The 72089-nt window shown below is 37.8% G+C and overlaps 2 protein-coding genes across 2 annotated transcripts; both read right to left on the reverse strand.

Moving 5' to 3' along the window:
- Positions 1-24223: 24223 nt before the first annotated feature.
- On the reverse strand, positions 24224-28390 carry LOC107625271 (cytochrome P450 84A1). The gene is made up of 2 exons (XM_016327873.3): positions 27349-28390; positions 24224-25084 (listed from the first exon to the last, which is right to left on the reverse strand). The coding sequence occupies exons 1-2, from the start codon at positions 28276-28278 to the stop codon at positions 24464-24466; spliced, it is 1551 nt and encodes a 516-aa protein (XP_016183359.1). The 5' UTR covers positions 28279-28390; the 3' UTR covers positions 24224-24463.
- Positions 28391-57158: 28768 nt separating this feature from the next.
- LOC148575753 (uncharacterized) lies at positions 57159-58338 on the reverse strand. The gene is made up of 2 exons (XM_088502532.1): positions 57496-58338; positions 57159-57281 (listed from the first exon to the last, which is right to left on the reverse strand). The coding sequence occupies exons 1-2, from the start codon at positions 58336-58338 to the stop codon at positions 57159-57161; spliced, it is 966 nt and encodes a 321-aa protein (XP_088358658.1).
- Between the last annotated feature and the right edge of the window lie 13751 nt (positions 58339-72089).

A 72089-nucleotide genomic window follows, 5' to 3' on the forward strand; every position in this document is an offset into this window, starting at 1 on the left:
TTGCCTCCCTGCTTGTTTGTTTTACTTCGCGATTCTCGTGTAGAACCACCGAGTTCGACTAGCAGAAAAATGACTCACTCTGGAACCCCTTGTTTTACGTTCCAAAGCTTTTGCACATGTTTCTGTTGTTCGCTTCCATTTTGTCCCCTTCTCAGATGAAACCCTAAACCCTAACGATATTTTCGGTTTATTCAATTTTTGACAGTGTTTAACTATTACAAAAGTCAATAACGTTTCTCCAATATTGTGTGCTGTTGTTTGAAATACTATTTAACCACCTCTAGATTACGACTCTCAGTGCTGGTATTTGTACTGTAACAGGTTATCATGTCTTCATCCAGGAACAAGGGCAAGCGACTTGCAACAGACCTTCAACAAAACCAGCAACACCACCCATTGTGTTGTCTAAAGCCAATAATAAGGCCCCCAAGCTTCAAACTGGTAAGCCCCCTCCCCCCCCCCCCCCCCCGAGACGTACATCAAAGGACACCCAATGTTATTACTTCCTGAATGATCAATGTGTTGGCCAACACTTTCCTGTTTTTTCGCAGGCCCTCCCGATCGGTCCAGACAAACTCCCGAGCGAGGCCCTGTACATGACCCTGATGGTCCCTGACGGCAGGTTTATCGGCCATCGGTGCTTATGGGAACAACAGCAAAATGGCAGCATCACATTGACCCGCGGTTGGCCAGAGTTCTGCCGGACGTACCAAATTAATTTAGACTCCATACTTCTTTTCAAGCACAAGGGAAACTCTGAATTCCAAGTGCGTATCTTTGACTTCGGTGGACGCAAAAACACGTACCGCCCCCAACCGTCAAAGGAGCCTCCGTACGAAGCGAAAGGTACTTACCGGCGTGCCCGCTGTATCAACAATCCTTCCTTACACAAGGCGAAAGTGATAGCCCAGACGCACAAGACCAAATGGCCATTCTTTGTCATGGACCTCACTGACCGCGTCTTGCACTCCCACCTGTTGGTAAGGCACACCAATTCATTTTCTTGTATGTGTCTTCAGCATTAAGCTTTTTTCTCTGTTAATGATCTGCAACTATGCTACAATCAGCTAAATGTCCCTCATCTGAGCCATTTCACTGGTCAGAGACACACGCTCTTCCTGTCACACGGACACATTGAGGTCGAGGCAACCAACACCAGATTTAGTGGCAAGCGAGACGATAGCTTCAGGGTCATCTCTGGAGGCTGGGCAGACTTTGTTAGACTGTGCGAATTCGAGCCCGGAGGTGTGGGGATCTTCGAGGTCATGTCAACTGAGCCAGTCACAGTACTGCAGGTCCGATGTCGCAACGATGCTGCAAGCTCCTGACCCTTTTTGCTATCCTTATGTTGTTAACCAGACTTGTATTTTGTGGATGAACTTTGTGTGTATCACTTTTTGCGAATTCCGTTACTTGATGTGCTAATTCCTGGGAAAACAATAGACCAAGTTTCTTGTATTTTGTGGATAATGTTGTATCGCTCTTTGAAAATAGACTGTGTTTCTTCACACACTTACTATTAACCAACAACGCCTGGGGTGTCGTCTGCGTGTAGTGGCGGACGGCTGCTGCTACGACCTAAATCGCGTCCCAGCTTGCTAACCAAACTGAACTCCATCTGCAACCTTCTTACGTTACACTGACTAGTACTGGTTTACTTCAATGGATTTCTCCATTATTAGTTCTCTGCATTCACTGTGGTGTAATTAAAACGGCTTAATAAGGACAAACAAATGTTTCTCATACACCAGCTCCCAATTTAAGGTTAATCTTGAAATCACTTGAGATAGATTTGTACAACATTTGCATCTGCATCAAGGTTTTACAGGTACATGTCCATGTAGAAGTGCTACTTTACTTTTTTTTTTACTACTTGACCAGTTCTACAGGAGGATCTGGGTAGCATTATTAAGGTAATGACATAGTATTTGGCTCTTTTTTTTTTTTGACAAGAGTCCAGGCCCATGGCGACATCGAACCCAAAACCAACAACTTCCCTATCACCAAACAATTTCCCACCTATCGACAAAAAAAAAGGCTTTCCCTAAAAAACGACAGTTTTGCATCTTCGTTTCCACCTCCATTGCCACTGCCAATTACCGACGACCATTACGAACTTCTTCTTGCCAACACCATTTTGCGAGATAGCATCTTCATCATGTCGCTGTGTCTTAGGAGTGGCCATGTTCTGTTTCCTATCTACCATGTCAGACCCATTTCCTTCTCAGATTTGCACCGCTAACTAGTTGTCGTCGTCGCCACTGTTGAAGACCCTCGGGCACCTCCTGCATTCAATCTCCCAACCTCGAACCCTCTCACAGTTGCGCTGCATACTCGGTAAACCGCGTCTCCATTTCATCACCGCCATGTGAATGATGACCACTACAACGTCAGTGATAGACTGATAGTTGTGTGTGATTTTTTTTTGGAATGGGGAAAAAAAGCTCGCGTTCCAAACATTAAATTGAACAAAAAAAGGTGGTCCGTTTCTCCGTAAGTGGCTGGCATTGTGCTCATGCCTCACCTCACCAAATCTCGTCTCCATTTCCCCTTGCAGACCAATTTCCACCTCCTTCATCGCTGCGCATAGGTAGCTCTCTTTTAGTGGCCGGCGTTGCGCCGAAGACCTGTCCAATGTCGTTTCCATCTGATCGTCGGACTAAGGACGACGACCATTAGAACATCCGTCGTGATCATCGGTGCTTTTTGGGATATGGGTGTTGTATTGTCGATTTGGGGGGGGGAAGAGGGCAGCCAACGTTCCAAAGCCCATGATGAACAAACAAATGTAGCCCAGTTCGTCCAAAAAACAATCGAACCGGGTTTTATGCATAAAATCGAACCAAACCATGCAGAACCGGTCTACAATTTTCTTAAACTTAGGGCCAAATTTTGCATTTCCAATAATTGATGTATGGATTCAATCCCAACCACCCAAACGGCATCTTTCCATCTGGTCCACCATGGTCCTGATTATACTTTCCCCACCAAAGACAATCCCTTCATTTATAGACGTCACATGTATAAAACTTGAAAGGGCGAAGGTGTCTCGAAGGTAGATTCTTTGGAAGTGAATATGCTAGAGGTAAGTGATCATATCATACTACAATGGTAAATTATTTAAATTTCATATCATAACCAAAAATAAATTTACAATCCAATAATAGCTGTACCAAAAAAAATTAAAAATAACGAAAAAAAAAAAGAGCTTTTTTAAATCTTCATTTTTCATCTAATTAAGCTAATGTAAACATGTGAGTAATGAAATTAATTAAAATGCTTAAATTTAACTTGTATGCAGGGGCATATCCGTATATGTATATGTATATATAGACATTATGATTTAGGTGATCCTTAGTATGAGATGCTTTTAAGCTAAATTGTAACATTTTTTTGTATTATGATGATGTATTGGTGTTTGCTGAATGCTGGATCAACACAGATATACATTAATAATAACTAGATCGACTATAAACTTTTTTTTATATAAAATAGAGTTAATCTCATTTTGACTTTTGAAATTTTGTTTGATACTCAATTTAATTTTTACAATTTCGTTAGTCTCAATTAGAATCTCTAAATTTATAATAGTGGCTCCTGGTTGTTCCTTTGATTATCTCCGTCATCAGAATGCTAATTTGGCACATTTACTTAATCACAAGACACATCTAAGACGACGTCGTGTTGGTTTCGCGCCCAAACCCTATGAAAGCGACGTCGTCTAAGTATAGATGGGTGTTAAAATTCTCCTTCCAAACCACACCAAACAGCAAAGACTCTTAACCGATCACCATTACAACCACCACTGATTTTCTCTCCATGTACAAGTTTCACTATAACTCCCTTCATCATCAACAACAACAACAACAATAAAAACATTCGAATTTTTTTTTTGAAAAAAGGATAGAGGCTGGTGCACGAATTGTGAATCACACTTTTCACAACGCGTACCACTAACCAGCAAGTGCACTGGGTCGTCCAAGTAATACCTCACGTGAGTAAGGGTCGAATCCCACGGAGATTGTTGGTTTGAAGCAATCTATGGTTATCTTGTAAATCTTAGTCAGGAAGTCAATTATGTTTATCAGTTGAATTGTGAATAACCAAGAGAGCATAAATTAAAGGTTACTTGTTGTGCAGTAATGGAGAATATGTTGGAGTTTTGGAGATGCTTTGTCTTCTGAATCTCTGCTTTCCTCTGTCTTCTGATTCACGCATGCACGTCCTCCTATGGCAAGCTGTGTGTTGGTGGATCACCGTTGTCAATGGCTACCATCCATCCTTCCAGTGAAAACTACGCTCACGCGCTCTGTCACAGCACGGCTAATCACCGGTTGGTTCTCGATCCGGTTGGAATAGGATTTACTATCCTTTTGCATCTGTCACTAACGCCCAGCCTTCAGGAGTTTGAAGCTCGTCACAGTCATTCAATCCTTGAATCCTACTTGGAATACCACAGACAAGGTTTAGACTTTCCGGATTCTCATGAATGCCGCCATCAGTTCTAGCTTATACCACGGAGATTCTGATTAAGAGATCTCAGAGATACTCATTCAATCGGATATAGAACGGAGGTGGTTGTCAGGCACACGTTCATGGTTTGAGGAAGGTGATGAATGTCACGGATCATCACCTTCATCACAGTTAAGCGCGAATGAACATCTTAGATAGGAACAAGCGTGTTTGAATGGAAAACAGAAATACTTGCATTAATTCATCGAGACACAGCAGAGCTCCTCACCCCCAACAATGGGGTTTAGAGACTCATGCCGTCAGAGAATACAAAGTTTAGATCTGAAATGTCATGAGATACAAAATCAATCTCTAAAAGTTGTTTAAATACTAAACTAGTAGCCTAGGTTTACAAAAATTGGATAAACTATGATGGATGATGCAGAAATTCACTTCTGGGGCCCACTTCTGTGTGCTGGGGCCCACTTGGTGTGTGCTGGGGCTGAGACTTAAGCAATTCACGTGCAGAGGCCATTTGTAGAGTTGAACGCCAGTTTTTGTGCCAGTTTGGGCGTTCAACTCCAGTTTTTGATCCTTTTCTGGCGCTGGACGCCAGAATTGGGAAGAGGACTGGCGTTGAACGCCAATTTACGTCGTCTATTCTTGTGCAAAGTATGAACTATTATATATTTCTGGAAAGCCCTGGATGTCTACTTTCCAACGCAATTGGAATCACGCCATTTCGAGTTTTGTAGCTCTAGAAAATCCACTTTGAGTGCAGGGAGGTCAGAATCCAACAGCATCAGCAGTCCTTTTTCAGCCTGAATCAGATTTTTGCTCAGCTCCTTCAATTTCAGCCAGAAAAATACCTGAAATTACAGAAAAACACACAACTCATAGTAAAGTCCAGAAATATAAATTTTTCCTAAAAACTAATAGAAATAGACTAAAAACTAACTAAAACATACTCAAAACTATATGAAATTATCCCCAAAAAGTGTATAAAATATCCGCTCATCACAACACCAAACTTAAACTGTTGCTTGTCCTCAAGCAACTAGACAAATAAAATAGAAGACTAATAGGTTGAGAAGCAATAATATCTCAGAGTTTTTGATTGAAGCTCAGATCCTAATTAGATGAGCGGGACTAGTAGCTTTTTGCTTCTGAACAGTTTTGGCATCTCACTTTATCCATTGAAGCTCAGAGTGATTGGCATCTATAGGAACTCAGAATTCAGATAGTGTTATTGATTCTCTTAGTTCAGTGTGATGATTCTTGAACACAGCTTCTTTATGAGTCTTGGCCGTGGCCCTAAGCACTTTGTTTTCCAGTATTACTACCGGATACGTAAATGCCACAGACACATAACTGGGTGAACCTTTTCAGATTGTGACTCATCTTTGCTAAAGTCCCCAATTAGAGGTGTCCAGAGTTCTTAAGCACACTCTTCTTTTTGCTTTGGACCTTGACTTTAACCGCTCAGTCTCAAGTTTTCACTTGACACCTGCACGCCACAAGCACGTGGTTAGGGACAGCTTGGTTTAGCCGCTTAGACCAGGATTTTATTCCTTTAGGCCCTCCTATCCACTGATGCTCAAAGCCTTGGGATCCTTTTTATTTGCCCTTGCCTTTTGGTTTTAAGGGTTATTGGCTGTTTGCTCTTGCCTCTTGGTTTTAAGAGCTTTTGGCTTTTTCTGCTTGCTTTTTCTTTTTCTTTCTATTATTATTATTTTTTTTTTCTGCAAGCTTTGTTCTTTGCTGCTTTTTCTTGCTTCAAGAATCATTTTTTTATGATTTTTCAGATTATCAATAACATGTCTCATGTTCATCATTCTTTCAAGAGCCAACATATTTAACAGTCTTAAACAACAAATTCAAAAGATATATGCAGTGTTCAAGCATTCATTCAGAAGACAGAAAGCATTGCCACCACATTTAACCAATTAGAATTTCTTTTATTAAACTCAAAATTTTATTGCTTCTTATTCAAAAGATCTACTATTTTATTCATGTTTAATGATGATGAGAAAAATAAACTATAACTTAATTGGGGATAAAATCAAACTAGACACTAATTACTACTAATGATCATGTAATGAAGACACAAACATAGATAAGCACTTAACATAGAGAAAACGAAAAACAGAGAAAGTAAGAACAAGGAACGAGTCCACCTTAGTGATGATGGCATTTCCTTCATGAGGCACCAATGATGTTCTTGAGCTCTTTTATGTCTCTTCCTTGCCTTTGTGGCTTGATTCCTAGTGATTTTTGGTATTTCTATCCTCAGTTGCTTCCAATAATTATGTGGAGGGAAGTGCATCCCCTGAGGTATCTCTTGATTTGCAGCCACATGTTCTACCACTGAGCTATAGATCCTTCACATAATTGTTTTACCACACCAAACTTAGAATGTTGCTCGCCCTCGAGCAAAAGAAGAGGGAATAGATGAAAAAGAAGATGTGGAAAGAAAAAACTAGGATTATGAGGAGGGAAGGTGGGGATCCTGTGGGGTCCACAGATCTTGAAATGATCCTGTGAGGTCCACAGATCTTGAGGTGTCAAGGCATTTACATCCCTGCACCAATTTGGGCATGCAAAATGCCCTTGCACATAACTCTGGGCGTTCAGCGCCAGATTGGTGCCTATTTTGGGCGTTCAACGCCCATTTACTAGCCATTTCTGGCGTTGAACGCCAGAACCATGCTTGTTCTGGGCGTTCAGCGCCAAGATGTTGCCCATTTTGGGCGTTCAGCGCCAGAACCATGCTCTGTTCTGGCGTTGAACGCCAGACAGGTGCTTCCTCCAGGGTGTGATTTTTCTTCTGCTGTTTTTGATTCCGTTTTCAATTTTTAATATTTATTTTGTGACTCCACATGATCATGAACCTAATAAAACATGAAAAACCATGAAAGTAAATAAAAATTGGGTTGCCTCCCAATAAGCGCTTCTTTAATGTCCTTAGCTGGACCTTGCTGAGCTTTTAATCTAGCTTCAGCCTTGAGCATTCTTGCTCAATGTTGCCTTCTAGATAATGCTTGATTCTCTGTCCATTGACAATGAACTTCTTATCAGAATCAATATCTTGAAGCTCCACATAACCATATGGTGATACACTTGTAATCACGTATGGTCCCCTCCACCGGGATTTCAGTTTCCCGGGGAATAGCCTGAGTCTAGAGTTAAACAACAGGACCTTCTGTCCTGGTTCAAAGATTCTAGATGACAGCTTTCTGTCATGCCATTTTTTTTATTTTTCTTTATAAAGCTTGGCATTTTCGAAAGCTGTGAATCTGAATTCCTCTAGCTCATTTAGCTGGAGCAATCGTTTTTCTCCTGCTAATTTGGCATCAAAGTTTAGGAATCTGGTTGCCCAGTAGGCCTTATGTTCCAGTTCCACGGGAAAGTGGCATGCCTTACCATACACGAGTTGGTATGGAGAGGTCCCTATAGGGGTCTTGAATGCTGTTCTGTAAGCCCACAGAGCATCATCCAAGCTCCTTGCCCAATCCTTTCTACGGGTATTTACTGTCCGTTCCAGGATTCTCTTTAATTCTCTGTTAGAGACTTCAGCTTGCCCATTGGTTTGTGGATGATATGGTGTGGCCACTTTGTGGCGAATCCCATACCGAACCATGGCAGAGTAAAGCTGTTTATTGCAGAAGTGAGTGCCCCCATCACTGATTAACACTCTAGGGACACCAAACCTGCTAAAGATATGTTTCTGGAGGAACTTCAGCACTGTTTTAGTATCATTGGTGGGTGTGGCAATAGCCTCAACCCATTTTGATACATAGTCAACTGCCACCAGAATATAAGTCTTTGAATATGATGGTGGAAAAGGTCCCATGAAGTCAATTCCCCATACGTCAAACAACTCAATTTCCAAGATTCCTTGTTGAGGCATGGCGTAACCATGAGGCAGATTACCAGCTCTTTGGCAACTGTCACAATTACGTACAAACTCTCGGGAATCTTTATAGAGTGTGGGCCAATAGAAGCCACATTGGAGGACCTTGGTGGCTGTTCGCTCACCTCCGAAATGGCCTCCATATTGAGATCCGTGGCAATGCCATAGGATTCTCTGTGCTTCCTCTCTGGGGACACACCTACGGATAATTCCGTCTGCACATCTCTTAAAGAGATAGGGTTCATCCCACAAGTAGTACTTTGCATCAGTGACTAATTTCTTCTTTTGTATTCTATTGTACTCCTTGGGTATGAACCGTGCAGCTTTATAGTTTGCAATATCGGCAAACCATGGTGCTTCCTGAATGGCAAATAGATGCTCATCAGGGAACGTCTCAGAGATCTCAAGAAAGGGGAGGGACGTCCCTTCCACTGGCTCTATCCGGGACAGATGATCAGCCACTTGGTTCTCTGTCCCTTTTCTGTCTCTTATTTCTATATCAAACTCTTGCAGAAGCAATACCCATCTGATGAGCCTGGGTTTTGAATCCTGCTTTGTGAGTAGATATTTAAGAGCAGCATGGTCAGTATACACAATCACTTTTGATCCTACTAAGTATGATCTGAACTTGTCAATGGCGTAAACCACTGCAAGTAGTTCTTTTTCTGTGGTTGTGTAATTTTTCTGGGCATCATTTAGAACGCGACTGGCATAATAAATGATATGCAGAAGCTTGTCATGCCTCTGTCCCAATACTGCACCAATGGCATGATCACTGGCATCACACATTAACTCAAATGGCAATGTCCAGTCTGGTGCAGAAATGACTGGTGCTGTGACCAGCTTAGCTTTCAGCGTTTCAAACGCCTGCAGGCATGCTGTGTCAAACACAAATGGCGTGTCAGCAGCTAGCAGATTGCTTAGAGGTTTTGCGATTTTTGAAAAATCCTTTATAAACCTCCTATAGAATCCTGCATGCCCCAGAAAGCTTCTGATTGCCTTAACATTGGCAGGTGGTGGTAATTTTTCAATTACCTCTATTTTTGCTTGATCCACCTCTATTCCCTTGTTTGAGATTTTATGCCCAAGAACAATTCCTTCAGTCACCATGAAGTGACACTTTTCCCAGTTTAAAACTAGGTTGGTTTCTTGGCATCTTTTCAGAACAAGTTTCAGGTGATCAAGACAGGAGCTGAATGAGTCTCCATATACTGAGAAGTCATCCATGAAGACTTCCAGAAATTTTTCCACCATGTCAGAGAAAATAGAGAGCATGCATCTCTGGAAGGTTGCAGGCGCATTACATAGCCCAAATGGCATCCTTCTATAAGCAAACACTCCAGATGGGCATGTGAATGCTGTTTTTTCTTGATCCTGGGGATCCACTGCAATCTGGTTATAGCCTGAATAGCCATCCAAAAAGCAGTAATAATCATGACCTGCTAGTCTCTCTAGCATCTGGTCTATGAATGGTAAAGGAAAATGATCCTTTCTGGTGGCTGTATTGAGCCTTCTGTAGTCAATACACATGCGCCACCCTGTAACTGTTCTTGTGGGAACCAGTTCATTTTTTTCATTATGAATCACTGTCATGCCTCCCTTTTTTGGGACGACTTGAACAGGGCTCACCCAGGGGCTATCGGAAATAGGATAAATAATCCCAGCCTCTAGTAACTTGGTGACCTCTTTCTGCACCACTTCCTTCATGGCTGGATTTAGCCGCCTCTGTGGTTGAACCACTGGTTTGGCATTATCCTCCAATAGGATTTTGTGCATGCATCTAGCTGGGCTTATGCCCTTAAGGTCACCTATGGACCACCCAAGAGCTGTCTTGTGTGTCCTTAGCACTTGAATAAGTGCCTCCTCTTCCTGTGAATTTAAAGCAGAGCTTATGATCACTGGAAAAGTGTCACCTTCTCCCAGAAATGCATATTTCAAGGATGGTGGTAGTGGCTTGAGCTCGGGTTTAGGAGGTTTTTCCTCTTTCAGAAGAAAGTTCAGAGGCTCTTTCATGTCCTCTGAATCCTCCAAATCAGGCTGAACATCTTTAAAGATGTCTTCCAACTCTGATTCGAGACTCTCAGCCATGTTGATCTCTTCTACCAAAGAGTCAATGAGATCAACTTTCATGCAGTCTGTTGATGTGTCTGGATGCTGCATGGCTTTGACAGCGTTCAACTTAAACTCATCATCATTGACTCTCAGGGTTATTTCCCCCTGTTGGACATCAATGAGGGATCGTCCAGTTGCTAGGAAGGGTCTTCCTAGAATGAGAGTAGCACTCTTGTGCTCCTCCATTTCCAGCACAACAAAGTCAGTGGGAAAGGCGAATGGCCCAACTCTGACAATCATGTCCTCAATCACGCCTGATGGGTATTTAGTGGAACCATCAGCAAGTTGGAGACATATCCGGGTTGGTTTAACTTCTTCAGTTAAGCCAAGCTTCCTGATAGTGGATGCAGGTATCAGGTTGATGCTTGCCCCAAGATCGCATAAAGCTGTCTTGGTGCAATCACCTTCTAATATGCATGGTATCAGAAAACTCCCAGGGTCTTTAAGCTTTTCAGGAAAGCTTTTCAGAATGACTGCACTGCATTCTTCAGTGAGGAGAACTCTTTCTGTTTCTCTCCACTCCTTTTTATGACTCAAGATCTCTTTCATGAACTTGGCATAAGAAGGTATTTGCTCAAGTACTTCTGCAAATGGAATCTTTATTTCCAGAGTCCTTAGATAATCTGCAAAGCGAGCAAATTGCTTATCCTGCTCCTCTTTCCGGAGTTTTTGAGGATAAGGTATCTTGGCTTTATATTCCTCAACCTTAGTGGTTAAAGAAGCCTTTTTAGAAGGGTTGTTATCAGCACTTGTGTGTGTCTGATCCCTCACTGGCAATTGAGTGCCAGAGTCAGAATCTGGAGTGACGTTAGACGCCAGCTCACTGTCTGTTCCTGGCGCCTGAACGCCAGAAATGTACTCATTTTGGGCGTTCAACGCTGGATTCTGCCCCATTTGGGCGTTCAACGCCAGATTCTTCCCCATTTCTGGCGTTGAACGCCAATCCTGCCTTGTTTCTGGCGCTGAACGCCAGTTTTGGGCATGGTCTGGGCGTTCAGCGCCAGCCTTCCACCCATTTTCTGGCGTTTTAGTGCCAGAATTATTTTTCCCTGGGCTCTTACTGTCCTCAGGTGAATCTTTGGTGGGTTGCTCATTTCTTGAATTTTTGATGCCTTGAGGTGGGGTATTTAATGTTTTCCCACTTCTTAATTGAACTGCTTGGCATTCTTCTGCTATTTGCCTTGATAGCTGCTGCTTTGTTTGCTTAAACTGTTCGTCCATATGTATATTAGCTATCCTTGTCTCCTGTAGCCTGTCCTTGAATTCAGCTAGCTGCTTTGTTAGAAAATCCAATTGCTGATTGAATTCAGCAGCTTGTTTTACAGTACTGAATTCAGCAGTTACTGTTTTAACCTCTTCATTCATGGAAGGGTTGCTGCTTAGATACAGATGCTGATTCCTGGCAACTGTATCAATGAGCTCTTGAGCCTCTTCAATTGTCTTTCTCATATGGATAGATCCACCAGCTGAGTAATCTAGAGACATCTGAGCTCCTTCTGCAAGCCCATAGTAGAAGATGTCTAACTGAACCCACTCTGAAAACATTTCAGAGGGGCATTTTCGTAGCATCTCTCTGTATCTCTCCCAGGCATCATAAAGAGATTCATTATCTCCTTGTTTAAAGCCTTGGATGTCCAACCTTAGCTGTGTCATCCTTTTTGGAGGAAAATACTGATTCAGAAATTTTTCTGTCAGCTGTTTCCATGTTCTTATGCTGGCCTTAGGTTGGTTATTTAACCACCTCTTAGCTTGATCTTTTACAGCAAATGGAAACAGTAATAGTCTGTAGACATCCTGATCTATTTCCTTATCATGTACTGTGTCAGCAATTTGTAAAAATTGTGCCAGAAACTCTGTAGGTTCTTCCTGTGGAAGACCGGAATACTGGCAACTTTGCTGCACCATGATAATGAGCTGAGGATTCAACTCAAAGCTACTAACTCCAATGGAGGGTATGCATATGCTACTCCCATATGAAGCAGTAGAGGGGTTAGAATATGACCCCAGAGTCCTCCTGAACTGTTCATTTCCACTTATGTCCATGATGGATATATGGATATAACTTGGACTGATTTATCTTTTTATTTATTTTATTTTATAAGAAGTAAATACTTAAATAAAATAAAATAACTAAAAAGAATTTGAATTTTGAAATTAAATTTTTTTTTATATAAAAATTAATTAATTAATAAAAAAGAAATTTTTGAAAAAGAGGGAAGATATTTTCGAAAATTAGAGAGAGAGAGAGAGTTAGTTAGGTAGTTTTGAAAAAGTTAAGAAACAAACAAAAAGTTAGTTGGTTAGTTGAAACAAATTTTGAAAAGATAAGAAGTTAGGAAGTTAGAAGAGATATTTTTAAAAGATATTTTTGAATTTAGTGAGGAGAGAGAAAAACAATAAGATAGTACAAGATTTAAAATTTTTAGATCTAATACTCCTTGTTTTTGAAAATTTTGGAGGGAAAACACCAAGGAACACCAAACTTAAAAATTTTAAGATCAAGACACAAGGAAAACTCAAGAACACTTTGAAGACTCACAAGAACACAAGAACATGAAGAAAGAACACCAAACTTAAAATTTTTAGAAAACCAAACCAAAATTTTCGAAAACCAAAGAAAAATCAACAAGAAAACACCAAACTTAAAGTTTGGCACAGGATTTAATAGAAAAAATATTATTTATGAAAAGGAAGGTTTTGAAAAAAATATAAAAGACTCTAACCCAATTACCAAGAACACAGATTAACGCTCTAGCCAAATGAGTTATGGAATTTTCGAAAATTTTAAGAAAGATTATTTTTTGAAAAAGGTTTAAAAAATATGATAGCCAATTACCATGAACATAAACACCACGTTCTAACTAACTGAGTTATAAATTTAAAGTGTTTTAACAAGGGATAAATAATAAAAGACTCTAAACCAAAAAAAAGAGAAATTTTTCCTAATCTAAGCAACAAAATAAACCGTTAGTTGTCCAAACACGAACAATCCCCGGCAACGGCGCCAAAAACTTGGTGCACGAATTGTGAATCACACTTTTCACAACGCGTACCACTAACCAGCAAGTGCACTGGGTCGTCCAAGTAATACCTCACGTGAGTAAGGGTCGAATCCCACGGAGATTGTTGGTTTGAAGCAATCTATGGTTATCTTGTAAATCTTAGTCAGGAAGTCAATTATGTTTATCAGTTGAATTGTGAATAACCAAGAGAGCATAAATTAAAGGTTACTTGTTGTGCAGTAATGGAGAATATGTTGGAGTTTTGGAGATGCTTTGTCTTCTGAATCTCTGCTTTCCTCTGTCTTCTGATTCACGCATGCACGTCCTCCTATGGCAAGCTGTGTGTTGGTGGATCACCGTTGTCAATGGCTACCATCCATCCTTCCAGTGAAAACTACGCTCACGCGCTCTGTCACAGCACGGCTAATCACCGGTTGGTTCTCGATCCGGTTGGAATAGGATTTACTATCCTTTTGCATCTGTCACTAACGCCCAGCCTTCAGGAGTTTGAAGCTCGTCACAGTCATTCAATCCTTGAATCCTACTCGGAATACCACAGACAAGGTTTAGACTTTCCGGATTCTCATGAATGCCGCCATCAGTTCTAGCTTATACCACAGAGATTCTGATTAAGAGATCTCAGAGATACTCATTCAATCGGATATAGAACGGAGGTGGTTGTCAGGCACACGTTCATGGTTTGAGGAAGGTGATGAATGTCACGGATCATCACCTTCATCACAGTTAAGCGCGAATGAACATCTTAGATAGGAACAAGCGTGTTTGAATGGAAAACAGAAATACTTGCATTAATTCATCGAGACACAGCAGAGCTCCTCACCCCCAACAATGGGGTTTAGAGACTCATGCCGTCAGAGAATACAAAGTTTAGATCTGAAATGTCATGAGATACAAAATCAATCTCTAAAAGTTGTTTAAATACTAAACTAGTAGCCTAGGTTTACAAAAATTGGATAAACTATGATGGATGATGCAGAAATTCACTTCTGGGGCCCACTTCTGTGTGCTGGGGCCCACTTGGTGTGTGCTGGGGCTGAGACTTAAGCAATTCACGTGCAGAGGCCATTTGTGGAGTTGAACGCCAGTTTTTGTGCCAGTTTGGGCGTTCAACTCCAGTTTTTGATCCTTTTCTGGCGCTGGACGCCAGAATTGGGCAGAGGACTGGCGTTGAACGCCAGTTTACGTCATCTATTCTTGTGCAAAGTATGGAATATTATATATTGCTGGAAAGCCCTGGATGTCTACTTTCCAACGCAATTGGAAGCACGCCATTTCGAGTTCTGTAGCTCCAGAAAATTCACTTTGAGTGCAGGGAGGTCAGAATCCAACAGCATCAGCAGTCCTTTTTCAGCCTGAATCAGATTTTTGCTCAGCTCCTTCAATTTCAGCCAGAAAAATACCTGAAATTACAGAAAAACACACAACTCATAGTAAAGTCCAAAAATATGAATTTTTCCTAAAAACTAATAGAAATAGACTAAAAACTAACTAAAACATACTCAAAACTATATGAAATTATCCCCAAAAAGCGTATAAAATATCCGCTCATCAGAGGCGTAAAGAGAGATAGAGAGAAGCAGAAGAGGAGACAAAGTTGTTGTACCATGACGCACCGACGATTTGAGCATTGTTAATATTGTTGTAGTTGCGGCGGGCCTTTGTGTTGAAGGGGAGAGGGACCGAAACAATGCCATTTCGAGGCGACATCATGAGTGAAGGTTTTCAAACATTGATGGAGAAACAGAGAAATAAGAATGTGAATGCCACTCATGCGAGGCTCACAACCCCGACCAAGTTGGGAAAAAGAGAGATGCGAGGCACTGCGAGATCCGAAGGTCACTCTTGCCTCCCCTTTTGTTGTTGCTGCTATCACAAGCCACCACGAATTGTATGTGTTTAGGGTGTGGTGGATTTGGAGTTGTTGGTGATATATAGTTTAGGAAAGAGGAGGGAGTCGGTGGTTTGGATAGGAATACGGTTGGAGGGGGGGTGATGAGTGTGCGGTTGCTGTGGTGAGACAAATGGAAATGGTTGGTTCCAAGAAATGGTTGGTTCCATGTGAACGCCACCTAGTAGATCTCTGGGAAGACGACAATGGATGATCATCAGTTTGGAAATTTTGGGACTTTATCTATGGATTCATTTTAATTGCAGGATCAAATTGAGTCATCTAATACTTTCTTTAGGTCATATAATCATTACCAAGCACACTCAGCACTAAACAGGTTACGTGGAGAATATTGTATCAAGTAAATGTGTCTGATTGATATATTGGTGACGGAGATGATCGCAAAAACAACAGAAAGTCACTATTACAAATTTGGGGATTCTAATTAGGACTACCAAAATTATAAGGGTCAAATTGAATATTGAACCAAATTTTAGGAACCAAATTAAAATTTAACTCTAAAAAACATATTCAAAGGGCTAACTAATCTCAATTTCTTTCATCCTCGCGCGGGCTTATTGATCTAGGATTGAATAAGTAGCAAAATCTTCTTATTAGATAAAAATAGATACAAAGAATTGAAAATTGTTTCTGTCTTATAATTTAATTTAAATGATCCATGACAAAAAAATTTGAATAATTATTTTTTTGTTGTCCATAATATTATTCAATCTAATAGGTTAAAAATTAACCGTAATTTAAATTTTATTTAAAAGTCTATTATTAATTGATACATAAAACAAAATTTGAACTTTTAACCTTTGTTATTTACACAAATGAGCTAACTATTCGAAAATTACGTTAAATACATTATATTTTCGTTTGTGGTAGTGATTTCAGATATAGTAAAAAACTAAAAATAAACGAATCTTTGAGAACATACGATGCAAGTGTCATCCGCATCCGCGGTTGCATGCAATCAACCAATTGCAAAACTAATTGTTTACATGCTTCAATAACACGAGAAAATTCAATTATTAGATAAAAGACATTGATGGCTCGAACAACAATAATATAAGTGATTCCAGAAAGGGATCAAACTAAAGTCAAACATGTTATACAAAGACAAGCTAAGCTTAATCCTCTCACATTCCTTTGTATTCTGTTCCTTGTCTTTTCGTTTTGTAAGTTATTGTGTTTGGCGAGTGCTACAGTGCTGAAATAAGATTTTTTCAGCACCTACTGAAATGAGGTGGTAACAAGGAGAGTCGGACACGTGTTAGTATTATTGTTGCACGAGCAGACACAAACTGTGGAGTAGCAGTAGTGGCAGGAGTTGTGTTGGAAATATTAAGTAGTTGTTAATCGTTTAATGATTAATTATTTGCAACTTTCTAATCCAACGTAACAGTGACGACCACTCAATTTTCGAATTCTTATTGTATCATAAATTATTTTAGGTGAAAATGCAGGTACAGACAACTTTACGTAAAGTTAATAGTTAAAAGTGGTTAAATAATTTGATTAAATTTTCATCTAATAACTTTTAATTATCAATTTTATATGAAATTAACTGTACATAAATTTTTACCATTATTTTATCATCTAATAACAGAAATTTAGGCCGCTTGAAATAAGAATCATCACTCTGTTATATAATATAATAAAAATGATAAATACACAAAGAAGTAGAAAAATATATCTACAAACATTTATTTTTCTGATATTTTTTTCTATCACACCCTTCAATTAAGTTAGGAATGTCGATGGATCGAGTTTAATCATACCGAATTTGACCATAATATTTACTACTCTATTTTTAGAATTTCATTCTAAATTAACTTTGAAATAGATCAGGTTAATTCGGTATATGATTAGTGTATATAATTTTATAAATATTATATTATTATTGTAGAGTTAAGCTCTACTTAATTTCTAAAATTGGAAATTGTACCAATTTAATCCTTAACTTTTTAATTGCTACAATTTGATCTTTTAAATTTAAAAAAATGCACCAATGTAATTTCTTGTATATTTTTTGTCATTAGAGCTCAACATCGTTAGTGACGTGGCTCAATTCTTCCCATACTGAACATATTAAAACGACATCATACACTACAAGAAAATGGAACATTTGTAACAAAAAATTTGTATCAAATTTAAAATTGTTACAAAAAATAGTATTTTGTAACAATAATTAGTGATTGTTACAAAAGGATAATGTTTTGTAACAAATGAAACAAGTTGTTACAAAACATGATAATATTTTGTAACAACCTGTTTTATTTTGTTACAAATAATGTTAGTTTTTGTAACGAGATGGTGTTTTGTTACAAAATATAGTAATATTTTGTAACAAAAAAAATAAGTTGCAAAAATTCAGAATATTTTGTAACAAAATATTTTTTTTTTGTTTCAAAAATTCCAATTGTTTTGTAACAAAACAATTTTCTGTTTCAAAAACTCTAATTGTTTTGTAACAAAAATTTAATTTGTCACAAAATTTAATATTGTTTGTAATAAGTTAATTATTTGTCACAAAATATAAGTATATTTTACAACAATTTTTTTTCAAAATAATTTTATTTTGTTTCAAAAAATAAAATTTTAAAAATTATAAATATTATTTTAGATTCTTCTAAAAAATTAATATACAATTTTTATTAATAATCAAATTTTAAAATTAATTAAAATTTAATTCATGGAACTTAAAGAAATTTTAAGTTAAATTATAAATATAAATAAAAGTAAATAAATATAAAAGAAAAAAAACTACATTACTAAATGCTGAAAGTAAAAAGAAGCTTAGTAGTGTAGTTACTTAGATTTTGAAAAATTAATAATAAATTATTTATGATTTATTTTATTTATTTGAGAACATATTTTTAGAATTTTTTGTATTAATTAAGTATTTTTTTATTGATTTAAAACTTTAGTGATTTAAAAACAATGAGGATTTTATATGCGCTAATTTGAATAATTAGATTTTGAAGATTATTTTATAATTTTAAAAAAAATTAATTTGATTATCTCTAATTATTGAATTAGAGTGTTTATTCGAAAATAAATTAAATTCATAATTAAATAAATATTTTTATAAATATTAGTATTAGATTAAAATTAGTTTTCAATTACTCTATTACCCTAATTTTATTAAAATTATTAAATTATCTAAAATTTTCAATTTCATACACAAAATCCTAATTCCTAAGTTAAAATCCTAACCCCTTTTACCCAATCTACACACACTTAACCCCCCTACTACTTGTTCAATCTTCAATTAGCCACGTTCAGCCTTTCATCACCGCCACACCGCTTCTCTTTCTTTCAAAATGTTAACACCCAGCAACAGAAATCCAAAGAAAGAAAGCAAAGAGAGAGAGAGAGAGAGAGAGAGAGAGAGAGAGATACGAGAGTGAGGGAAACAGAGGAAGGAGAAGGCTGCTGCACCGGCGTCGCGCCTCACCGCCGTTCAGCTTCCTTCTGCTCACGTCTGGTCCGCCGTAGGGGAAGCCGTTCGTGATGTCGCCGTCGAATTAGGCTTGTCACTGCCGCTGCTGCCGAGCCGCCATCGATGCAAGAAACCGTGCGCGAGAGAGGGAGGAGTCATCGAGGGAGAAGAGGTAGCGCAGAGGAGGGAAGCGTTGCTGCCTGCGCCGCTGCCTTGCCTCCATCGCCGCTGGAGCTTCATTGTCGCCGCCGTGGTTGTCGCGGTGTGCGGGCTTCGCGAAGAGAGAGAGAGAGACGAACGCGAAGGACCAGGGTAGGAGCGAGGCCCTGTTCTGCGCCGCCATGCCTTCACGCCGTCAAACCACCACCGCCACTGCTAGGGTTTGACTCCGTCATGTCCTATTGCCGCCGGAGTTAGCCGCTATTAGAGCTGTTGTTCTGCCATCGTCAAACTTGAAGGAGGACGTCATTGCTGTTGTTGCCGGTAGCACTATTACTGTTCTGGTTCTGGTCTATTCTTTTATTTAATTCTGTTTTATTTACACACTTCAATTTGTCACTGCCATACTTGTGAACGATTTGATTTAGTATATTCCTTGTCCTAAATTTCCAGAGTTGTGTTTGCTCTTGATTTCTATTCAATTCGAATCCTTTGTCCTGGTGCAACCATCGTCGCTGCCTTAGGAAATTGACACTGTTGCTGTTCTGGTTATGTTGGAATGCCGCCGCTGCTGCAAATTTAGAACAAAAGAGGGTTTGTCATGTTTAATTTCTGAGTTCGACTAGCTGAGGTAGGGGATTTGTTTTGAAAAATAAATATTTTAAGTTATGAATGCCAATAAAATTAAATGAGTAACTGCAAATGGTTTATGGTTGCTTTGTGTGAATAATTGTTGGAATTGAGTTGAATCATGGCTGTAGTTGGTGATTGGTTTAATGATTTAATGTAGTAATTATTGACGATGTTGTGTATTTTGAAGTTATACTTGCTACTAGTACTTGTTGATGTTGATTTTGTGTATGGAATGTTGCTATGGCTGCTGGAAATTGATTTGATGAATCAGAACTTGAGATATGTTATAGATGAGATGCTTCTAGATGCTGTGATAATATGGTTACTTTGCACCTATGATATGAAATTGTGATATATTGAATTAAGAGTTCTTGGGCAACTTTTGGTGAGTCAAAATAAAGTTAGAAATGTGATTTTAGATGAATCCTAGGCTTGAATATAGGATTTGGTATGTGAGGTTGTGGGAAATACTTTGTGCAGAATTTCTGCAGAAATCTGCATAATTGGCAGCAGAACGAATGATTTTTTGGGAGCAGTCCAGACCTAATTTTTAAATGAAATTATTTTTCTGTAAAACTTTAGTGTGTCCTGAAAATTCCATAAAAATTTCAGGGAATTTGGCCAAGTGGTTTGGAAGATATGATTTTTTGAAGTTTAGTAGTTGCTGCAGATTTTTCTGGTTTTCTGGTTCTGCAGTACCAACTTTCAGACGCTATAACTTTTAATTTAAACAGAATTTTGAGTTGATTTCAAAAGGATTTTAAAGATCTATCAGTCTATTTTAAGTGAGTACAAGTTTCATGTTCATATTTATTTTGTAGACTTAGATAAGTCACTTGGAAGCTCGGTTGTTTGCTGGAAACTCTGAACTGGTTTATGAAAACAGGGCTCCACTTTCAATTGATAATTAATTAATCAAATGAAGTGATATGAATTTGAAACTTGTGGATTCTGAAACTTAGGGATGTTGACTGTAATCTCACCAAAATTTAGAAGCAACGGATTAGAATTGAAATTATTATGGAATTTATGTTATTATGGAATTTATGTTTGCATGCCTTGCCTAGCTTCTTAATCATGCCATTTTTTGTTTTGTTTTGTTTGTATTCTCGCAGTCCTGATTATTTGATGTGTTCTGCTATTGGAATTGGAATACTTCACTATTGCTCTAGTTCTTAGTCTTAATCTTACTATATTTTTCTGCTGCCGTCTAAAATTAGAACAATCGGATAATTAGTATTTTAAATATGGACTGGTAACTGGCAATATCACAGGGCTTATGTTTTATTGGGTAAACTTTCAGTTTTTGCATTGTTGACGAGGAAATCTTAGGTTCATTTTAAATTTTTAACCATGGAACATCAAGATTTAGTGGATAAGAATGAAGAGAGCGTTCAATCGATCGAAAAGGTTAGCAATACTGAAGATCGGGATAATATGAATGAGGTTGAAGGTGTGAAATCTGAGTTGATTAATGTTGATGAGAGCAAGGATTTGCAATCTGAAACTAGTTCTATTCAATAAGTGCAAGGGAGTAATTCCAAGGGATTTGAAGCTGAAATTAAAGTCAATACTAATGCACAAGAGTACTCTTGTCTGAAGGTCAGTATCTAGAAAGCCCAGAGGTATGGATTTAATTACCCTATATACAACTAAAACCCTTGCAGAAATCCTCATATGTAGTCTTTGTTTCATATTCTTTGATCATTTTATATTTGTTAATCATATGATCAGACAAATCTGCTGAATATTTTAATTGATTATCTTGGTACAATTCTTAGGTGTCATTACTATCTTTGTGATTGTTGTCTGATGGTGTAGGCTGTTGAGTTTGGACGAAAGCTTGCTAGCAAACTCTTCTTTTATCATGTTCTATGGTGCCTTATTATTTTACTCTAGTGCCTTATTATTTTGATTCTATGTTTTGTATTTTTTTGGTGATTTTGATACTTTTTGTTTTCTTAAATTTTTGTGTTTTTAGGTAACTACATCATCATCATTAACATAGAAATATTAATTCAATTTTGTTATTGATTTTGTGTTTTTTACAATGCATTGAATTAGGATAGTTTGTATTGTGGAGTTATAGAAAACCGCCTTGGAATTTAGTTTACATAGAGCCCTTTGAAAGTGATAGTCGCTGTGATGCTAGGTTATGGCATAAAGGCTTAGAAATCTAAGTTAAGGATTCAAGTACAATTTCAAGAGGCAATACAAGACCGTGAGGAGCTAACAAAGAAAATAGATGTGCTCAAAGAAAAACTTAAAAAGCAACAAACACGCCAAAAGGAAGAATAAACTCGAGTGAAAGTTCAATTGGAAGCTCAACAAGCTGTTGTGAACTCTCTCATAGCGCGATTTGACAATGAAACAAACTAGACCCTAAAGGTACTTCTAAAGTTGCTTATGGTTTTAATACATTTTCGTAGATGATTCCCATTTTATATTAGTATACTTTAATTTGTATATGGATTTATTTATCACATTTTACTTGTGTCATGGTTGAAAAAATGACAAATGTCCTATTATTTGGTTTGATAAATTTGGTTGGATATGGCTGAGACATAAGTTGTGAATTGGTTGTGTTTGTTGGAACCGTGGATGGTGGAAATATCCAAGTTTTAGGGGAGGTGCTGCCAAAATTTTTCTAAACATTTTAGATAAAACTTAGTGGAAAAATTATAATTAGTGTTATATCTTGTTTCTAACTTTTTTGTTTCGGTTTTTCTTATTTACAGGAGTGCTGAAATGGTGACCATATGCTACCTTGAGGGCTCAAGAATGTTTTGATGCATAGAGATACTAATCTATGTTAGAACTTTTATGTTTTGGTTGAACTAATCAATGTACTTACTAGCTAATGTTATTTTGTTTCAAGACAATTTTAGCTAAAAGGATCTTGTTTGACTTATGTATATTTTTGCATATTATATAAATGTAAACTTGCTTATTAAAATCGTTAATATATTAGTTAATTTAAAAAATAATTTAGTAAATTATGCATGTAATTTGTAATTAAAAAAAAGTTGTTATAAAATAATTAATTTGCTTTCGTAACTAAAGAAAAAAAATGTTACAAAATCATGTTACATTTTGTAACAAAATTTTTTGATAGGAAAAGAATTGACTGTCACGAAAAATACCTTCAAGATCAAAATTTGTTACCACTTTTGTAACGGCTTCTGGTTTTTTGTATCAGAAAAAATTGTTATAAAATATGGTATTGAATTGTAATAGTTCCATTTTTCGTTACAAAAACTTTTTGTAACGGGACTTACTGCAATGGACCCTTTTTTTGTTACAAAAAACTTTTGTTTCAAAATTTCGACGTTTTGTAACAATATTTTTTGTTACAAATGCGCCTTTTTCTTGTAGTGGTAGTGTTTTGGCACTAAAGAAGGTACTAAACGACGTTGTTTTAGGATTTCAACAAAACTAAAACATTAAATCCCTCCTTTATGATCACTTTGTCTTCTTTTTCTCCATTGAACTTCAAACGAAAAATAAAAAAATTAACTCTTCCATAGGTGAAACGAATAGTTAGAGGAGAAAGTATTTGTGGTCATCACCTTTTGGTTTTCACGAAGTGTGTATCGGCGTCATAGAGGTTAAAAAGGGGTTTTAAGGTATCCACAAACACTTTCTCCTCCAACAACGTTCAATTCTTTTCACTCGTGGAAGATTTTTTTTTTTTTTTTTTTGAAGTTAAATGGAGAAGGAGAAGACAAAGTGATAAAAAAGAAGGGTTTAACATTTTAGTTTTGTTGAAACCCTAAAACGACGTTGCTAAGTGCCTTTTTTAGTGCCAAAATGCGTATGATGTCGTTTTAATTAGGGGTGCTCATGGATCAGATTGTATCCGCAAATCCGCAGTAAATATCCGCATTCGATTCGAAAATTACGGATATAATCCGATCCACACATTGATCGGATCGGATAGGATCTGATCTGCACCCTTTAAGGATCAGATTGCGGATATCTGCTCTATATCCGCATATCCGATCCGCAGATCCGCACAATAATATATATATATATATATATATATATATATAGTTTGGTATTATATTTACTTGTTTGTATGTTTTAGTTAGTAATTATTATTCATATATTGTATTTTTTTATTTATGAAAATTTTGATTAAAAATATTTTAGGAATAAATAAGTTTAAAAGTATGAAAGAAATATTTTTATTGAATTTTATACATAGAAATATGATTAAAAAGAGAATGTTCAATTATGCGGATATATCCGATATCCGATCCGATGGAAATTGTGCGGATCAAATCGAATTTTCGATCATATCCGATCCGATCCGATTCACGTACACCCTTAGTTTTAATATATCAAGTGTGGCAAAGGTTAAGCCATGTTACCAACGGTGTTGACCTCTAATGATGAAAAATACATAAGTGACTATATTCGTGCATTTTTTTTAAATTTAGAAGATGAAATTATAACAATTAAAAAATTAAAAATTAAATCAGTGCAACTCGCTAATCACTGGTACTAAGTGAGGCTTAACTCAATTATTGTATAATAAGTGATATATAACATTTATATCAAAATAAAATATTTAAACATTTCATTACAAATTTTATCATAAATATATATTATGATTATAAAATAATTTCAAATCGGATCAGGCCAGTCCAAAACTCTGAAACCAACCCAAAAATTACATTTTATAAATTTAAATCCGACAAAATATACTTTGGACCTAGAATGGGGGAGGTCTTGATTCTTGAACACCCGGGCCGACTCCAAGTTGCTTCTTTCTTTTTTTCTTTTTTCCCCTTGCATTATTTGAGGAGTTGTTTCAGACGCTTAGTCGCTTAGAGAGGGCAGGTGACCCGCTTAGCGGGAACAGCAAAGAGACGAGTAGCTAGAGGAGCAGTGAGTCCAAAGACATCACTCATGTCCATCTCACTCGGCTTCATCCCATCAGGCAACTCCCACGTGAAGCAATGGAGAAGGTGTGCCACTGCCAACTCCAACGCATAAAGCCCCAATTGCATCCCGGGGCACGACCTCCGACCCGACCCGAATGGAATGAACTCGAAGTTACTACCCTTGAAATCCGCCACTCCTTCCTCCAAGAACCGTGAAGGCCTAAAACTTTCAGGGTCTTCCCACGAGTCTTTGTCCCTCCCTATTGCCCACGCGTTGATCATCACGCGCGACCCTTTCGGGACGAAGTATCCGGACACCGTTGCATCCTCCGCTGTCTCGTGGAGGAGGAGGGGGATTGGCGGGTGGAGGCGCAAGGTTTCTTTGATCACGCATTTCAGGTAGGGAAGCTTCTCGAAGTCTGCCTCCTCCACGCGCCGGTCGAGGCCAACGACGGTGGCGAGTTCTTGTTGCACGCGCTTCAGCTCATTTGGGTTCCTAATGAGTTCTGCCATCGCCCATTCTATCGCCGATGCCACCGTTTCCGTGCCTCCGAACATCACGTCCTGGATTGTGTTTATTGCTTCATGTCAGTTATTTTGGTTGAAATAATATAAGACATGAATTGAAAAATAAGTGATGCATATAAAGATTGACACTTAACTATTAACTATCAACTTGAGATAAAAATAACGGTCAGATTTTACTCCATACAAATATATATTTAAATGAAAAGTCTTTATATTTGTAATTAATTAATTATACAGATTTTTAAAAAATATTTACTAGTGAAGAGATAAAATAAATTAACGACAAGATCCACTAAAATTCTATATATAAGTACAATCATCTATTATTTTTTGGACTTGAAATAAGTAGAATCATCTAACCAAAAATAAATTAATAAGATATATATATATTTTTTTTGGTACTATATAGATTTCAATGCTAATGGATTTTTCACCAAAAATTAAAAGCTAATGGATTGACAGCTAATTGTTACCATTCCGACCTACCAAAAGTAATACAGAGACTACAAATAAAAAATAAAATAAATAAATAAATGAAAGAGTACCATTCACCCAAAAAAAAAGAAAAAAAAAAGAGTAAGACAAATTAAAGTAGCCTTAATATTCCATTGAGCCGATCTTGTAATTTTCAAATATATATATATATATATATATATATATATATATATATATATATATATATATATATATATATATATATATTCAAAATATACTAGTTTATTTAATTTACTAGATAGCTGAAATTTTATTTATTTATTTATTTAATTTAATTTAATTTTTCTTTCAACGTTTACGATTAATAATGTTGAAAATAAATTGTTAACAAAGCATAATTTTAACTAAATAAAATTAAAAAATAGTTTTTCGTAATAATAAAATTTTTTAAAAATCTCCTACTCAGAATAATTTCTAAATAAAATCTCTTTAAAATAATCTCATTATTATCACAAATAAAAGTAATCACAGAAAAGTATAATTCTAACACTTACTTTGAAAAACATATCCCATATAATGTTTATACTTTATACCATTGTTTCTTCCACCCCCACCCACCCCCGGCGGGCGGCCCTATTTTTAATCTTCTTTCCTTTTGACCCATGGATTTTGTATATCCTTAATTAATATAAAACTACGTATTTTGAGTGAAATAAATCTATACTTAAAAATTGCGTGTGCTACATCATAATCTAACATAAAGTAATTGAGCACGAGCTCTTTGTGTTGAAATGAAACGTTCCTATTTTTTTAATTAGTGTAATTAAGTATCTTTTAAATATTGGTCTTTATTTAATTTTAAAAAAATAAAAAATAATAAATAAATAAATTTTCTAATTTTTTAATCAACTAATACATAAAAATAAATATTTAAATTAATTAAATAATAATGAATTTTTAAAAAAACTGATTAAATTAAAAGACAACTAGCATTTTTCTCTTACTTATATGTTCATTCCTTCCTATGTACTTCTTTTCATCCATCTTTCAATAAGTCATTTACAATTATATATATTAAACTAAGCAAGTTTCATAAAATTGATCGATTTTCCGACAAAATTTTCATTGGTTCTACAAATTATTAAATGCGATCATCGTTGACGTTTTACTTAAATTGAGTCCTGCTCGGATGTTACATAAAGACTGGAAAAAGACCTCTCTATTCAAGCAACAACCTTAATTTATTTAGTCAGCATCATGCCATTTAATGGTATTTAGAATGAATTTTTTTTTAAATTTTTGACTATTTATTTCAAGAATAAAATATCTTTTCACAATCCAAAAATTTTTAATCAATTCTGAATCATCCAAGTAACTAATTTAAGCAATCTTTATAAAAATAAATTATCGATGTGTGGGCCATTTAGATTAATAATAAAAACTGATTTGACTAAGTATTTAAATAATTAAAAATTAATTAAAAACTTTTAAATTATAAAAATATACTTTATTTTTTTTGGACAGATGATCATGGACCAAAAAGATATTTATTTGTAATTTTATGGTAGAAAGAAAATGAATATAGGATAAGAAAAGACAATAAAAGTAGTTTTATTCCATTAATATAATTTACTTAAAATTAATATTTTAAATATTTTTTATTTATATGATTTAATTAATTTTAAACACTCAAATTTAAATCGGAGGGAGTATTTCAGTTTTTTCAAATTAAAAACATATAATTATATAATTAAACAAAAAAGAAACACATAAAATTGGGTATAAAAATATATCCATTTTATAACAGTGAACTTGAAAAGGCTGATATATGATATATAAGATGAAAACGAAAACGAAATAATTACCATGATTATGGCTTTGATATTCTCCTTTGTTAGTCTGATGGAGTTCTGCAAATCATCAGATTCATTATTCAACTTAGCCTCCTCACCATAAAACGCTAACAACTCATCAACCATGTCACTTTCTTCATCAACCTTGCCGTGACCCTTTTTCCTGTTTTTCTCCACATGTTCATCAATGATCTTGTCTATGAATCTATCCAAGGCCCCGCGCGCTTTGACGAGCCGGGCGTTAATTCCTTGCGGATCAATCCATCCCAGATATGGAATGAAATCCGCAAGGTTAAAAGCTCCAAAGAGCTTAGAAAACTCTTGTAATATAGAAATGAACTCATCTTGACCTTCTTGCGAACTAGACCCGAACGCGGCCCTATAAATAATATTTTTGGTGAGGTTAAACACAAGCTCACCAATGTTCACGGACTTCCCGAGGTTTTTACTTACGGTTTTAACCGCCGTATCAACCTCGTCTCTTACGGACTGCCATGACTCCGCTCGTCTACGGCTAAATAACTTCATGACGCAGAGCTTACGCATCTGACGCCAGAAGGGGCCGTAGTGAGCGAAAGCCATGTCAGCACGGTCGTAAGAAAGGTAACTGATGGCTATGGTGGCAGGGCGGTTGGAGAAGATATTATCGTGCACCTGGAGTACTTGGCGTGCTGCCTCCGGGTTCGAAATCGCAACCATGTGGAGGAACCCCATGCGGAGGTGCAAAACGCCGCCGTATTGTTTTGCCAGGTTGGCAAGACCTCGGTGTGTAAGTTGGTCCATGATGTTCATGTTTCCAATGATTGGCAACCCCTTTGGCCCTGGCGGAAACGGTGTCGTTTGACGAAGTTTTCGTGACACCAAAGGCAGAAGAAGTAAAAGTGGGATGGCGAACAGTAGAGCCATTCGCATTATTGGTTCATGTTGAAGTAAGTAATCCATTTTTTGAGGTGTTTAAACGGATTGAAAATTTTAGTGGGTTTTGATTTGGAAGGGAATGAAGAAGATATGGAGAGGGCGTGTATAAGATCGCAACTTCTAGTGTTGCTGAGTTGAGTAGTGGACATTTATGGTAACTTATATAACATGCTAATTGGTCAATTTTCAACCAAGAAACATTAAACATAGTTTGGGTTGCTTGTCTTTAATAATTTTAAAATTAAATGATGACTTTAAAATAACTTTATATTTTATCATCAAAATAAATTTTAACATTCAACCTAACATAATTTAATTCATATATATGAGTTTGTTAATAAAAAATTAACATTTTTTTCTATGAGATGTTAAATGATATTCTTCTATTCTTTATTTATAAAATATAGACTTTGTTCTCTTACAAGATTAAATAATATACATTTTAATTTATTTTATCAAAATTAAATACACATCAATAATTATTATTATTATTATATATAAATTAATGGTAATTATTCGATTAAAAAAATAATAATAATATAAAATATATTATTATAATAAATCTATTTATTTTTAATATTATATCATATAATATAAAATAGGATAAAGTATATTTTTTGTCCTTAAAATTTGACAAAAGTTTCAAAAATACCCCTAAGTTTTATTTTGTTTCAATTTTGTCCCAAAAGTTTTCGATTTGCATCAAAGATACATCCGACGGCTAATTTTTCAAAAAATTTAAAACCGATTTAATAACAATTTCATAAGAACAACTCCTCAACACAAACAAATCAAGCATAATTTTCATGCATTATTGTTAAATTGGTCTTAATTTTTTTAAAAATTTAGCTATCGATGGTATATTTGATGCAAATCAAAAACTTTTGGGACAAAATTAAAACAAAATAAAACTTAGGGATATTTTTAAAACTTTTGACAAACTTTAGGGACAAAAATATACTTTACCCTATAAAATATTTTACCTATTATAAAAATATTTAATTTAGAATATTTTATATATTTAATGATTATTGATAAATATTTTAAAAAATAAATTAAAATGTATGTTATTAATCTTGCAGAAGAGACAGTATATATTTTGTGAATAGAGTAAAGAGAAGTGTCATTTAAATATTTAATAATAGTGGATAATGTTAGTTTATCTTTTTATATTATTAAAAAAAATATTGGGTGACTAATTAATTTTTGTAATTAATTTTAACCAAATACATCTCTAAGCATGTTTTCCCTATCTTATTCACGTGATGAGCTTCAAGTGCATCTTCTCCTTCTATCCTTTTGGTCCTCCTTTTTTGGTTGAGTATTCTTTCTTGGATCTTCTTCTGAGTCTTTTATTACTTTTAGTACTCTTATTTCTTTTAAAAAATTCGATTACAAAATAAAACGGTAAAAAAGAAACAAATCAATGGTTCATTTTTGACCAATTTTTATAAATGTTTTCATGCTTTTAATATAATCAAACAAACACGTTTTAGACGCTTAGTCAACAAAAATCAAACACGTGCTTTTCTCTAGTGCGTCGTGTGTTACGAAAATAAAACAGAAAAGAGCCAAAGCAGTGGTAAAGTCTGATTCCTTTACATTTTTTATTTTTCTCTTTTTATTTTTAATATTTACTATTTTAATAGTTTCTTTTTTATTTTTTGATCCTGTTGTATGAAGATAGTATTTTATAGTTAAGTCATCCAACTAAAATTAGTCCTGTAATTTTACTGGCACAACAAAAATTTTTCACACAGACGTGCATGAAATTTCTTATTTCAAATCTGGCGATTCTTCTTCTTGTAGTGTTGTTTCTTTTTTCTTCTACCATTGCTGCTTTTTTACCATTTTCTTTTTTTCCTTTTTTCTAATTCTTCTTCTCTTAACCTTTTTTTTTTTCCTTTCCGTTTCTTATCCTTCTCATTTTCTTCTTCCTTTGAATAAGATGTTTTTTTGTCTTATTTTTCAAGTAATTTTGTTATTAATACAAAGTAATTTCTATATCTTATATTTTTTTTATGTGTTGATTGTCACAAAAGTTCTACGTATATTTATTGTCAAAAAATTTATGTGTATATATATTTGATAAATCATATAACCAAACTTGATTTATAATTATAATCAATAAACTTCATAAATAATATAATGAGTATATACCCATTTTGGTCCTCAAAAAATTTTAGACTAGACACTTTAGTCCTCAACTAAAATTAATTACTCAATTGGTCCTTAACAATTAACTTCGTTAGTCACTTAGGTCCTTTACTCCGTTAATTCTAACGGAGGACAAAATAGTCCCTGACAACTCTAATATGAGACAAAATGGTCCCTAATCTCCTCTGTTCGGAAACGACATTGTTCTCTCCCAATTTTGATCATATCTCGCATAACACTAACAGTCTAATACTGTAACTTCAAACTACACAATGCACACTTTATAAATTTAATGTTCATAAGAAAAAAAATTATCAAGTTATTCTCAACCAATTCATACTCAGGAAACTAATGCCTATGTCTCTCAACTAGTTGCCATCTTCGATGGATCCCATGAATATAGACAGCAAGTCTGATTTGTTAAGACTCGTCGTCGTCATTGCCATCTCCCTCCTCCTCTGTCCTAACATCTCCATGACCACATTGTCCACCACTCCTATAACTTCCTTCAGTTTCTTCTCCGAATCAATGTTCAGTAATCTCTTAAGTTTCCATATGAGCGGCAACGGTGACATTGCTCATTGTAATAACTTGGATGCGAGGTCGAAGCTGTCTGCCAACTTGGACTCCGGAAAAGAAGGAATGAAGCACTCGGTGTCTATTCCAAATGAGAATTTGCATATGATGTCGAAGGAGAATCTTCTCATGATGTCCTAATTTCCAACAATCTATATTGCTTGCCGGAGAGTGGAGAAAGGCATGCCCTTGGAGTAGTTGTGGAACTTGGTCTTGAGAATGTCGTGGACGTTGTCGGGGTTGGAGGTCATGTTATCAAAGACGTGGAAGTGGATGCTTTTGATGGGTGAAGTGCAGAGGAGCTGGATGTACCAGTCACAAAAATTTAGGAAGTGTGTGGTTCATGACAAGTTGAGGTAGGTGCGATACGTGTGACAATTACACCATGGCTTAATCTTGGAACTAAAGAGGAGGAAGGAAAATATGGAAAAGAAGACTGTGGAGGTGAAGAAGGAGAATATGAATGTTAGGGTTATGCGAGATATGATAAAAATTGGGGAAGAACGGTGTCGTTTTCGAATAAAGAGGTCAGAGATCATTTTGTCCCTTGTTAGAGTTGTCAGGGATCATTTTGTCCCATGTTAGAGTTTTCAGGGACCATTTTGTCTTCCGTTAGAGTTGACGGAGTCAAGGACTTAAGTGACTGACGAAATTAATTGTTAGGGACCAATCGAGTAATTAATTTTAGTTGGAGACTAAAATGTCTGATTTGAAATTCTTTGAGGACCAAAATGGGTATATACTCTAATATAATAACACTAAATTTACATTTATAATCAAAATATGAATATAAATATAAGAGAAATATTAGGAGATCATTATAATTTATTATTTTTTACTATTATTTAACCATCAATTTAATTCTTTTAGTTTATTTTTTTAATCTAATAATTAAAACATATTTTATCTCATATTTTTAAACATTAATGACTAATTAATGGTCAAAAATCATAAATTCTGATAGTCATTTAGCATTCTTCATTTATTCTAAATAGGGTTAAGTACTTTTTTCGTTCCTAACATCTTAGGACAAATAGAGAGGAGGGAGAGCAAGAAACGAAGAAAATAATAGAGGGAGAGGTGGAATGAAGAGGGAAAAGAAGAGAGGAAGAGGAAGAAGAAGGCGCCGATAAGAAAGGGCGTAGTGGCGACCTAGCAGCAGCAACGCCCAGCTGCAGCAACCCCTCCCTTTGTTTGCATCGCTTCTTTCTTTCTCTCCCCCACGATGAACTAGCAGTAGCAGCACCGACCCAGTGGTAGCAGCTCCGACCCAGCGACAGCGGTGACCCAATACCAATGACGACCTAGCAGCAGCATGTTAACACCATACATGAAGCAGCTGTTGCATCATTTTCTTAGCATGTTTTTATTGGGATACCTTCTTTCTTCATTCAATTAATATTTTTTGACTTCTGCAAAACTTCAATATTTGCTGAAGACATATTTGGTGGAGAAGAGGGGTGAACTTGTAAAGCTAGTAGAAAGGTCTCTTTGGGTTAAATATGTGAGTAACTGATTAAAGTCATTATACAATATACGTATTAGCTTTTTTTCTTTTAATTGTAGATCTACAAATATACATTTCTGACATTTGTGAATTGAACTTTCTATTTGAAACCTGTCTTAATTTCAGTAGATGTACTTGATCCCTCTTGGACTCATTGTAATGAACGCCATTACACGAGCAATAAATATAGTTGAGGAACAAGCGGGTGGACAAGGTGGTACTCTCGGACAGCAGCGCAGCTAAGATCTGCAGTACACCATGGATTAAATGAACGCTGATGTGTGAAGGTGATTAGCTTAGTTTTTTTTCTCTTCCCGTCGTGCCCTCCTTTCTCTCCTTCCAATTTTTCTTTCTTTTGTCTTGCTTCTAATTTTACTACAATAAAGAGTATTGTTGTGATGGGAGTGTTGCAAGTATAGTGGTAACTGAAAAATGGAGCTATGGCAATATAAGTTCCAGTGGATGTAGTGCAGATAATGCGGGTGAGGTGAATAGTGGAGTGAGAAGGGTGAAGAAGAGAGATAATAATAAAGGGTATTTTGGTCTAAAAATTAGAAAATAGATAATTTTATAACGTTTTGTAATGTTGAGAATGATATTAATAAAAAAAATATTAGAAATGATTTTGATTTTGACCCAAATATTAAAAAAAAAGGACTTAACCCTTCTAAATATAATGATAACTGATTTTTTTTGTTCATTAAAATTTCATTAGAACTGAGTATTATGAAACAACCTTGATTATTTTGCTATATAGCAAAGTTTGATTATTCTATAATGACAAATTTTATTATTTTGGTGGTAAATTATATATTGTTATATTAAATTTGTTTTTGTAAAACTACATATTTAATAAATAATTTTTAATATATAACGTTTGTAAATATATAATGCAAAATTACCATGAAGTTCTATCTTTTGAAAGGAAAAAGAAAAAAGTATCCAATGTTAAATTAATTCTCATGAAATTTGTAATTATGCATGATGTACCAAAAAGTAATGTTAAGGAGAAAAGATAGGGCCAGAATCTGCTTTATTTAGTATTTATTAATTGTTATAATAATTAATAAATATTAAATAAAATAAATTTTAGTTATTTTTTTGTTAATTTATTTTAGTTATTAAATATTTTTATGTACCAAAATACCATCTATCAATAATTATTATTCAAAAGCTAGAATTTTTTTAAACATTTGAATCATTATATTTTATATAAGAATAATTTTTTTTTTTTACCAAAGATATGAAGACTCGAACTCGCAACCTCTTAGATGAGTACGAAGAGATTATGCCATTTGAGCTATTACTCATTGGCATTTTATACAAGAGTAATGCTACACATTATTTAAATCTTTTTATAAACTAAATTTAACTAAATTAAACAATAAAAATTAGAATAATAATTTAGTTATAATTAGTTTTTATTATATTAAATCAACTTAATTAGATTTAGATGTATAACATTATGATGTCCATCTAATACTTTATAACAATATATTTTTTAAGAAATGACAAGTATATATATTTAGTTTAGTGTTTTATAAACAAAGTTCATTTTACTTGTTTTAGGGAATATTAGTCTTTTTTTTGGTATTATCAGTTTTTTATTTTTATTTATTTGTGAATAATTTCTCTCAACGACAGTCATTTGAGCCGCCACAGCCCACATGCATGGTGCATGTAAAGGAAAAGGTTGTTATATGCATCCGTACATTAATTATCAGATACTTTATTATTCATCATTTTTTAATATATTTTTAAAAATATTTAAAAAATAATAAAAATCAATTTAAATTAGTCAAATATTATTTTATTTTATATTTATTAATTATTTTTAAAATAAATATATAATTTTAAATATAAAATAAATATATAATTTTAAATATTATATATATCCATAAAATTATAAATATTAAATTAAATAAAATAAATTTAAATTATTGTCTTCATAATATTATTCTATATTTTTTATTCATATAAGTGATCAGTTTGATTGAAAATTCTATAAACTACTAACTTTTTAATTTAAAAATTACAATAACTTATTTATATAGCATGGTTTTCATATTAATTCAAACAGTATAACTAAGTATTTATTATAATTTATTCTTTAATTAATCTTTATTTATAAAAAACTAGTAAAATAATTCTAATAATTATTTTAAAATATTATGTCTTAAATTTTCTCTCTCATATATTTAAAATTTAAAATTATATCTTCTTAAAGTTAGAAAAATCAAATTTAAATTTAAATTTAATAAAATTAAAATAATACTATCAAAATCAATTTTTTTTATTCTAAGTGATATATAATTAATTATTTAACAAGAGTGATGAATATAATTATTTTTGGATGAATTTCAGATGTGTTAAGAAATTATTTAGTAAGTAATTTATAATTTTAGATTGTTAAAAGATAATTATTTGTGTTAAAAAACATATAAGCATGAAGTTCAACAAATTTTGGATGTGTACCAAAAGTATTTTGTGTGTTATCTTATTATTTTAGATGTGTTAAAAAATTATTTATGTAAAAAAAATATAAGTGCGGATTTAAACAATTTTGGATATGTACTAAAAATATTTTGTGTTATATTATTATTTTGAATTTGTTAAAAAAGATATTTATGTTAAAAATATAAGTACAAATTTAAACGAATTTTGAATGTGTATAAAAAATATTGTGTGTTATCATATTATTTTGGATAAGTTATCAATAATGTAAAATAATAAAAAAATATCAAAAAAATAATGTGAAAAAGAAAAATAAAATAATGTTCAAACACAATATAGTTTTTCATGATAAATAATTAATAAAAGTATTAAGAGAGACTTGCCAAATAGTACTTTGATGTCTAATATAAAAAAATTAATTAATTTATAAATTGACTAGTTTAAGAAGTGTTTTCCTAATTTTGTTGAACCTTTTTCCTGAATTCAAATGTGGTTGGTGTGGCTTAAAAGAATGAAAATAAAATATCCTTATGATGACAATGAGCATATATATATATATATATATATTGTATTCTCTGTTAAAAAAATGATCGAGTGAGGGAGATGGTTAGATTATTGGGTAATTATTATATTTATTTTAATTTAAATTAAATAAAATTTAAAATAATTCTTTAAAAATAGGAAATGTAACTAGCTAAAAAATAATAGAATAGAATAGTTAAATTTAAAAGATATTTAAAGGCTGAATCATCTTTCAATGAATATGCCTAAACTACTATTGCAGGTATAATCCGACCAGGGGGCCATTGGTTTTCATATGTTGTTGACTCACGTGTCTACTCCTACTTCATTAATTAGCTATTTAGCTGTATCATCAAGACTGAAACTGTTCACTTTTATTGATTTTCTTTGACCGAGTAAAACACATGTACTAATACTATAATTAAAAAACAAGTCACTATCCGAATGACAAGGAAACCCATCATCAAATGTTAATGAAGTGTAGTTCAAGTGGCACCTATGTTAGGAATAAACCAATATTATTTATTGGTTTGAACTTTAGAATAAAATACTATTATTCTATTTTATTTAAATTTTCAGAGTTTAATAAAAACTAATAACTAAATATAAATAAAATTATAGGATTTTAGTCTCTAATATACTAGAATCACCTTGAATTGTTATTCAACTCGAATAAAAATTTAGTAATTTTGGTTGGAAAAAAATTAAAGAGCCATACGTTAAGATTAAGAATAACAAATCAAGATGATAATAAAAAATTGAAGTCTCTCAATCATACTCATAAATGAGGATATTTTTGCTTCTCAAATATCTTTTTTAATAATCTGACAATGATGGCCCTAAAATTAAGAAATTTAATAAATCCAGCAACTTAGGTTTTTCTCCCCCTAAGAATTTTTTTAGATATTCTCCAATGTAAAAAAAATGAAACATATCAAATGAATAACACATCACTATTTTTCCATCACCAACCCAATTAAAAATACAATAATATTAGAAAGACAAAACAAATAATTAAAATTTATTTTATTTAATATTTATTAATTATTATAATTAATAAATATTAAATAAGACAAAATTTGACTATGTTTTTATTAATTTTTTTTGTTACTAAATATTTCTGTTAAAAATATATTCGCACAGTTAACTATTATTGTAATAACATCATGATGACTAGCTACCAATCTACCATGACATTAAAAATGTGATAAAACTCCTTATCATATAAAAAATTTAAACGGATAAAAAGATATAATTTTAATACAATGTCTTTTAAATTTGAAACGTGAATTTTTATAAGCATTTTTGTCTTGTATTTCATCCTGAATTTTCTTTTTTCCGACAACAAAGACGAATTTTATATCTTTTAGTTAAAAAATTCCTTAAATACATGCACCACTTATATAAAAAGTTTAAATTTATAAAAATAAATACATAAAATAATTATATATTTAATTTAAAAAATATGAAAGTCAATTTAGTTCCTCAACAAACTTCATTGGCTTTTTTTAGTCCATTTATTGGATTTTGGCGATTTGAACACGTGAACAATCCGAGAATAGTAGATTCTCTCGATTTTTTATTTTATTTTATTTTATTTTTTAATAAAATATCAAATAAGTGAAAAGAACTGTTGATTAAACCCCCGAGAAAACCATAACGCTATCAAGGAGACAGTTTCTGTATTTATTATTTACTTATTTATTTATTTATTTATTTGTTGTTGTGTGTGATGAGGTAGTGAAGTTCAGAATAACTAATATCTGTGTCATAATATATATGATTAACCTAACTGAAGTTTCTTTGATAACGGATAGGCAGTACATACTCTCCCACAAAATTTACTAAATTTTCTAAAACTCATATTTAAGACCTTTTAATTATTATAATATTAAAGTATTAAATAAATCCCAACCTTAAAAACAACGAAGACAACAATAAAAATATCGAAATAAAATTAAAATATGTTTAATGTATGGAAAGTCTTCGTGCAAAGAAAATCACAAACCAATTTATTAGAAACTGAAATATAGTGTTTTAAATAAAACTATATATCATAACATACATAAATAAAATTTGGAGCAAAGCACCAAAAATAGTCCCGAAATTATATTAAGTCGTTGACAAAATTATCTTTAAATTCGTTAATAACAAAAATACTTTTAAATAATTTAAAATATGATAAAAAATATTTTCAAAAATTTTAAAATGTAACAAAAATAATAAAAATATTATTTTTTATAAACGATTTTTGTATTTGACATATTATTTGTACATTTAGTCTAAAATTTTATAGAAATATTTAAATACCTATTTATAAATTATACAAAATGTCATACTAAAATAATCCGATCTTTAGAATTTTTACTTTTAAAAGTATTCGTATCATTAACAAAAAAGAACTCACAAAAAGAAATCTACTTAACATAAAATATCAAATTTTAAAAATAAAAATATCTCATATTTTTAATTATATTTATAAAAAATTACATTAAAATATAATTTATAAATTATTTTTAAAAATATATTTAATATTAAATATTTTTATTGTATCTTAAAATATTTTAAAAATATTTTTATTATTAATAAATTTTATATATACTTTTACCAGCAAATTAATAATTTAGGGACGTTTGTGACACTTTACCCTAAAATTTGTTTAAATGTTTTGTATAAGATAATAAGATCACATTAAATAAGTCTTTTTCAAATACTAACCCGGTTAGCATTATCCGGTTTTTTTTTTTTTCTTAAACATAAGTACTTAATAATTAGATAAAAAAAATACTATTATATACGTTGCGGCGGCATATAATAATATTATATTTTATGTCCAGTAAAATATTACTATTTTTCTTTCTTGTTGGTCGAAGCATAGAATTCTTCTTCTTCTTCTTCTTTTTTTTTTTTTCTTTTAAAAAATAATCTCCTTGTTTGAAAGTTATTGTCTTTTTGCTAATTTTATTTATCAAGTCATCACATTTCAATGCAAATACAGTGAATGAACCCTTAGCACAGATATAACGGATTAACGGGGGATATATGTTAATATATCTTACTTTGCCAGCAAAATCCAACTTTGCTTTCATAGAAGATTTCCTTTATATACATAGAAAAAAAAAATTGAAATAACACAAGTATATATAACTTTTAAATTGTTACATCGATTGAATAAAATTATATTTAATTTGTTAAACAATTGTCATCTTAAATAATTTCATATTGATTATTATTTTTTATTTTAATCCTTTTTATATCATGTATAAATAAACATTAGATTAATTAATAGACATATTTAGTGTCTTTTAATACAACTTTATAAATAAAGATTTATTTGATTATACATTATCATTATATTTAACAATATACAAATTTCATAAAATTTGCTATAGATAATCTTGATCATAAATTATTGTAATTTAACGATTGTCTGATAAAACTTATTCTAATAATAAGTTATAATATGATCTACAAATATATAATAATTAAAATTAATTGTTATAATATATATATATATACCCATTTTAGTCCTTAAAGAATTTCAGACTAGACACTTTAGTCCCAACTAAAATTAATTACTCGATTGGTCCCTGTTCGGTAGGTCGGGTACCGGACGGATCGGGTAAATATCCTGATCAACAAAAGGGCAAGTTATAACAACCACCTCTTCTAGAAACAAAATTAAATTCGAAATTTGAAAATCAGTTAGGAGATAGGCTTAGAATTTTAAATTTATGGATAGGAATCTAGTAACCACCCTCCGTTTGAAATTAAAATTATCCCAATCACCCTATCCCCAGATGTATATAAATAGGAGTGCACCTATAGGTGGAAAATCACTCCTCTCAAATACCAAATCCTCTCCCTTCTCTCTTTACAAAAATATATTCTGTGTGCAAACACAAGAGGCAAACTCAAAGAAGCGTTAGAAAAAGGGTAGAGAATTATGTTTTTTAATGCTTGACATGTGTTATGTTCCATTTTTTTTATTTTCTTCCATTCACGAATGTTATCATGGCATTAATTATCTTTCATCCTTTATTCATGTTGAGCATGCCTGTCCACCATGTCATTCATGTCTTCTTGAATCATTAGTATATGTCTCCTTATGATGTTCATTTAATTATTTACTATACTCATATGATTATATTATTAATATTCCCTTAGGTCGAGCGTACATGCTTCCTTATAATGCTTATTCAATCTCCTATATTATTATATTAATATTTCCTTAGGGCCGAAAGTACATGCCTCATTATAATGTCTTGTTCAACATACCATATTCTATTATATGCACATGTGTGATCTCTTACATTATTATATTATTATTTATAATATTTTATTCAAATATTTGATATACCCTATTAAGTGCGTCTATGTGACCTGTTATAATGTTATTATTACTCCTTTAAAGTCGAGAGTACATGCTTTCTTAAATATTTTATTCAAATATTTAATATATCATATTCTAGTATGTGCATCTACGTGACCTCTTATATCATCATTCCTTTAAGATTAAGAGTACATGTAATATTTTATTTTATTCAAATATTTAATATACCCTATTCTTATTATGTACACTTATATGATCGTTTGCACCATTATATTATTCCTTTAGGATCGAGAATACATAATTTTTTTAATATTTTGTGCAATTATTTAAAATGCCCTATTATCTGCACTTTGATATGACCTCTTTCAATCCATGCTATTATATTACCAAGATCTTTTAATTGGAAAATCCATACATATGCTAGAGTCTCATGATTTTCATACATCCCTTGTATCATCATAATTGTCCCTTTTCTTGCATGATCTCTTATTATATGATTTTTCTCTCGTGTATGCTTAAACAACCTAATTGTAAATTAAACTGAGAGAATGATCCTTCAGTAAGGTAAGGTGACCCCCAAAGACAAGATATCGAGATGATCCCTCGGTAAGGGAGGGTGATCGATCGAGATGATCCTTCGGTAAGGGAAGGTGATCGCCAAAACGTTGGGATAAGAACCTTCGGTAAGGGAAGGGAACTCCCACATTTTATACCGGTTTGAGCTCAATACCCTCCATGAAAGTTATAAGTTAAGAAAGGAGAAAGCATGAATGAAAAGTTTGATTATGTTTTTTTTAAAAATTTATTTATGACTATGTTGATGTTACTTAAGATGTTATCCTTCTATTCTCTTTCTATGTTCTTTCCTTTTTACCTATATGTTTTACGCTTTACAAGAGGTTCATATTACATGCCATATCATACGACGTTCTTTTAAAATCCCGCACGTGGGCTGGAGATAGTTATGGAGGTGTTTCATAGCACTCCTACTGAGACGTTAGGTTCTCATCCCTTTTTCTTTTCCCATACTGTCTCCAGAAGAACATGGCACAGCGGATAGAGATGACGCAGTGTCCCCCGAAGGTAACTTCTGAGTATGACCCCTCGAAGCACGCGTGGGTAGTTACGACCACTACTACCGTGCTCCAAACTATCTACTTAGGTCGAGAGTTCGTGGAAGGAGAACCCCAGCTGCCCGTCGAGTCCTAGTTCATCCCACACAATGGAACCAGATCTTCACTGCGCGAAAAGGTGTTGGAGGAAAATCACGGATACCTCGATTCGTGAATAAATGAAGGGTCCTGATCAAGGATAGGATAGGACACAAGTATGGGAGCCTCTTCGACGAAATTAGTTAGGACGTATTAGTTTCTTTCCTTTGTTTAATTACCTCTAAGCATTTTATTTTGAACCGTACTCATGGATAAGTTTATTATTTATTACCGTTTTAGTACTGCTTGTTTTCCTCTTCACGCGTACTTCCTCCCTCCCTTGCATAACGATTAAGTTCAGTCTCTTTCTCTATCGAGTGTGGCACCTTATTTAAAGACCCTCAAAGATAGGATATATCTTAGGGTGTTACACAAGTCGTCTGGTCGTACGTCTCCGGGTTGGAGTAGGCGAGGTCCCGAGCTCTTCAGATGTAAAAGGGGGGTGTCACCTGCAAAGACACTCCGACGCGCAAGTCAATGAAGTGTGCAGGTGAAAAAGGGGGTAGAGTCATATAACGTACCTCGGGGGAAGGGTAAAAACCTTTCCCTTATATACTGTGTCAGAGGTGGGCCCTGCAAGGACATGCCCACTTTCTATGAGGCGTTCTCCTCACAACTGTAGGTGAGCTATCGGGGACACGCGTCCGGGTCGGCTGTGGAGCGCCTTACCCCTGACCGTTAGGGTCGGGTGGCGCTTGGGTCGGGCCAACCCATAGGGGATTTGGGCCAGGCCACAACAGTGCCCCCACGCGCCAGTAATAGTCGTGAGAGCTATCAGTGGCGTGTTATTTCTTGTTCCATGCGTCGTCGTCAGGTCGGCCGCCCGTGGGAGGGACGTGCCCCCTGCGCGCGTGTCTCTTGGTTGTTGGGGCAACTGTTCGTCGCTTCGTTCTTCGCGCTGAGCATTAAATGCTCATAATGGGTTGCAAAACCCTGTACGCAAAGACTATTTTGCCCCCAAGTCTTTCGCGCTTCCTGGGTGGCAGTTTTAAAAAATTTGTTTCAATTTTCCCTTTTTCCACTCTCGCTCCTACCATCTCATTCTTCTTCACCCAGAAAATCCCAGAGCATCCCAGAGCTTCATCCTAGCATCTCCATGCATTTTTCCTTCTTCCCTCTCCATTTTCACAACCGTTTCAGGTAACCTTTGGTCTTCTCTCTTTTCTGCTTCGTTGTTGTACGCTTGTTGTTTGTATCTGCTTTGCGTTCTTGCTGTCTTGTTTGATTTTTGTTGCTAGATGACTTTTTAGTGCTAAGTAGATGTGTTAGGGGAGGGGTACCATTCCAGGGTAGATTTTTAGGTGGCTTGCGTGATAGGTATATCTTTAGCCATGCTTGATCTTAACTGTTGAATAGGATGGACATAGTTTCTGGGTTTTTCCCGGACTCCCGACCTCATAGACTAATGGAGTGGTACCCCCACTGTAGGTATGCCTTGCGTCGTCTCCCGGGCTTCTGTTTCCGCCGCGAACTATGACCCCTACGCTTGGGTGACCTCAGATGTGAAGGACTCGCCGAATCAGATGGATCTGGAGGAGTTGACTGAGTTTCTGCAAGTCGGGTATCTGTGCGGGGGACAGACGAGGAGGCCAATTACGAGACCTTCGTTCCTGCCCCCAATGAGCGGTTGTATGAGATTAATTTTTGCTCTCCCCGGGTTGCTGACTGGATTTGATTTTACAAAGCCATGTTCACCCAGGTTCGCATACCGTTTTCCGATTTTTAGATGTCGCTTCTTAATCGGATATCCATGTCGCCGTCGCAGCTCCATCCGAACAGCTGGGCTTCTATCCGCTGTTTCGAGATGGTTTGTGAATATCTCGAGCTGCCGGTGTCGGTGGATGTCTTTCTCTTCTTCTTCAACCTTACCAACCCCTCCAGACAAGGGAAGGCGAGGAAAGGGTTCCTGTCCTTCCGGTCTGCCCAAGGTTGGAGGGTATTTGGCCTGTTCGAGGACTCCTATCATGGGTTCAAAGACAAATTCTTCAAAGTTCGACCCGTCAAAGGTCCCCATCCCTTTTGGTTGTCGTTAGAGGGGGAACGCCTCATCCCGACGTATTGGAGCTTCGGGGCGGGGTCTAATTCTTTCATTAAGGTGACCTACAAGGGAATGTCCCCTGTAAATAAAAGGATTGCCGATGTGTTGTTTGCTCTTTTTGGAAAGAACCCCGTGAACCCCCACCTCCTTATGGGTGAACGGGAGTCCGCCAGGAGTTATATTTGTGAGCTGTTTTGTCTTGTACTTTTGCATTGTTTATTATTTAATTTGCTCTTCCCGACTTCACGATTAACGTATTTATTTCTCTGTTGTAGTGGAGATGTCTGCTTCGGTAACCGGGCTCGAAAATTTAGTCAAGACCTTCTTGGAGGATAGCGATAAGGAGAAGGCTGACGAGAAGGATGCCGGGAAGCCGGAAGGCCCTACCGGGGAGAAGGAGAATCAAGCTGTACCTTCCCCCCGGGACGTCGAGATGTCCGACAAGAATTCTGCCGGGATGCAGGCTTCTCCCGTTCCCGATGAGACGGCCGGTATTGGGCAGTCGTCCTCTACTCATCGGGAGTATAATGATTTGAAGCTTGTCCCTACTCCCAAGAGACAAAGGGCATCCTCCAGCCCGGAAGGAGCTCTCACTGTGATGGAGAAGAACTTCGATGCTGGGGCCTTTATTGATAATCAGCTGATTCCCAGTACGGAGGATCACTTCCTTAGTACCGAACTCGCGGGGCAGGCGAGGTGGATGTACCGCACCCTTCTCCACGGAGCGGTGATAGCCCAGAAGGCTGAGTTCGAGTTGTCGGGCATACAGGCGTTGCAAAGGAAGCTCGATACTGCTGCCCAGGCTAACAACGAATTCAAGGTCCAGGTTGAAAAGCTTCAGGAACAACTGGCCGTGGCGGAGAGGGGGCGCAAGGATGCCAAGGAGAAGGCTGCGTCCTTTGAGGAAAAAATGAATGCCTCCGACGCCACCGTCTCCCATCTAACCGAGCGGGAGATGACTCTAGAGAGCCAGCTTAACGCCGCGCAAGGTCGGGTGGTCGCTGTGGAGAAGGAGCGTGACGCGGCCGTCTCGTCGGCTGAGGCTGCGCGAGCCGAGGCGGAAGAGTTAAAAAGGAAATATAAGGCAGTCAGGGAGCAGGGAAAGAACGCGATCTTTATGACCGTAGAGGCTCTCAAGGCCCAGGTGAAGATCGTGGTCCCAGAATTCGACACGTCGGCTATTGGAGTCTTTAAAACAATCCAGGACGGCAAGATTGTCGACATGCCCCGGAAGTGAACTCTTGTAACTTGTGCTTTTTATGTTTCCTTGTAGAATACTTGTTGAAACCGTTAACTTTTATACTTTAGTGGTCGCCTGGTCGGCTTTATGATTATCGCCTTTATCTTGTTTGGTAGCATTTTATTTCGTTACCATTTTTCGGCGTGGACTTATCGCTTGTGTCCATTTTGCCGTTTGTGTTGGTAACTTGGTTGAAATCGTCTTGGTCTTATTATCGTGACCGTTTGTTATGGCTATGATTCGGTTGGCTCCCGGGGTGATCAGTTCCGGGTTGCCGTTGAAGAACGCGATGGTGTGGGATACATATTGGGGAATAATAGATAGGAGAATTTAGACAAGTAAAAAGTAGTCGTTAGCTAGACAGTTCTATGAACACGGTAGGCGCTTAATGAAAGTAAATCATTGGAAATTAACATTTGATAAAATTAAACACCTATCTAACTCGCCGAGCTGTTTGGCTAGTGTGCCCAAGCTACGAGTAGAATCTTCTTAGGTTACCTGCATTCCATGTTCTCAGGATTTCTTTGCCGTCGAGTCTTTCCAGCTTGTAGGCGCCTTTGCCAAGCACTTCTTTGACTCTGTAGGGGCCTTCCCACTTTGCCGCTAGCTTTCCTTCTCCTGGGGACGGTGGCCCGATGTCGTTTCGCCGCAATACGAGGTCTCTTTCCTCAAATTCCCTTCTGAGGACCTTGGTGTTGTATCGCAGGGCTATCCTCTGTTTCAGCGCTACCTCTGAAAAGTGGGCCATCTCTTTGACCTCGTCTACCAGGTCTTTGTCCACTGCTTCTTCTACTCCTGCAAGGAGTAGCCGCGGACTTGGCTCTCTGATCTCCACGGGTATCACTGCTTCGATCCCGTATGTTAAGCGGAAGGGGATTTCCCCGGTGGAGCTTTGCTCGGTTGTTCGGTAGGACTAGAGAACCGAGGCAAGCTCGTCGGCCCACGCGCCTTTTTTGCTATCTAAACACTTTTTAAGGCCCAGTAAGATGATCTTATTTGCAGACTCCACTTGTCCGTTTGTTTGGAGGTGTTCAACTGAGGAGAACTTCTGTTTTATCCCCAAGCCGGTGAGTAACTGTGCGAACTTCTTGTCAGTGAATTGCGTCCCGTTATCCGAGATGACGATTTCCGGGATGCCGAAACGGGTTATCACCTGCCTCCACATGAACTTCCTACAATTGGATGAGGATATGCTAGCGAGCGGTTCAGCCTCTATCCATTTGGTGTAGTAGTCGATGGCAACTATGAGGTACTTGACCTGCCCCAGGCCAACTGGGAAGGGTCCCAAGAGGTCGACTCCCCATTGTGCAAAAGGTCGAGTGGATGTTAGTAAACTCAGCTCGGAGGCTGGCGCTCTGTGGAAGTTGGTATTTTGTTGACACTTCGCGCATTTCTTTACGAACTCCTTGGAGTCATTCATCATTGTCGGCCAGTAGTATCCAGCTCGGATGAGCTTCCTTGCTAGGGCCTTGCTCCTGATATGGTGGTCGCAACACCCCTCATGGACTTCTCTGAGAACGTAGTCCGTCTGGTCGGGGTGCAGACACTTCAGCAAAGGTTGGCTGAGTCCCTTTTTGAATAGCTGATCCTGTATGATCGTATATTTGGCAGCCTCCCTTCTTACCGCTTTGGCTTCCTTTTCGTCCTGGGAGAGTTTGCCGTTTTGCAAGAAGTCAGCGATGGAGTCCATCTAAGAAGGGGCTATTTTGGTCAGGTGGAGGGCAACTGCTGGCTCTTTCATGATGCCTTGGATGAGGGAGCGGTTGCCGGTTCCGGGTTTTGTGCTCGCCAGCTTGGATAGGAGGTCAGCCCGTGTGTTCCTCTCCCTTGGAACGTGTTGGACCGTGACGTCTTCAAATTGTTTGCTCAGCTCTTTGACCCTCTCTAAGTATTTCTGTAGTAATGAGTCTCTGGCTTGGTAGCTTCCATTCACTTGTGAAGTGACGACTTGCGAGTCACTGCATACTTCCAGCCTCTTGGCCCCGACTTCATGAGCTAGAACCAAACCCCCTAGGAGGGCTTCGTATTCTGCTTGGTTGTTCGATACGGGAAACTCAAACTTAACCGATTGTTCATAGATGACTCCGGCCGGACTTTATAAAATGATCCCGGCGCCCCCGGACGTCTGGTTGGAGGCTCCGTCTACATGGAGCTTCCACCGTGTGCCCGTGTCCTCGGTTGGATTCCCAGTTACTTCCATCAGGAAGTCTGCCATTGTTTGCACCTTAATCGCATGTTGGGACTCGTAGCCTAGGTCGTATTGGGATAGTTCGATGGCCCAGGTCATCATTCTTCCCGCTAGATTAGGCTTTTGGAGCACCTGACGAATTCCCTGGTCCGTTCTCACGACCACCTGGTGACTCTGGAAGTATTGTCACAATCGGCGGGAGGAGACCAGAAGTGCCAGTGCCAGCTTCTCCAGCTTGCTGTATCTAAGTTCTGCCCCTTGCAGTGCTATACTCACAAAGTAGATCGGTTACTGGGCCATCCCTTCTTCCAGTACCAACACCGCTGCGAGCGCCCCCTCTGTGATGGCTAGGTATAGATATAGTGGCTCTCCGGCTTTCGGCTTCCCGAGCACTGGGGGTGCTGCTAGAATCTCTTTGAAGTGGTTGAAGGCTTCTTCGCACGCAGGGGTCCACTCAAATGCTATTCCCTTTGATAAACCCATATTTTATGATATATTTTGTGCTTAATCTGAGTGATTTATTCAATCTTTCACCCACTTATTTATATTAATTGCATGATTTTATTTTCCTTTCCTTATTATGTGATGTATGTGAAAAACATATTTCCTATGCTTTAAAATTAATTATTTTAATTACCTTTATTTCCATTCGATGCCGTGATCAGTGTGTTGAGTAGTTTCAGATCTTCTAAGGCAGGAATGACTTAAAGGATGGAAAAGAAACATACAAAAATGGAAGGAAAAGCATAAAACGGAGTTTTTGAAGAAACTGGCAGCCACGCGATCGCATGAGCGACGCGGCCGCATGCCAAGCGCAAAGAAGTAGCGACGCGGCCGCATGACTGACGCGACCGCGTGCCTTAAGCAGAACACATATGACGCGGTCGCATGACTGACGCGACTGCATGACAAGAAAAACTCCGAATGACGCGACCGCATGACCCACGCGGACGCGTGACAGAGGCCACGCACTAGAAATTGCAGAAAATGCTCCCAGCAAATTCTGAAGCCCTTTTTGGCCCAAATCCAAGTCCAGAAGGCATAGACCAGAGGTTATGAAGTGAGGGAATGCATCTGTTCAAAGGGAGTCATCACTTTAGTTAGTTTTCATGAATTAGATTTAGTTTAGAGAGAGGTTCTCTCCTCTCTCTTCTCTTATTAGGATTTAGGATTTCTCTTAGTTTTAGGAGTAACTCTCAATCATAGGTTCAATATTCTTTTACTTTATATTTATCTCTTACTTTCAGATACTTTAATGCTTATATTAGTTATGTTGCCTATTTAGCTTATGCTACATTCATGTTACAGATTACTCTTTTGAATTAATGTTATTTGAGGTATTTTAGTTTAATATTGCTTTCTCTTATTTACATTATTGTTATTCCCATCTGAAGACATTTTTATTCCAGTAGATTTATTTTCTCTTTCTGGTCTTGGTTAAGAAATCAGTAACTCAGGAGTTATTAAACTCAAACATGAATGATAATTGTTATCTTTGTTAATTAAACTGAACTTCAATAATCCCAATCTTTTCTTAGGAAATAAATAGGATTCGAAGATCAAACCAATTAATCCCTTGGCCTTCCTTTATCTTGGTAAAGGTTAACAAAGTGGAATTAAGATTCAATTCTCATCATCATTGATAAGGATAACTAGGATAGGACCTCTAATTTCTCATACCTTGCCAAAAGTTTATTTACAGTCATTTATTTATTTAACTTGCCATTTAAATTACTTGTTCTTCATTTACTTTAATTGCTAATTAAACCATTCGCTCCTCATTCTCAAAACCCCAATTTACAATCTCCATAACCAATAATAAGAACATACTTCCCTGCAGTTCCTTGAGAAGACGACCCGAGGTTTGAATGCTTCGATTATCAGTTTATTTAGGGGTTTGTTACTTGTGACAACCAAAACGTTTGTACGAAGGGATTTCTGTTGGTTTAGAGACTATATCTACAACGCGACTGTTTTTATAAAATTCTTTACTGGCAAAAATCCTAACGTCAAAATGGCGCCATTGCCGGGGAACTGCAATTGTGTGCCTTATTATTGGTTATTGTAAATATTTTTCTTTTACTTGTTTATTTGTCTTTATTTTTCCCCTCTTTATTTCTTTTTGCTACTATGAATTCTCACCCCTTCCACTTTGAGTTTGGTTCTAATGTTATTGAAAGGAATGGAAGTTATAACAAGAACATGCATCAAGGTCAGAGCAATCAAAGATGGATGGAGCCAAGAGGATCTGATCAACCCTTTAGGCAACAATACCCTCCAAGATATCATGGACAAAGACCATGCTACAATGCATACCAAGCAAATAAACATGGTGGACAACCTTGTAATTACCAACAAGCCCCACCCTGTGCTTATAGACCATCCTCTCAACATAACTTCGAACCACCACACTCACAAACTCCTTTTCACCATTCACCACCGTATGATCCTCATTTACCCCAGTTCCAATCCGATCACTCCCAAACACCACCACTTCCCCCTGTGCCATATCCAAATCTATCACCCCGAGAATCAGAGGTTCGCCTCAAGGAAACAGTAAATCGACTTCAAACAACCCTTCATCAACTGGAGCAAGCAGTAAGTCAATTATCTTCTAGACGTTCGAACATTCAAGGACCTCCCACAGCCCCATGTGGACAATCTAATGAAGAGCGTAGTATGAAGGAGATACTAGAAACTCCAGTGGACAAGACAGAGCATGGCTTCGTACTGGAACAAGTAGAGGAAGCTGTTATTATTGAAGAAGAAGAGTTGGTTGAAGACTTAGGAGACGTTGAACCTCCATGGGAATCCAAAGTTGTGGAGCATTCTGTCAAGGATGTTACAATTGATGCTAAGGAGGATTGTGCGCAATCCCCAGAGCAAGTCTTTCATGAAGAACTAGACAGAATAGCCCAAGAAGCAAATTTCCTTGATGATGATAGTCACAAGCCAAGTTCTCCTAGTAATGCGCTTACATCCGCAAGTGAATTCTCTGAGATCGAAGAATCTTCTCCGAGTGAATACGAAGATGATACGGAGGTAGATTTCTCTCAACCTCCAATCTATGACTTAAGTGATGAGGAAGACATAGATGGCTTTGATCAGGACATGGATACATTTGAAGAATCCTGCAAAGAAGTGGAGAAATTCACAGAAGAGCACAAGGGAGTAGAACTCAGAACCACTGGAACCACCTATCCCAAGGCCATTACCACCCAATACAAGCTTCAAGTGGGTACAATCCTTAACTTTTAACTGTATTTTTCCACTTGAATATGGTTTGCTTGAAACAGATGGCCAGCTTAGAGCTCTCTGCGGCTTTAAGAGTAAAAGGGAAATGGCTCGTACTCAGAGCTGGTGCACGAGGTTTAATAAGGTTCCACGCTTCGACTCGAAGTACACGGATTGGCATCATGATCAATCAGATGGATCTCGGAAAACGTTTGGTTATCCTGGTGAGAATCTAATTTCTAAACCGCCCAGATGGAAAAGTATAGATCAAGACGAAGGCGGATTTAAAAGCAAAGTTTGGGATCCTGGAATCTATGCTAATAATCATCACCCCGGGAGCCTGACAATATGTTTGAAGCTGCTCAGAAGCTTTACATGCCTAGTTTGGGATCCCGGAGGCTATTGGCATTCCAAGCATTGGTGGAGATTTTTGGATGAATTTAAGCACAAGCCACCATAACAGGAAACTCATCCAATGTCCAACTTAAGGACTTTAACTAAAAGTGCTAGGTGGGAGACAACCCACCATGGTATGATCGTTCCTTATTCAATATTTTTTATTTATTTAGTTTTATTTGTTTTCAAGTTTTATTTTATTTTATTATATTGAACCTGGAAGTTTTGCATCTCATTCATATTAATCATTGCATTCTGCATACCTGCATAAAAAAAAGGGTGCGCGACGCGACCACATCATTCATGCGATCGCGTCAAGATGCGAAAAACACTTCCCACGCGACCGCGTCATCCACGCGGCCGCGTGACTTGGAGATCGGTATAAACATCCAACGTCCAGAAAGTTAGGCTGGAATCGTGCGGTCATTGTGCGTTTCGCACAATTGACCCACGCGATCGCGTCACTCACGCGATCGCGTCACTTGCACAACACGCATCCCACGCAACAGCGTGAGTGACGCGATCACGTCGCATAGGATTACACAACACCCCAAAAGGAGACAGAGAGTTGTGCTAAAACGACGCTGGATTCGTGTGTTTAGCACAAATTCCAGCGACGCGATCGCATGCCTCAGGCGATCGCGTCATTCACTCTTTTTGCCCTACACGCGATCGCGTCAACCACCTTTTCGCCCCAACCACGCGACCGCGTGCCCCACGCGATCGCGTGGATTTAAATATAACCCCCCAGTCACGCGAACCCTATCAGTCACGCCCCCCTCCCCAAACCCCTACACTTCCTCTCTTCTTCTTCAACCCCCAACCACCACCCAGCCACCACCACCGCCGCCGCCCCGTCACCACTGCCCAGCACCAACCACAGCCTCCTTCCTTCCCCTATCACCCCCCTTTCCCTCCCTTCCTCCGAACAGCAGCCACCGCCGCCGCGCCACCCCCTTCGACTGCACTGGACGCCACCGCCGTCATCCCCAGCCACCTCTTTGCCCCACTCTCTTTCTTACGCCTACCAGGTTCCGACAAACGCCACCCTTCTATCCTTCGTAGTTAATTCAAATTTTTCTGTTTATGTTCGTCATTAGGCTAGTTAAATATGCATGTTGTAGTGGATTTTAGGTTGTTAGGTAGCCTAGGATGTGGTTAGTGGATTTAGGTCTGTTTAATTGCACTGTTCGTGTTTCTTGTTTCATTATTTTCGCAAATCTGCTGTTGCTGTGATGATTGTAATGTTCATATGCTATACTTTCTTGTTTCATGCTGCTCTTTACTCTAAATTTTCATGTTTATACTCCTTATATGTAATTGCAGCTTTAATTTTGATTCATATGAACTATTCTGTTGCTGTTTATTTTCTGAGAGAATCCAATTTTAGCCGGAATGCTGCCCAAATTTCTGTAAAATATTTTCATTCATGTTTTGGTTTTAGCATTTTCAACTGTGCTTTCCTCTGCTTTAACCAAACCAATTCATGACTGCCAGGGCATGCTTTCTTATCCTTTTTGATTTCCTGGTTCCTAAACTGCATTTTTGATGTTTGATTCCAATTTTTGCTTTCTCTATATCTATTTGAATCATCATCATCCTGTTTTCCCTATTCGGATATGGGTTACTTATAGCTTCTAAATATGAATACTTGTTACTTGGAATATTTTCATTATGCCACTTACTTTAACCCACTTTTTACTGACTCACTAATGTTAACTTCCTAAACTCTTTTTCAATTCTAACCAACCTAACCTTTCAAAACTTCTCTTCTGATTTTCTTTCACTTTCTCTTAACATTCTAACCATGGCATGTTGTTAATTTTTCTATTTAACATGAATTCAATTACATTTTGGATTGTGAATTCTCCTTTTCGGACTTTTAACTCATATACAATCCTTAATGCAGATTTACTTAACTCATTTTCCTTATCCTATTGCTCGTTTGCCACTTTGTGTTTCTTTTGATTCTTTGCCTATTTGATTTCCTATTATTATTATATCCTGGTTTTCTGTTTTTCAGGATGTCTGCCAGCCAGAGAAAAGGAAAAGGCAAGGCTACTACTGGCAAACGTAAAAGAGGAGAATCCTCCATGTCCATCATAGATATGATGCACGATGAATCCTTGCGGGAGAAAAATTTTACCCCGCAGGAGAAGGCCGACCAGCTAATCCCTGCTACCGATCCAGTGAAGTTTGCAAACTGATACTGTGAGCTAAAGTATCCGGTGTTTGCAAACTCCAGGAACCTATACCTGGAAAGAACTTTGAAGATCCGAGAAGAACTCCAGCAATACACCTCTGATCAGATCAAACAAAGAGGCTGGTTCTTCCTGAAGAGAAACCTTACTGAGGTCAATGCATCTTGGGTTAGGGAATTCTACTGCAATTACTTCAAAACCTCCCTAGATGCAGTGAACCTTAGAGGAAAGCAGATTCTGGTCACTGAAGAGGCCATTGAAGATGTTCTGAAGCTTCTGCCTAAAACTGATCAGCTGGATGGTTATCAGAAAGCTGAGGAGGATATACGCTTCATGAAGTTTGATTGGGATACAGTCAAGGCCCGGATAGCCCTTGACCTGACCGTTCCTTGGATTATGGGTCAGAACACCACCATGCCAAAGGGAATCAAGCGGATTTACCTGAATGATGAGGCTCGGCTATGGCATCAGATACTTAGCAACTTCATTATGCCGAGTACTCACGAGACTGAGATACCAGCCGCTATGATCACCCTCCTATGGTGTCTGATGGAGGGTAAGGACCTGTACCTGCCACACTTTATCCGGTACCATATGGCCAGGGTCCACGTCCGAGGCACTCTTCCCTTTCCTTATCTGGTTACACAGCTAGGCCGTCGAGCTGACGTGCCTTGGGAGGATGCTGATGAAAAATCACCTGCTGCAGAATGCAAGAAGATTATCCCTCACAGCAGGAACTTTCTGGCTTTGGACTACAGACCTCCATTCCTCACTACTACTGCTGACACAGCCACACCATCTGTCGGCCCCTCTTCTTCCACAGCTACCTTTGCCACCACCACTGCACCTCCACCTGCCCCAGAGCCCATCTATCATCTAGTGCACTGCCTGTTCTGACGGCTTGACCAGATGGAGCGTCGCAACAAGCGACGCTATGAGCACATAAAGCTGATGATACGATCTGGCGACACCCCCTCCGAGCCTGACACACCATCCGAGGCATCTGAGGAGGAGACGGATGATCACGAGGCAGAGACCCATTCCCAGAGCGAGGCTGCGCAGGCAGGTACCCAGCAGGCCGCATCACATCAGGAGGCTCCGCCTCAGATTCAGGCTGTAGACTCCGAGATCCCTATCCAGTCAGCACCTCCTCTGCAGCAGCCAGATCCTCAGACCACCACCATAGAGACCCCAGCTACCCACCCTTCCAGTGATGACACCCCTTCACACCCTGTTTGAGTGAGCATCGGGGACGATGCTACATTTTAAGTGTGGAGAGGTCGCCATCTCTGGCGTTCTTTTTTTGGTGAACCACTACATACTCTTTTTATTTTATTTTGCTACTTTTTTGTATTTTTCTCTTTATTTTTATTTTTATTTTCTCAGTACTTATATATATTGTTATTTTTATGTATTTTTACTCTAATTCTGCATGTTGCACTTTAGTTCATATTTTAGCCATTTAGTTTAGTTACAATTCTAACTTACTAGTTATAGAAATTGTGGATTAATTAGTATAGTTTACCCTTTTTAGCATAAGATAGCTTAGTTTAAATTGAAAATATAAAAAGGAAGTAAACTAGGAACTTGAACATAATAGAAACAATCCACCCACCTTGTATATATAGCATTACATGTTAGTTAGTTAACAACATTTCATCAAGGAGAAACACTAGAACTTTAAAGCCACCTTAAGTTTTACATTGAGAATAATGGGAATTTTTAACTAAACCTGCATGACATACATAAGTGATAAATGATTTTTGAGCTAGAGAACACACAGCCTGTGAGTTTTGAGCTTAATTGTATGGTTACATTCAAACCATAATATTTTATTCCTGTGTGTTCCACCCTTCTTTTGTATTCTGGTGTTCTTTACTTTGTTTTAATCTATATGTCCGATTATAGAATAGAAATACATACCAAGAGAGTGATTGAGGCCATTATTTGATTTTAGCTCACTTATCCCAAAATAGCCTACCCTTTTACATCACCCTTGTTAGCCCCCTTGAGCCTTTAAATCCCCTTTTATTCTATAAACCACATTACTAGCCTTAAGCAGAAAAACAAAATAAAAATCCCAAGATGAATCCTTGGTTAGCTTAAGATAGGAAATTGTGTAAGGTTTAAATGTGGGAAAACCTATTGGGAACAGGGATGATAAAAACAAAAAGGCAGAAAAGTTGAAAAGAATAAAATAATTCAAATAAAAATTTTTGGGAAGCATGCTCATGTAAAATCAAAATAATTGAATTACCATGTGCATTAAAAAAAAAAAAAGAATTCCCCAAATGTGAAATAAAGCAATGCACATAGGATAAAAATAATAAATATTGAAACATAAGCATGTACATCAAAAGTGGGAAAATATGGGAGAATAGGTAAAGAAGCCTTGCTTTACAAAGTATGTATGTTAGGTGAGATCTTAGACTAATCAAGGATTCGCTTAATTAGCTCACTTAGCCTTATACATATACCTTTACCTTTACCTTGACCCCATTACAACCTTAATTAAAGACCTCATGACTTTTGTATGTCTATATTTTATAATTGTTGATTGGTTAGATGAAGAACAAAATGATAGAAAGTAAGAATAAAAAGAAGAATAGAGTGATTAACCCAATAAATACTGAGTGATTAGAGAGTGAACACAAAATCCAGTGAGGGTTCAATAGCTCATTAACATATATCTCTGCTTAAACTATTAATTGTCTTGCAAGTTTATAAAATGTTTTTCTCTCCCATCTCAATTGTAAAGGCACTTTATCACTATCTAAGGTTTGGCTATATATATATATATGACTCCTTGAGAATGTGAATTAATTCAACTACATGCAAGCTTTATATACAAGTGAATAAAAACTAGAATTGCATGATGCATCCAAGTAGTTGCATTTAGATTAGATTGCATTGCATGGCATTCCACCACTTTAACCTAACATTACTCTTGGACTTAGCATGAGGACATGCTATTGTTTAAGTGTGGGGAGGTTGATAAACCCATATTTTATGATATATTTTGTGCTTAATCTGAGTGATTTATTCAATCCTTCACCCACTTATTCATATTAATTGCATGGTTTTACTTTCTCTTCCTTATTATGTGATGTATGTGAAAAACATGTTTCCTATGCTTTAAAATTAATTATTTTAATTACCTTTATTTTCATTCGATACCGTGATCAGTGTGTTGAGTAGTTTCAGATCTTCTAAGGCAGGAATGACTTAAAGGATGGAAAGGAAACATACAAAAATAGAAGGAAAAGCATAAAACGGAGTTTTTGAAGAAACTGGCAGCCACGCGATCGCATCAGTGACGCGGCCGCATGCCAAGCGCGAAGAAGCAGCAACGCGGCCGAATGACTGACGCGACCGCGCGCCTTAAGCAGAACACAAATGACGCGGTCGTACGACTGACGCGACCGCGTGACAAGGAAAACTCCGAATGACACAACCGCGTGACCCACGCAGACGCGTGACAGAGGCCACGCACCAGATATTGTAGAAAACACTCCCAGTGAATTCTGAAGCCCTTTTTGGCCCAAATCCAAGTCCAGAAGGCATAGACTAGAGGTTATGAAGTGAGGGAATGCATCTGTTCAAAGGGAGTCACCACTTTAGCTAGTTTTCATGAATTAGATTTAGTTTAGAGAGAGGTTCTCTCCTCTCTCTTCTCTCATTAGGATTTAGGATTTCTCTTAGTTTTAGGAATAACTCTCAATCCCAGGTTCAATATTCTTTTACTTTATATTTATCTCTTACTTTCAGATACTTTAATGCTTATATTAGTTATGTTGCCTATTTGGCTTATGCTACATTCATGTTACAGATTACTCTTTTGAATTAATGTTATTTGAGGTATTTCAGTTTAATATTGCTTTCTCTTATTTACATTATTGTTATTCCCATCTGAAGACATTTTTATTCCAGTAGATTTATTTTCTCTTTCTGGTCTTGGTTAAGAAATCAGTAACTCAGGAGTTATCAAACTCAAACATGAATGATAATTGTTATCTTTGTTAATTAAACTGAACTTCAATAATCCCAATCTTTTCTTAGGAAATAAATAGGATTCGAAGATCAAACCAATTAATCCATTGGCCTTCCTTTATCTTGGTAAAGGTTAACAAAGTGGAATTAAGATTCAATTCTCATCATCATTGATAAGGATAACTAGGATAGGACCTCTAATTTCTCATACCTTGTCAAAAGTTTATTTACAGTCATTTATTTATTTTACTTGCCATTTAAATTACTTGTTCTTCATTTACTTTAATTGCTAATTAAACCATTCGCTCCTCATTCTCAAAACCCCAATTTACAATCTCCATAACCAATAATAAGAACATACTTCCCTGCGATTCCTTGAGAAGACGACCCGAGATTTGAATACTTCGGTTATCAGTTTATTTAGGGGTTTATTACTTGCGACAACCAAAACGTTTGTACGAAGGAATTTCTGTTGGTTTAGAGACTATATCTACAATGCAACTGTTTTTATAAAATTCTTTACTGGCAAAAATTCTAACGTCACCCTTCTTCATCAAAGCGAAAAAGGGTAGGGCCTTTGCTGCCGACGCACCGAGGAAACGGGACAACGCTGTGAGCCTTCCCGTCAGCCGCTAAACATCTTTGATGCAGGACTCCTCATCTGGAGTATTGCTTGGCACTTTTCAGGGTTGGCCTCCACTCCCCTCTGGGTTATCATGAATCCCAGGAACTTTTCGGCCTCCATGGCAAAGGCGCACTTAAGCGGGTTGAGCCTCATGCCGTGTTGTCGGAGGGACGCGAACACGTTCTCCAGGTCGCTTATGAGATCGTCAGGGCGGGTGGTTTTTGCGAGGATATTATCCACGTAAACTTCCACCGTCTTGCTGATGAGGTCGCAGAATATTTTGTTCATCAGTCTCTGGTACATTGCCCCTGCGTTCTTTAGGCCAAACGGCATCACTCTGTAGCAGTAGGTCCCCCTGTCGTTATGAACGCCATTTTATCCTCGTCTGGCCAGTGCATCGGTATCTGATTGTAGCCGGAGTAGGCATCCATGAAACTCAGATATCGGTATCCCGCAGCCGCGTCGACGAGTGCGTCGATGTTGGGAAGGGGGTAGCAGTCCTTAGGACATGCTTTATTGAGATCAGAGTAGTCCACACACATTCTCCATTTCCCATTGTGCTTTTTTACCAGGACCACGTTTGATAGCCAGGTCGAATAGTCCAGCTCCCGGATGAACCCCGCTTCGAGGAGGCCGGCCGTCTGTCTGGCCACTTCCTCTGCTCTTTCTTGAGACATTTTTCTCCTTCTTTGGGCCACTGGTTTGGCTTCCGGTCTGACGGCTAGGTGGTGCGACATGAGACTGGAGTTTATGCCCGGCATGTCGGCGGATGTCCAGGCAAACAAATCGCCATTGGCTCTGATCATTTCCATCAAAGGTTCTTTTAACTCATGGGGGAGGTTCCTATTCATGAACGTGAATTTTTCCTCTGAGTTCCCGACCCTAAACTTCTCCAGGTCCCCTTCGGGTTCGGGTCTCGGTTTGTCATCGACTCTGGCGTCCAGGTCGGCGAGAAATATTCCCGATGCCTCTTTAGACTTTTTCCTTAACGAGAGACTGGCGTTGTTGCAAGCGACTGCCATTTCCAGGTCTCCTCTCACAGATCTTACTGACCCTTCTTCAGTTATGAACTTCATTACTAACATCCTCGTGCTGATGACTCCTCCTAGGTCGTTGATTGTCTTTCTCCCCATGATGATGTTGTGGGCGGTGGAGTCCCGTAGGATTACAAATTCGGCCATTACCGTTCTCCTCCCCTGTCCTTGTCCCAGTGAGATCGGCAGGGTGATTATGCCATCCGGCTTGATGAAATGGTCGCCAAGCCCTACGACACCGTGCTGGTGCGTCTGTAGGTCGGTGTCCCTTAGGCCCAAAGTATCGAACACATTGCGGAACATTATGTTCGAGTCCGCCCCCGTATCTACAAGGATTCGTTTGACGAGACCGGTTCCTACTCTGGTCGTTATGACCATGGGAGGACTCTCTCTGATCTCGTCGAACTACTGATCTTCCAGGCCGAACGAAATGGGTGGGAGCTTCCTAGTGCTTCACGTAGAGGATGAAGAGACCGCCAGGACTTTGGCTTCTTTCTTGTGTGCCGACTTTGACCTAGGTGCTGCATTCCTAGCTGTTACCACGTTCACTATGGTGAGGCCCTGGTCATCGTCCTCCGGTTCTTGGCGTCGCTTCGGTGCCCGAGTCCTATCCTCACCATCGTGGTCGCGATTCCGTCGCCTCGGCTCCCTTATGAGGTGGAAAAATGCGGCTAGCTTTCCATCCCTGATGGCCTACTCCAGTGCGTCCTTTAGATCAAAGCAGTCTTGAGTTTTATGCCCATAGCCCTTGTGATAGTCACAGTAGAAGCTTCGGTTTCCCCCTATTCGTTCCTTCAGTGGTCGGGGCTTCGACAACATCCCATTTTCGGCAATTTGTTGATAAACTTCCATGATCGGCACGGTGAGGGGGTGTAGTTGGTGAACTTCCCGACACGAGAAAATGGTCTGGGAGCCTTGCTCGGGCCACCGTCTCTGGCGTGTTCCTTTTGTCCTTCTCCGCTTCTGCGGTGCCGGTCTTGGTTGTGAGAGGGCTGCCGTTTGTTGGCAGCCACGACTCAGCTCACTTCTTCGTCGTTGATGTACTCCTTGGCCACACATTGGATTTTCTGCATACTCCACACTGGTTTCGTGGTAAGGTTATTTCTGAAGTCCTCGTTCAGGAGTCCGTTCGTCAGGCACAAACTCGCGACTAAGTCCGTCAGCCCGTCGATTTCCAGGCACTCATCGTTGAATCTGTCTAGGTATTTCCTAGTCGACTCGTCGGGTCGCTGGGTCACCTCGAGCAGGTTGATTGGGTGCTTCGCCTTTGCAATCCTGGTTGTGAATTGGGCTAAGAAGGCGTGGCTGATGTCTGCGAAGCCGGTCACCGAGCCCTGCGGGAGGTTATTGAACCACCGTATTGCAGGCCCCGCCAGGGTGACCGGGAAGGCGCGGTACCTTACCTCGTCTCCCACTCCCTCAAGGTTCATTCTGGCCTCAAAGGCCGTGAGGTGTTCCAGCGGGTCTTGCGTTCCGTCGTACCTCATGTCTGTTGGCTTGTCAAAGTGTTTTGGCAGCCGGACCTCGAATATGGAAAGATGAAATGGGATCGCACCCATTATCACGGGTCCTCGTGTTCTCCTCGTTCTTCCTTCGTCGTCCTCCGGATGAGCGTCTTCGGTTCCTCGACCTGTAGTGTGCCGCCCTTCTTGTCTGGCATAGATGACGGGGTCATGGCGTCTTCTAGCGTGTCCTCTTTCCCCAGCGCTCTCGGATTCAGCCTGGGGGCTGGGCATGCGTCTGGAGTTGCTCATAGAGTGAGAGCGGGAGTGGCTTTGTTCTGGGGTGTGCTGGTCGTGTTCCCTGTCTGTCAGCCGGCGTTCCAGGTCTTGCATCCTGTGGCGCAGTTCTTGCATTATTCTGGCGTGGTTGTCGCCAGTTCCCCCGAAGGGGCATCCTTCGTGAGATTGTGTTGGGTGTCTTGGAGGGGATCTTGTGCACTGCTGGGAAGTAGTCGCGGCAGCGTCCCCTCCGGGCTCAGCCTCGCGGCCTGTTCCACTTTGGACCAGTACGAAGTCCATGGACCGTTCCCCGGCAACAGCGCCAATGTTCGGTAGGTTGGGTACCGGACGGATCGGGTGAATATTCTGATCAACAAAAGGGCAAGTCGTCTGGTCGTACGTCTCCGGGTTGGAGTAGGCGAGGTCCCAAGCTCTTCAGATGTGAAAGGGGTGTGTCACCTGCAAAGACACTCCGACGCGCAAGTCAATGAAGTGTGCAGGCAAAAAAGGGGGTAGAGTCATATTACGTACCTCGGAAGAAGGGTAAAAACATTCCCCTTATATACTGTGTCAGAGGTGGGCCCTGCAAGGACAGGCCCACTTTCTCTGAGGCGTTCTCCTCACAGCTGTAGGTGAGCTGTCGGGGACACGCGTCCGGGTCGGCTGTGGAGCGCCTTACCCCTGATCGTTAGGGTCGGGTGGCGCTTGGGTCGGGCCAACCCATAGGGGGTTTGGGCCAGGCCGCAACAGTCCCTAACAATTAACTCCGTCAGTCACTTAAGTCCTTTACTCCATTAATTCTAACGGAGGACAAAATAGTCCCTGACAACTTTAACAGGGGACAAAATGGTCCCTGATCTCCTTTGTTCGGAAACGACACTGTTCTCTCCCAATTTTCATCATATCTCGCATAACACTAACAATCTAACACTGTAACTTCAAACTACACAATGCACACTCTATAAATTTAATGTTCACAAGAAAAAAATCATCAACTTGTTCTCAACCAATTCATACTCCGGAAACTAATGTCTATGTCTCTCAACTAGTTGTTGTCTTCGATGGATCCCATGAATCTAGGCAACAAGTCTGATTTGTTAAGACTCATCGTCATTGTTGCCATCTCCCTCCTCCTCTGCCCTAACATCTCCATGACCACATTTTCCACCATTCCGATCACTTCCTTCAGCTTCTTCTTCGAACCAATGTTTAGTAATCACTTCAGTTTCCATATGAGTGGCAATGGCGACATTGCTCGTTGTAATAGCTTGAATGCGAGGTTAAAATTGTCTGCCAACTTGGACTCGGGGAAAGAAGGAATGAAGCACTCGGTGTCTATTTGAAATGAGAATTTCCATATGATGTCGAAGGAGAATCTTCTCATGATGTCCTAATGTCCAACAATCTATATTGGTTGCCGGAGAGTAGAGAAAGGCGTGCCCTTGGAGTAGTTGTGGAAATTGGTCTTGAGGATGTTGTGGATGTTGTCGGGGTTGGAGGTGATGTTATCAAAGACGTGGAAGTGGATGCTTTTGGTGGGTGAAGTGCAGAGGAGGTGGATGTACCAGTCACAAAGATTTAGGAACTGTCTGGTCCATGACATCTTGAGGTAGGTGCGACACGTGTGACAATTACACCATGGCTTAATCTTGGAGCTAAAGAGGAGGAAGAAAAAGATGGAAAAGAAGACTGTGAAGGTGAAGAAGAAGAGTATGAATGTTAGGGTTATGCGAGATATGATAAAAATTGGGGAAGAACAGTGTCGTTTTCGAATAAAGGGGTCAGTGATCATTTTGTCCCTTGTTAGAATTGTCAGGGATCATTTTGTCTCATGTTAGAGGTTTTAGGGACCATTTTGTCTTCCGTTAGAGTTAACGGAGCCAAGGACCTAAGTGACTGACGAAATTAATTGTTAGGGACCAATCGAGTAATTAATTTTAGTTGGGGACTAAAGTGTCCAGTTTGAAATTCTTTGAGGACCAAAATGGGTATATATATATCTGAAGCTTACCTAGAATCAAGGTGATTTGGACCTGAATGTGAAGTCCAGATGTCTTTAGGTGAAAGATCCGATGTCTTTTTCTGCATGAATGAAGTCGTCCGAATTCCTTGTAAGGAGGTCGGAGGTGGTATCTGTAAGGGACTCCAATACTTAAGTTAGCAATGGTTTTAAGCAGATTTTAAGTAGGCTGGAATTTGAAGAATACCTGAGGGTGTCAAGGTATTTATAAGTATAGATGTAGAGTCAATAACCACCTTTTAGAGTTGTTCACCTTTGATGGTGGTAGTCGTTCCCTTTTATTAGGGAGGTTGTTGAGATCTTCTTTCTAGATTAATAGGAGATATTGAAAGGGTTAGTTACTTATTTAAATAAGTAGGGTTAAGCCCATGTCGCTGTTGCAAACCTCTATTAAGGTTGGGTTGATGTTGAATTGGATAACATTTGTAGATTAGCCTTCATTCATTTTGGGCCTAGCTAATTAATGGGTTAAGGTACGAATAGTGTCCCTTATTAAAGCCGAGTTTCATTGGTTCGGACTCAAGCATTCCTAAGTCAATCTTGATCTTTCGTGGCTTTCAGTTCATCACGTCGGACATACCGCCTTTCTTGGGACTAGGTTGGACACTAAACATGCTTTTGAATATGAATGTTACGTTTTTTCGTAACCGTTCACGTATCTTTTTAGTTAGCTTAGTAACCGCGCCTGCCATTAAAGGAGGGGTAAATATACCATTTTGGACCTAGTGCCTATATATAAACATTGTCGTTTTCTCTTTCTTCTTTTTTCGCTTTATTTTCTATGCTTTTACTTCGTCTCTCTCAATTTTTCATCTTCTTCACTGTATTTCCATTTCTTTCGATCTTCTTCCAAGATTTTCCTATCTTGAAGTTCAATTTCGGTTTGAACAGACGTTTAGAATTGTTCAGCGTTACTGTCGCAGTTACTTCCTCCTATGCTTCAACAAAGTTGGTTGTTTTTTCTTCTTTATCCGTTTTTTTTTTGCTTGGTTAATGCTCTTTGGTAAAGTTTTATGTGGTTGTTTCAATGTTATTGCGAAGGACTGTTTTCCTGCAAATATAGGTTCTTACTTCTTGTTCACAATAGCTTCCTTCCTTTTTCCATCTTGCCTATTTCCTTGGCTATCATGAATCTTCATTATTGTTTGTAGAATTTGGTAGAAAGGATTTGTAGAATTTGTGACTTTGTTTGTTGAATTTTTGGAGATTCATTGAATTCTTGAATTTTGGGGTTTTGTCTTGTCCTTAAATGGTGCCATTTTCTGAGTAGTGGTGCCATTTTGCATTCTAGTTTTGCCTGAAAAATTTGGACTTGCTTCTGTTTTTTGTAGATTCTGACTTTTTTAAATATTTTGGTGTTGTTTTTCTTTGGCCCAAGTTGCAGCTTAGTTCTTATGGTGACATAGCTTTATTTTGCTTTTGTAGGTATTTTTCTTTATGTCTTGCTTGGTTCTTCTCAGCATGTCTTCTAAGGTTCTTCCTGGTTTAGACTAGGTAGATAGTACTGTCCTTTCTTCCATCCCTATAGTTGATAATGAATATGTGAAAATATTTCGTAGGCAGCATAGGCTTTGCACGACCCAAGAGGATGAGAGAAAGTATGAATTAGTATCCTATGACCCAAAAGATAGGATTTGCTTTCCCCAACTTAGTAATTCGGAAAGTCATTTTCTTTTTATGTATGACTGCCTGTTTACTAGGTTTAGGGTTACACTTTCTGTTTTTGATTTTGAGACCGAAATCCTTGGTATCTATAAAGTAGCTCCCTCTCAACTCTACCCGAACTCATGGGGTTTTATGAAAGTTTACCAACTCATAAGTCGGGAATTTGACCATCTTTTGTCTTCAAAAGTTTTCTTTTATTTGTTCCAACTCACTAAGCCTTTTAGCTTGAAAAAACAACACTGGCTCTCTTTCCGAGATATTCAAGGCCTAAAAGTTTTTTTTTCTATCTTTAATGAATCTTTTTATGACTTTGATGCACCACTGTTTCGTGGCATATTTTAGGCTGAATTGAGTGGATTTTATCCATTAATCTCACACTTATGCATATAAATTGCATGTTTTATATTTTCCTTCCTAATTCTGTGCTTTGATTGAAAACATGCTTCTTTGGCCTTAAATTACTAATTTTTAATCTTCTCTTATTACCATTCGATGCCGTGATATGTGTGTTAAGTGATTTCAGGTTTTTCAGGGCAGGAATGGCTTAGAGGATGGAAAGGAAGCATGCAAAAGTGAAAAGAACACAAGAAATTGAAGTTTGGAGAAGCTGGCAGCGACGCGCACCCATGGACGACGCGTACGCGTGGATGACACGTACGCGTGACTAGGATTTTGTCAAACGACGCATACGCATGGGCGACGCGTACGCGTGGGCGATGCGTACGCGTGATAGAGCGTCACATGCTGCAATTTGCAGAAAATGCTGGGGGCGATTTCTGGGCTGTTTTTGGCCCAGTTTCAAGCTCGAAAATGAAGATTAGAGACTGTAGAGTGGAGCTGGAAGGGAGAGGAATCATTCACACATTCATTCATACAATTTTAGGTTTTAGATGTATTTTTCTAGAGAGAGAGACTCTCTCCTCTCTCTAGGTTTTAGGTTTCTTAGTCTTAGTTCTTCTTAATTTCAGAATTCTATCTTGTTTTAATTTAATTTTCTTCTACTCTTACTTGTTTTATCACTTTAGTTATCTATTACTCTTGTTGATTCCTTTGTTTTGTCCATTTAGTTTATGAACTCTTATGTTACTCTCAATCCCCTTTTTAATGCAATTTTATGTTTCATGTTTATGACTTCTTTATTTAATTGTTGATTGTTGATTTCTTACAATTGTTAGTCTTAGGTTTTATTATTCCTTCTTAATTTTCTATGTTTTTATTTTGTAACCACCAAGTGTTTGATAAAATACTTGGTTGGATTTTAAATTAGCTTTTTATGTTCTTAGCTTAGATTGAGTAATTTGGAGTCTCTTGAATTGTCAAAGTCTCTTGTTGGTTGGTGATTGAAAGTTGCTAGTTGGCTTAAGCCTCACTAACTCTAGTCTTTGATTAGGACTTGTGAACTCAAGTTGATTATTGCTCACTTGACTTTCCTTCATTGTTAGAGGTTGACTAAGTGATAGCAAAAGGCAATTATCATCGCAAGTGACTATGATAATGGGGATAGAAATTCCAATTTTCAATCCTTGCTAAGACTTTTCTTATTTGTTAGTTTATTTACCTGTTATTTACATTCGTTGCTTATTAAACTCAAAACCCAAAAATATACTATCTCATAACCAATAGTAACATACTTCCCTGCAATTCCTTGAGAGATGACCCGAGGTTTAATACTTCAGTTAATTTTATCGGATTTGCTTTAGTGACAAACAAATTAAATTTTGATTGAGGTTTAATTGTCGGTTTAGAACTATACTTGCAACACGTATTTTTCCTCCGTCAGACTTCAAGAACTACTATTTTAAGGTTTGGGCTGTTGAGGGCGCCTAACCTTTTTTCCTAAATGATAGAGACAAACCCGCCTTTAGTTTGTATTGGGAAGATGCTTCTACCATCACTAAATATAATCTTAAATATTTGGATGAGGTAGAGGAGTCTATAGTGGCTTTTTTTTCAGAAGTGTTGGGGCCGAGCTCTGAACCTTGACACAGAAGTATTTGATAGACAAGCCGAGCTATGTTCGTACCAAACTAGGTAGCTAGCTTCTTTTTTTTTTTGTAAATACTTCTTTTATATGCGTTCGGGTTATGTAATCCGAGTCTCTTTTTTTGTGTTGTAGAGAGGATGACCAATGACTTGGATGTTTTGTTAAGAGTCCGACAAGCAAAGAAGAATGCAGTTGCTCAGGCTATTCAGCTGAAAGAGTCCAGTAATTCGGGTGAAACTTCATCTCCTTCCAAGTTAGATTCATCCTCTTCCCAATTGGCCAAAGTAGTCCGTCCTTCTCCTCCTCTTGTGAATACAGAGTCTCTGCCTCAAACTATTCCTCCCGTGCCTCCCTTCTCCGACGCAAGCTCTTGTAACCGAAAAACTCTATCTTCTGAGTTTGGACGTGTTCATGATAAGGATTTTGATGCCATTGCTTTTTGTGAGGAGCATATCTTTCCTCATATTTTATAAGCATGGATGATGCCTCCTTTAAAAACCACTTGTAAGTACTCGCCAAAGGTGGCATTTGATACGGATTTTCAAAACCATAAACGATCGGCAAGTGCACCGAGTCGTACCAAATAATACCACGGGAGTGGGTTATCGTTCCCACGAGGATTAACGGACTAAGCAAGCAATAGTCAATTGATTATTCTAGTTAGAAAATCAAAATCAAGGGTTTCAAGAGCAATTGCACGACACTTCTTGGTCACCCCTGGAGCTTCATTCTTCTTAGCGTGTGACATGTCCTTGCTGCGGCGTGTAGCATGCTCAATGGTGCATTAAATTGGTCTTCTGGAGTTCTGACCCAGCGTGCCATGCCTTGATCCTGCGTGTGACATGCCATGACAAGATCCAATCCTGTGAGGTGTAATTTGGGTGTGTGGCACGCCCTATATATGGCGTGTGACACGCCAATAATATGCATGGAGTTGAGCATCGAAGGCATATCATTTTGGCACGCCCTTGTATATGGGCGTCTTAAATGCCAATTGTTAAAATGGGGTCATGCATACGCCTGGGAGATGCGTACGCATGATTCGTCAAACTTCCAGGTCTTGTGCATACACGTAGGGGATGTGTACGCATGAATGCCCTTTCGAAGGCGTACCAAAATGACACGTCCATTTACTTTGGCGTGTAAAACGCCATGCATGCAAGGCCCCTGGAGGTGATTTTTCTTAGCGTGTGACATGCCCACTTCCTTGGCGTGTTACATGCCTGTTTCTTGCTTGATTTGTCTTGTGTTTGAGCCTCTGGAAAGTTGGCTCAGCGTGCCATACAAATGTCTTGGCGTGTTGCACGCTGGGTTCTTGAAATTGTCTTGAATCTTCTTCACTGTGCGTGTGACACGCCGGTTGTTCGGCGTGTCACACGCCAAGGCCAAATTCACCCCTGGGAGTTAAATTATTGGGTGTGTGGCACGCCTAGGAGTTGGCATGTGACACGCGTACTTTGTGCTCCTAAATGACTCCCTGGATTCTTGGCCTGGCGTGCCACGCCCCTATGCTGGCATGTTGCACGCTAGGTCCTCTGCTTTGGCCTGTATGGGCGTGTTGCACACCCCTTGTCTGACATGTTACACGCCAGTTCTCTGCCTCCCGAATGATGCTTTCTTGGTTGGTTTCCTTTGCTTGTGATTTGCTTCTCTTTTGCTATTATTTTCCTGCAATTAACAAGAAATCAAAACACTCAAAGTACTAATAAAATATCATATAAAAACACATAATAATCAAGAAATAATTCATTAATTTCACCTAAAAATATTAAAAAAAAAGTGCATAAGATGCTCATGCATCAGTTTTCAGATTGCAGGGGTGTGTTCAACTTTTTTAAAACAAGTAGAAAAAACTATGCTTGGCTCTATTCAGAGGAAACTAATCGACCTTAGGGCTGAGGTTGTTTCTCTCTGGAGACAATCGAAATTCGACGTTGAAAAAGAGGCTCTTACATCTGACCTTTTAAAACTTTGTGAGAGGGTGAAACAATCTAAAGCTGCTTATGCTATGACCGAAGGTTTACAAAAAAAAAAAAGCTAAAGAGAGTTATATCCGTGTCTTTGGGAAGAAGTTGGATCTGAGGGTGGCGCTGTCTAAGTTAAGGGATTAATATGCTGGGTTAGAGGAATCGGTGGCTGAGGGAATGGATGCGATGACTGAGAATCTGAAGGCTCAATTCCGAGTTCCCAAGATTGATCTCTCTCTTATTGACCCTGACAAGGTCGTGGTTGATGGGAGGATCATGCTACCCAAGGTTGCGAGAACTAAACCGGTCAATGAACCAGTGAAGTGACTGGTTCAATGATTCATAGGTTCAATCGGAATTCAACCAGTTTTACTAAATATAAAATAAAATTAATATCTAATTTAAATAACTTAATCAGATTCCAGCATAAACAATATTTTCACTCAAATCCAGTAACTAGAATTAACAAAGCATCACCAACAACTCAAATTCAGCAATCAGAATCAACAAAACTCCAGCAACCAGAATCAACAGAGTACCATCAACAACTCAAATCCAGCAATCAGAATCAACAAATCAGAAAAATCAGCATAAATAACTTAGAATCAAAATTATAGCATAACTCAGAATAAAAAAAATTCCAGCATAAATAATATAGTGAAGCACTTCCCATAGCACCACCAACAACTGAATCCGAAAATCAGTAACAAACAACTCAGAAATCAAAATAAACAAAATTAACAAAATAATCGAAGCCAGGTGACGGCACAGTTAATACTCCACAGTTGAGCAGAGAGAGACTTCACCGTGAGAGAGACTGAGAGAGAGGACGTTGAGCTCAGACCCTTGGACAGAGAGAGGAAACTCAAGAAAGAGAGACAAACACCAACAGTTCGAGGAGAAGAGGATCAAAGAGAAGTGATGGCAACAGATACCACGAAAAGAATGACAGAGAGAGAGGGATATCTGAAGAGATGATGACCGACTGATGATGACGAGAAGAGGAACGATCCAAAGAGATGATGACCGAATGACGGCGATGGGGAGAGGAACGATGAGAAGAGTGTGACGGTGGGATGGTGATGGTGGCTGTGTTTAGGGTTTTTCAGAGAGGGGGAGAAATGGGAGGGGTGGGGTGGGTAACTGGGCTGGCTTTATACATATATAGAGCAAACTGATAACCTAGAAAAAAAACCTGGCCGGTTCTGGTGGTTTACCGGTTAACTACCAGTTCGGCTAGTTCTTAGGCCGGCTTTTTGCAGAACAGCTTTATACCTCAACCGAATCAACTAGATGACTAATTTTCGTTTAACCCAGTCGAACCGATTAGTCCGGTTCATGTTAGGATCTTTGACTTGGTAATCCTCATTTATTTCAGAGGTTATTACTTGAGAATCACTAAACACTATGACTTTTGTTGCTCCGACTTCTTTGGCTAGCCTTTAGCCAGCAAGCAAGGCTTCATACTCAACTTGGTTATTGGAGTCTAGAAACTCAAATTCTAATGAGAGATTCGAGTTCCTTTTTCATTCTTAAGAATGATTCTTGCTCCACTAACAACTTTATTTGATGATCCATCCATATACAATTGCCAAGCTATTGGGCTTCATTGTTGTTCGCCTGTATATTCAGCTAAGATGTCGGCCAAGTATTGGATTTGATGGATGTAGAGCTTCATACTTGAGATCGAACTTGGATAATTCAACAACCCATTGTAGCATCCGACCTGCAATATTCGTCTTTTAGAGGATGTGCTTCATAGGTTGGTTAGTTTAGACTCGAATTGTGTAGGCTTGGAAATAAATTCAGAGTCTTTTGGAAGCTAGGATAAGGGCGTAGGCAAAATTTTCTATTTTTTATAGTTCAATTCTACCCCCTATAATGTCTTACTCATTTAGTACATAGGTTGTTATCCGTCCTCATCTTCTTGGACAAGGGCAGAGGCAATAGTCCTGTCTTCTATGATCATGTATATTACGAGTTCTTCTCCTTCTTCAGATCGGGTCAGGATAGATGGCTGACTCAAGAATTTTTTAAAATCTTGAAAGGCTTGCTCACATTCTTGAGTTTATTGGAATTAGTATCCTTTTTTTAGTATTGAGAATAAAGGCAAGGATTTCAAAGCTGATCTTGCTAAGAATCTAGACAAGGCTACCAATCTACCATTTAGTTGCTGAATTTCTTTCAGTCAAGTCGGACTTTTCATTTCGAGAATTCTCCTGCATTTGTCCGGGCTGGCTTCAATGTCTCTTTGAGTGAGAATGAATCCTAGGAACTTCTCGGTCACTACTGCAAAGGTGCATTTTATGGGGGATTTAATCTCATCTCGTGCTGCCTTATCGTGTTGAACACTTTTGTAAGGTCGGATAACAGACTAGTTTCTTCCCTTATCTTAACAAGCATATCATCCACGTAGTCTTCCATCAACTTTTCAAGGTGAGAGAAAAATACATTGTTCATTAATCGTTGATACATGGCTCTAGCATTTTTTAACCCAAAGGACATTACCACATAACAGTAATTTGCTTTAGGAGTGATGAAAGAGGTATTTTCTTGATCCAGCTTGTACATCGAGATTTGGTTGTATCCTGAATATGCGTCCATAAAAGACAAGTACTTATAGCTTTAGGCCGAATTTACCAGAGCGTCAATACTGGGGAGGGGATAAGGGTTCTTTGGACAGACTTTGTTGAGATCGATATAGTCGACACACATCTTTCACTTCCCGTTCTGTTTCTTTACGAGCATCACGTTAGCGACCCATAACGAGTATTTTACCTCCCTTATGAATCTGGCTTCCAAAGGTGCTCAAACTTGCTCTTCAACGACTTCTGCTCTTTAGGGCTAAGCTTTCGTCGTTTCTATTGAACAGGTCATGTGCCTGGGTAGACAACAAGCTTGTGCCTCATAAGGTTGGGGTGAACTCCATGCATGTTGGAAGCTTTTCAGGCAAATAAGTCAGAATTATTCCATGGGAACTTAACGAGTTCTTCTTTTAACTACTGCTCTAGATTAGCTCCTATGTTTGTGGTCTTTTCGACCTCATTCCCAATTTGAGCTTCCTCAATGTTTCCTTCCGGTTAGGGTCTCAATTCCTCACAAATTTGGACACCTCCAAGTTCTATTTTGTTGACCTCTTTCCCCTTCGTATGCCCTCATAGGTTCAGACTTTCATTGTAGCATCTTCTTTTCAGTTTTTGGTCCCTCCTTACAGTGGCTATCCCTTTAGAAGTAGTAAACTTCATATAAAGGTGCAGGGTGGAGACTACTACAGCAAGTCAATTTAGTGTTATCCGACCTGTTAGGGCTTTGTAAGATGAAGCTACATTGACCACTATGTAGTCTATACTCAAGGGTTTTTATTTTGGGTATTTTCCAAAGGTGGTGTAAAGAGAAATGAACCCTAGAGATCGGATTGAAGTATCTCCCATACCAAAGAGAGTATCTAGGTATGCTCTGAAATCCTTTTCTTCTAGGCCCAACTTATCAAAAGCTGGTTTGAACAGGATATCTGCTAAGCTTTCCTAATCTACCAGAGTTCTGTGGAGGTTTGCATTGGCAAGTATTATTATGATCACGACAGGGTCATCATGTCCAGGTACTGCTCCTTGGGCATCCTCTTTTGTGAAGGTGATTACAGGGAGGTTGGGCATCTCAGTTTTCTCACCGACCTAGTAGACTTCTTTTAAATGTCTCTTGCAAGAAAATTTTGTTACTCCTCCTTCTGCGAATCCTCCAACAATCATATGGATGCACCTCTTGGGAGTTTGTGGTGGTCGATCCCGACAAACCCTGTCTTCTTCATCTCTTTTCCTTTAGCCCTGATCATCTGACCTGTCTGCTAAATATCTATCCAACTGACCTTCCCTAGCCAATTTCTCGATTACATTTTTTAAATCATAGTAGTCATTGGTGGAATGGCCATAAATTTTGTGGTATTTGCAATATTCTGATTGACTTCCACCTTTTTTGTTTTTGATCGGCCTAGGAGGTGAAATTTATTTTGTGTAACAAATCTCTCTATAGACGTCAACAAGGGACACTCGTAACAGGGTGTAGTTGTGATACCTTCGAGTTTTATTCGAGCCGTATTCTTCTTTTTTCTTCTTTTTTCTTTGATTCCTTCTCTTTGTCTCGAGCTAGATACTGATTGTGTTGTCTTAGGGCAGGATCTCTTAACCGAGTAGTTTTCTTCATGTTGATGTACTTCTCGGCTCGGTTTTGCACCTCGTACAAAGAGGTCGGGTGCCTCTTTGATATAGACTGAGAGAAGGGTCCTTCTCTAAGGTCATTAACTAGTCCCATGATGACTGCTTTGGTAGGTAGATTCTGAATCTCCAAACATGCTTTATTGAATCTTTTCATATAAACTCGTAGAGATTTTTCGACTTCTTGCTTTACTCCTAAGAGACTTGGCGCATGCTTAACCTTATCCTTTTGGATGAAAAATCAGGTAAGGAAGCTTCTTGCTAAATCGTCAAAGCACGTAACTAATCTATGTGGTAAACTATCAAACTATTTCATGGCCACCTTAGTTAACATAGTCGGGAAGGCTTTACAGCAAGTTATGTCTGATGCATTTGCCAAGTACATGCAGCTTTAGAAATTACTCATATGATGTCTCGGATCGGTGTTCCATCATAAAGATCCATGTCTGGGCTCTTAAAGTTTCTAAAAACTTTAGCCCGTATGATATCTTCTATGAATGGATCTTTGCCTGTCAGAGGCGTTTCTTCTCGGTCAGCTCGAGCTCTCTTACCCTTGAAGTCAGA

The sequence above is a fragment of the Arachis ipaensis genome, chromosome B1 (assembly GCF_059453495.1).
Source record: "Arachis ipaensis isolate K30076 ecotype BB chromosome B1, ASM5945349v1, whole genome shotgun sequence".
Lineage (NCBI taxonomy): Eukaryota > Viridiplantae > Streptophyta > Magnoliopsida > Fabales > Fabaceae > Arachis > Arachis ipaensis.

Excerpts from the sequence above, each read along its gene's own strand:
- LOC107625271 (XM_016327873.3), bottom strand. The coding sequence starts at position 28,278 with ATGGATTACTTACTTCAACATGAACCAATAATGCGAATGGCTCTACTG. Across the intron at positions 25,085-27,348 it reads ATATCAAAGCCATAATCATG|GACGTGATGTTCGGAGGCAC; the intron begins GTAATTATTTCG and ends AACACAATCCAG.
- LOC148575753 (XM_088502532.1), bottom strand. The coding sequence starts at position 58,338 with ATGGTCATAACGACCAGAGTAGGAACCGGTCTCGTCAAACGAATCCTT. Across the intron at positions 57,282-57,495 it reads GGCTATCAAACGTGGTCCTG|GGGGACCTACTGCTACAGAG; the intron begins GTAAAAAAGCAC and ends TCATAACGACAG.